We start from the raw sequence: 72089 nt of genomic DNA on the forward strand, positions 1-72089 counted from the left end.
GTTGGAGTCTTCAGTCTTCTGAGTGTCCTTGTTGCTTGCAGCATAGGTGAGGGGGAGGAGAAAAGACCAACCATGAGACCACTGTGTTCTGTATTATACCCTTAGTCCATGTGCTTGGAGAACACAAGTCCAGGCATTTCTGGTGGGCATTGCTGAGTCATAAGGTGAAGCAAGAGTGTCTCCTGTGAGTGAGTCATTGAATTGTAACTCCTCTGCTGGACAATGACTGGTGATGTCTGTTCAGCACCCACCCAAGGGCATCAGGTCCCTCTTCCTTTGTCATTGTCTCTGGAGAGCTAGTATCTGGGCGCTTCCCAAACCCACAGAATATTTTAGTGAAAACCATACAACACAGTTCTTATCATTTTTACATGCATTAAATGATACACCTATTTAGATGGAACAATGGCTTTCAGCAGATCATAACCTTTCCCATGATACCTCACATTGCATGCTTTATATGCAATATCACAATTATATGTAAATGAGGAATATGGGGGTAACAGGGTGCTCCCCCAAGGTATAGAATATCACAACTATGAGTCACTGTAATAACTCTAGTGACTGGTGAACCAGTTTGCAAAATATATATATAGCAGCTGACCAAAAACCTAATCATAAGTCAAGCCAAACATTTTTTGAAGTTTGGAGATGTTCAGTTACATTTTTTTTTTTTTTTTAAGTGTGCACTTGTTGCTTCTCACAAGGAGTAAAAACAGGACGTATAAAACATCTGGTGAGCGAGCCTGCTTATATGAGACTTTCTGACCCATTCTGCAGGCTCAGGAGATCTATTTCAAATTTTTGGGTGATCATTCAACCCAAATAAACTGAATCTTTTGCACGTCCCTTATCACTGACTAAAATGAGTTTGTGTTTAACTTTAGGGCATTCTACTCCAGCTTGTCCATTCCTATGCACTACTAAACCATTAATCCCAACCATGTGATCTTCCGCTGCATACAGAAAGCATTTTTCTCTGATCCCCATATCCCCCGGAAGTTGGTGAAACTTGCAATGAAACTGAGAGTACAGACTAAAAAAAGATTGTATGTGAAAATGAATAACATCAAGGACGCTGGTAATGTCACATCAAAATATTTATGAAACAAAAGTTTTCCAAAGCTCCAGAAAGGAACAGCAACTAAGGAGCAGCTGACTTTTTAAATGTAAGTGCAAATGCCAGGGAGTTATATGTGTGTATGTTTCAGCTCTCGTAGCTCCTTACCCTACACAGTGTCTGCCTATTTCTCAATCCCCTCAATCATAATGACAGCAGAATTTCATGAAAAATTCTAAAGCACTCAGCACCTTCATTACAGATAAATTGTACAAAAACAAATATTGCAAGGATATGCTGCAGTACTAAGGAGCCGGTGTAAACATTCAACTTTATTTCCTGGTTCAGTCACCTGATCTGGCTACAGTTGACAAAGATCATATTCCTATCACATGACAGTCAGTCTTCACTGCCTCTACAACTAGTTATGTTTTAAAGCAGGTTAAAAACAATTGAATCATAAAAATGAAAATGTTTGACATTTAGTGGATATTAAGAAGGGGCTTTTTTTCGCTAACATGTGGACTCATTGCTGGAACAAGTTGACATGCACATCGTCAATCGCATCTCCAGTGTGGCTATATGCTTCTTTGGTCAGGGAGCTGGAGTTAACAGGCTAGAAGAGGAGCATTTTAGCTCTCCACTGCTTTATCAAGCAGCAATAAGACAGAGCTATTTTGGAAATAGTTTATTTTAAGGCATATTGAGGAGGAAATGGAATTTGGGCAGATAGAAAGTTTTACTTTAAGGGTTTGTAACAGGGCACTTTACTCAGCACTGTGTGGCCTCCCTTTCAGGCAATTCTGAGGATTAGCTATACCTACTTCAGCACTTGCTTTCTTCTCTTCCGCTGTTACTGCAACTCCATGAGCAGAAGTAGAGCCACGTGGCCACTTCGTGACTCAGCCCTCCATCCAGGTCACTCTGTGATTACCCCTTCCAGGAAGAAAGGTCTTTCAAAGCCTGCCTGCACAAATAGCATCAGGCAGTCCTCACACCTGCTGCCCTGACTATGTCACTTCCACAATGTCTCAGGTAGTCTTCCATTCGCTATCCCAAGCAACACCACTCTGCAGTGGATGGTTTGGGAACCCAGGCTCATCTTCTACCCTGGGTAATAGTCCAATTGTAGCAAGCATGGTTTGGATCCTCAACAACCTTATTGCTCTGTTGCCTGCTTCTTTAAGCTTCTCTTTCACTAACTTTCCTAATGAGAGCCATCTCTCTTAGGCCTACTAGGTAAACCCTGCCTCATATGTTCCTATCCCCCCCCCCCCCCCGAGAGAGAGACTGCAAGCTTCCTCCCTGCCATCTCCTAGTCCCAGTCTCCTGGCTTTATAGAAGCCCTGCCTGTCCCCTCACAGATGAGCTTCCTTCTAATTATTGCCCTCTAGCCTAAATCCTACCTGTTGCATCTTAATTGGCTGATTCAGCCCACCTGGCCTAAATAAACTCAGTGTGGGGAGCACACCCTATCACAGGGTTCAATCCTAGAAAGTGCTGTACTCCAGCTGGGGGGTGTGGGCTCTGGGGTGGGGCAGGGGATGAGGAGTTTGGGGTGTAGGAGGTTGCTCTTGGCTGGGACCGAGGGGTTTGGAGAGCAGGATGGGGATCAGGGCTGAGGCACGGGTTGGGGCATGGGGAGAGGCTCAAGGGTGTAGGCTCCAAGTGGCGCTTACCTCAAGTGGCTCCCGGAAGCAGCGGCATGTCCCTTCTCCAGCTCCTACATGGAAGTGCAGCCAGGCGGCTCTGCAGGCTCCCCCATCCGCAGGCACTGCCCTGCAGCTCCCATTGGAGCACTGGAGGGGGCCATTGGAGCACGTAGGAGCCAGAGTGGGGCCATGCCACGGCTTCCAGGAGCTGCGTGGAGTGGCCCCCGACCCCGCTCCCCAGCGGGAGCTCAAGGGCCGACTTAAAACAGCTCACGGGCTGGATCCAGCCCTCATGGGCCATAGTTTGCCCATCTCTGTGCTAAATATTCGTATACTCCTTCATGCTTCAGCCACCATTCCAGGGGATATGCTTCCATGCTGATGGTGCTCGTTAAAAAAATAATGCATTAATTAAATTTACGAATGAACTCCTTGGGGGGAGAATTGTATGTCTCCTGCTCTGCTTTACCTGCATTCTGCCATATATTTCATGTTATAGCAGTCTCGGATGATGACCCAGCACATGTTCGTTTTAAAAACATTCACTGCAGATTTGACAAAACGCAAAGAAGGTACCAATGTGAGATTTCTAAATATAGCTATAGCACTCAACCCAAGGTTTAAGAATCCGAAGTGCCTTCCAAAATCTGAGAGGGATGAGGTGTGGAGCATGCTTTCAGAAGACTTAAAAGAGCAGTGCTCCGATATGGGAACTACAGAATCCAAACCACCTAAATAGAAAATCAGCCTTCTGCTGGTGGAATCTGACTCAGATGATGAAAATGAGCATGCATCGGTCCACACTGCTTTGGACTGTTATCGAGCAGAACCCACCGTTTGCATGAACACATCCTCTGGAATGGTGATCAAACCATGAAAGGACATATGAATCTTTAGTGTATCTGGCACATAAATATCTGTTCTCACTGTCAGGTGACATTGTGAACAAGAAGCAGGCAGCAGTATCTCCTGCAAATGTAAACAAACTTGTTTGTCTGAGTGATTGGCTGAACAAGAAGTTGGACTGAGTGGACTTGTAGGCTCCAAAGTTTTACATTGTTTTCTTTTTGAATGCAGGGGTTTTTTGTACATAATTCTATATTTGTAAGTTCAACTTTCATGATAAAGAGATTGAACTACAGTACTTGTATTATGTCAGGGGTTCTCAAACTGGGGGTTGGGAGGTTATTACATGGAGGGTTGTGAGCTGTTAGCCTCCACCCCAAACCCCGCTTTGCCTCCAGCATTTATAATGGTGTTAAATATATTTTAAAGTGTTTGTAATGTATAAGGGAGGGTCACACTTAGAGGCTTGCTATGTGAAAGGGGTCACCAGTACAAAAGTTTGAGAACCACTGTATTAGGTGAATTGAAAAATACTATTTCTTTTGTTTTTTTACAGTGCAAATATTTGTATAAAAAATAAATATAAAGTGACCAGTGTACACTTTGTGTTCTGTGTTGTAACTGAAATCAATATATTTGAAACTATAGAAAACATTCAAAAATATTTAAAGAAATGGTATTCTATTATTATCAGCACGATTAATCGTGTGATTAATCACAATTCGTTTTTTTAATCGTGCGATTAATCACGATTAATGTTTTTAATCACTTGACAGCCCAGTTTTATATCCCTGGCCCACATCAGTGAACTGGGACCAGGAAATAAACATCAGTGTCTTGCCAGCAATCCTGTTTGTCAGACCATTATTATATCGGGGAACTGTGATTTGTCTACCACTTTATCTTCACCCTGCCTGAATGGGTCATATCACAGATTCCTTTCTCCTCCTGTGCAATGGGAAATCTCCATTCACCATTGCCCTAACTCCTCCACAAACACACCTTAGTTCAGTATATGTTATTTGCTGCCCATCCTTTCCACCCCACGAATCAGCCCTGTTTGAATGCACTCATTACGTCAGGAGGGAGAGTTTAATCCTGAAAAGACTGTCCAGCCCAACTAGTTGTAACAATCTAGAATGCAAGGTCAATAACAAAAGGGAATCCTGAATCCACCTCTCTCTCTCTCTCTCTCTCTCTCTCTCTCTCTCTCTCTATATATATATATATATATATATATATATATATATACCTCTACCTTGATATAACGCTGTCCTCAGGAGCCAAAAAATCTTACCGCGTTATAGGTGAAACCGCATTATATCGAACTTGCTTTGATCCACTGGAGTGCGCAGCCCTGCCCCCCACCCAAAGCACTGCTTTATCACATTATATCCAAATTTGTGTTATATTGGGTCACATTATATCGAGGTAGAGGTGTATATATGACTTTTTGATCCACAAAATTGCCTTTTCAACACTAATGTAATTATACTGCCAGAAGGGAACAGTACTGTATGCATATAATTATAATTGCTGGAGGCATATGAAAGCACCTTCATGACTAATACATTGATTAACTAAAGAAGCCTGTAGGGCATCTTAACCACTAACCTCTGCCAATTAACTGAAGTAACTCTAGACAAAATCACTAATACTCAAAATGGTTAGGGTGGCAGAAGAACATACTGTGATTAAAAACCAATATTTTTTCTTTGTGATGCACTAATTTTTCCTGACTTTGAATAACTCTATGTGTGTCCTCTACTCATAGCAAATAAACTGTAAAAAGAATAGGAATTGAAATGAGGAACTAAGGCCAGAAAAGAAATATTTTGTAAGTTTTCTTAAATTATCTCTTTAATAGTATGGTTTTATTGCTTCCTAATTTACAACAGATTTTATAGATTACACATGAAGTGAATAGGACTGGAAATCTAGATTCTAGAGCACTCGCAAATATGCACATAGAATACAAAAAATGAAAATAAAAGGAAAGCAAGTTAATCACTCTTGTGACAAGTAAGCTAAAACTCACCTATGCAAAGAAAGAATTTACTCTGGAAAGCTGTAGTGCTGAAAGAAACCTAGTGATGATAGAAGACAGCAAATCAGACATGAGCTTATGTGAAAAGGCTGCAAAAAAAGACCAATGGAATTTTGGTTGCATCCATAGAGCAACATGTCTCAAAGCAAAGAGGAAATAATCCAGCTCTGTTCAGAATGCACCTGGAATAATGCACTCACATTTGGGCACCCCAGTGACAGAAAGAAATTAACAAATTGGAAGGAGATCAGAGAAGAGCAACAGAAACTATCCGCAGGTGGGAGAAAGATTAAAAGACCTAAACATGTATAATTTGTCTAAAGGAGTGCAATATTCCGCAAATTCTTGAAGGACGTAAAACGACAAAGGAGCAAAATTACTTAACATGATACATAGGGTTATAACTACAAGGCAAAATGAACCCAAGGCCCTGATGCATTATTAATCTAGTGCGGCAGTTTGCCAACTTTTTGAACTGATCCCCTCCTCCCGCTTTGAGTTACAATTTTTGGTTGCATTCCCCCAACCTAGACAAAAATAGACACATGCAAAAGTAAGCTTGATAGCCTACTCATAAACCTAACAGAGACCTTATCACAACTTTAATTACCTTACCTAGACCTATAAGTTTCAAATACACAGATACTTACCAATGGCATGGCCAAGGTGTAGTAAGATGAGGCCCTGAAACATAGACCCTTATCAGAGGTCCGGTATGAGGCCTAAGGCCTGAACTAAAGTAATGGTCAAGACTTTGCTAACATAAAGCAAAGTTAAGCTGTGAGCCAGAGGCAGGCCCTGCTTGCAGAAGCTGGCAACGAAAGGGCTGATGCTGCAAAAATACACATACCAAAAAGGTACTGGACACTAGAGATACCAGAACACTCCGATACTTGCATATTCCACACAGATAACAAGGACAGGGGCAAAAGGGGAATATGAGGGATAGAGTTGTTTTGTTCGAACCAACATGTACAAGGTGAGAGGCGGCACCTTACTGCGTAGAGGGGTTGTACCTTGCTACATAGAGGGGTTGCTCCTCAATACGTCAGGACTAATGTGTAATTTGTTTGTATCTGTGTATAAGAATGCACCCCTGAGTGGATATCTTCGTCTGGCCTACGTAGCAGTGGAAAGTCCCACCACTGACTGAGCTGGTCCATTGTCAGGAAGCACATATGTGCTAGCAGAACTGTAGATATTTGATCTGGGGAGTTAGAGACTGTGTTTCATTTGGCAATAAACCTGGCCGGGTGCCTTCATACCTTATTGGAATCTGTGGTCATTGGGGGTTCTCTTGGGGGTCTGCTGTGTCAGCTATCTGTGCAGAGCCGGGGCAGCACACAGAGGCAACACATGCATGCAGCCAACTGTTATCAACATTGAACAGAGCAGAGCACCACACCAGTAGTGTCTGACAACACAAAGCTTCCTCAGCAGCAGGCTGCTTCTACCTTGCAGCCAGGCTGCACCGCTAGGGCAGGGCCAATGCCTACCCTCTGCCCATGCCCCCTGGGATTTCAGGGTGGAAGAAGGCATGTGCGATGGTCTCTGGGGGCAGAGCCAGTGCTGGGCGCAGAGGCTGTCAGGAGCAAAAATCAGAGCAGCAACGGTGGATGTTGACACTGACACATAGGCTGGGTGGCCTGCTGAGGTGAGTCGGGGGTATTCTCTCCCTGCCCTCATGGGGGCTGGCACAAACCGCCTGGTGTCGCCACTAATCTCCCTCCCGAATGTTCCTCCTGCCCCCCAGGGGCGCTCACACCACAGTTTGAAAACCTCAATCTAGTAAAATTGAAATTTGTTATAAAAATGGACATGCAAGAATCCTATATGGCATAATTATCTGATTCCTATCTATTTGATGCTACATCTGTATGCTCCTCAAAAATTTCAAGCTCTGCCCTTTGGCACCACCAGATTTCTAATGGCTGGTTTATGCTCCAGTTTTGTTTCATGAAACTTTACACATCATTTGTGGAAAAGAGGGAGGTTTTGCTCCCTAAGACAGAGCAATATTTACAAGAAACTAAACATTTTCCTAGTATGTAGTATTCATTAAAAGGGTTGCTAGTTGATTCATGTAGGGAAACAAGTCTAAAAAGGACAATCTTATAATGAGACAACGTGGGTGAGGTAATATCTTTTTACTTGTGGTGGGACAGCATTTCTGCCCAGCCTGCTAAGAGCTGACAATCACTAAGAGTTGGGTGGAACCTCAAGAGACTGACCTGCAGAAGTCACAGCAGAGAGGGAGGTGGCAGCAGAAGGAGAATGGCAGGCGGCTAGCAGAGAGGAACAGCAATTGGTGGGGCGGCCAGCCAGAGCAGGTGTTCAGATGGTGGAGCAAGCAAGGTGCCTTCTTCCCCAGGTGGGAGGTGAACTCACACATATCTCCTTTTGAACCGTAGGTCCTTACTGACCAAAGCAATCATTGTAAGTGGAGTCTGGTGAGGGAGCAGAGAGGGGCAAAAAAGGAACTTTTGGTTGTAGAACTCAGGAACATGAGGCAAAAGACAATGCCCCACGCACTCTGGGGTGGGCATCCTGCTCACAGTTTTATGATTATGAATCCTGCTTGTGGCATTCTCCCTAATTAATGTTGGTTGACTTCCCTCCTTTCCTTAAAAGTTTCTTTTCCACACTCAGACTCTGTGCTTGTGAGTGGGGAAGTATTGCCTTTCAGAGGTACCCGGGGTGGTGTGTAATTTTCCCAGGTTACTGGGTGGGGACTTGAGCCGGTTCTGTGTTGTATTGTTGAAGAGGAACCCCTAGATATTGAACCCAGCTCAGGTTGCTGCCGGCTCCACCTGGCAGAAGGGTTACAGATGTTGAATCAGAACAAAACCTTCAAACCTATTCTATAAGGAACAAACCGGCATTTGCAGAAGGATGAACTAGATGACTAACAGGTTTTTCAAAGCTTAATTTCTTTGTTTGTTTGCCTTGGGAATACAATACTGTGTTTTAAAATAAATGCAGTCACTAGGGGATATTTTGTTTTGCTTTGTGTACCTAAGAATAAAATTACTGGTAGGTAGAGTAATATTTCTGTGGACCTCTGAATTTTCCCCTTCCAGATCACAGGTAATCAGATTGTTGGTGTCATTAGACATAACCCTAGGTAACTCGGGAGGGTGGAAGACCACAAGTGTCGATGAAGCCTTCCTGCACTAGGCCTAAATGAACCAAAGTCCTTCCATGTTTAAACTCTAATCGACCTCAAAAGCCAGATGCAGAAATTGAAATGTGTAACAGCCAGTTATCAGGTGCAGCACTGCTCAGACCAGTGCGAAGCAGTAATAATGAGGCCTGCATACTTCTGGCTGAAAGCCAAAATAACAAATCAAAGGAAAGGGACAAGATAATAATTCAAGGAGAAGTTACTAACAAGCTGGACTTATAGCCGCCAAGATGATTTAACTGCTTAAATGTAATTGCTTGCTACTTGCTTAATGTAAACTTTTATAGAAGGAGGGGGGGGGAGAAGGAAAGAGCTTAGCTGCAAAATGTATAAAAAGAGAAATGCTGCTTATGATGGTGTGCTTAATCTGAGACGTGCCAGTCTCCTTGCACCGCTTTGAGATCTCAAATAAACTTTGATTGCTTCTCCACCCTGGTGTGTTCATTGGCGCAAAGCACACCGGGCAACGAACCCCACTGTTGCTTTCCTCGGGCACTCTGTGCCGGCAACAGTCTTGGTGTCCCTGGGTGGGGTCGAGGCTGAAATTTAGCCTTGCCCGGACCCCTCTCAGAGGTCGACGGATTGCGGCGCCGACCGACGCCCAGCGCGCACCGGTGACTTCATCGGGGGCCTCGGCGGAGACGTGGTTTGGTCGACCCCAGAGGGCACAACGGTGCAACGCACTCGTACAGTGGAGAAGCGGCTGCGGGCGACTGTGGGGAACCAGTCCCGTGGATAGGGCAACGGTGTGAAACCGGACCCTTGGATAAGGTAGGAACAGTCCAGTGGGGACTTTACCTGTTTTGACCTGGGGACGCCCAGTGTCTCCCTAGAGTATGGGGGAGGGACAGTGTACTACAGGCAGGGCAAGGTGTATGCCCTTAGAATGCATTCTGGTGAACTGGAAAGTGTTTGAATCGGATCCATTGACTAAAAGTAAACTGAAAAGGTTCTGTACTATAGACTGGCCTCAGTACCAACTAGAGGACCTGGAAAGGTGGCCACCGGAAGGATCACTTAATTATAATATGATCTTTCAATTACTTCTGTTTTGTCAGTGAATGGGTAAATGGAATGAACATATGTATGTACAGTTGTTTATGTTGCTAAGAGATAGGTCAGATCTTTTGCAGAGGTGTAATTTAACCCCAACAGGATCGGCAGTGGCTAATGTTAGTCCCTCGATCCCCTCCCCGGTTGTGATGGCAGAGCCGGTGTCCCTTTCGGCTCCAACACCCCACCATATAAAGACAAGGTGCCACAGGTCCCAGACATTGCCCCGTCGGTGGGATTCTATCCATTGATTACTGAGACTCGGATAGCCCGTCCTGAAGCAAACAATCGCCCAGCCACTACTATGCAGGTCTATACACATGTGCCTTTTAACCCGGTGGAACTAGCAGCCTTTAAGGCACAGGCAGGGGAATTCTCCATGAACCCAAGCAAGTTTATCTCGGTCGTTGAGGGGTGCCTGGCTAGCCATAAGCCTGACTGGGATGATTGTAATGTCCTTATGCGGACCCTGCTGTCTGAGGTAGAGCGTAATCAGGTTATATCTAAGGCGAGGGAGGAGGCACAGCGGAGACATGACCTGGATATCCAAAATGTCCCCATTCCTGCCGATATGGTCCCCATAGCGGATCCAAGGTGAAATCCTAATGATCCTCAGGATCAGACCCGCCTCAATATGTATAAAGAATTGCTTTTACATGGTCTCCAACACTCGCCTGTCCGACATAACAATTGGGCAAAGCTGTATGAGCTAGTACAGGAGCCAAAAGAAAGTCTGGTTGCTTTTCTGCAGCGTATTCGGGATACCATCAGGCAAACTACTAATCCCGATGATCCGGCCACCGAGGCAATTATAAAGGGTATCTTTACCAGTCGTGCCGCCCCTGATATTAAAAGGAAACTACAGAAAAAGGAGGATTTGATGGGCATGACCATGGCACAAATTCTGGAAACTGCAAACAGGGCTTACAGCCTTAGGGAGGAAGAAAAGAAAAAAAGGCAAGTGAAAATGATGGTCGCAGCAGTACAGGCCAATGGCAAGGGAAAGTATCAGGAAGGTGAAAGGGGCTGGGGAATGAGAGGCCATGGACGTGGGCGCCCTGGCTCACGGGAAAGGCGTCTGGGTCGCAACCAGTGTGCCATATGCTGAAAGGAGGGACATTGGAAAAATTAGTGCCCCAAAAGGGAAGGTACCCCTATGATGGCAGCGGAGGATCAGGAATAGGGATGTCAGGGGAGACGGACTATCCTGCCCCCGGAACCCTGAGTAAAAATGCGGGTGGGAGATTCGGACATAGACTTCTTAATAGACTCTGGAGCGACACAAACCGCCATAAACCAACCCCTTCAGCTGCCCGTGGCAGACTCTCTCACTGTGGTGGGTTCCTTTTCCTGTGGCGCCCACCACACTCCCATCTTGCCTGTACAAAAGCCCCATGGCACATATCGGCTGGTCCAGAACCTGAGGGCGGTTAATGAGCAGGTTAAGACTCTGCACTCCCTTGTTCCAAACCCATATACACTGTTGGCCTCTATAGGGGGGCAGTACACCCATTTTTCGGTCCTAGATTTAAAGGACGCTTTCTTCACGATTCCGGTCGACACCCAATCTCAGGAGCTGTTCTCCTTCAAGTGGGAGGACAAGAGAAGGGTTAAAAGCCAGCTTTGCTGGACAGTGTTGGCCCAGGGATTTAAAAATTCCCCCACCCTTTTCAGCCAGGCCCTGGCCAGAGACTTGGAGGAGTGGAACAATGAGGACAAGGTCCTCCTCCTGCAATATGTAGATGATTTGTTAATTGCCGCTGTGGGTTTAACCCCTTGCCTTAAAGCCACTGTGAGCCTCCTGAACTTTGTTGGACTCCGAGGATATCGGGTAGCACAGAGTAAGGCTCAGATTGCCCTCCCAGAAGTACAGTACTTAGGGTTTCACATAAGGCAGGGGGAACGTCAGCTTTCAAACGAAAGGAAGGAAGCTATCTGTCAAATTCCTATCCCAAGCAATCGTAAACGGCTCAGGGCGTTTCTGGGCATGGCAGGCTTCTGCAGAATATGGATCCCAGAGTTTGGACTGTGGGCTAAACCCTTGTACGAATGCGTTAAGGGAGCGGATCACGACTCCTTTCATTGGTCCTCAGAAGCCGACAAGGCATTTAAAGTTTTAAAAAGGAAATTGATGGAAGCCCCAGCCCTGGGTCTGCAGGACCTCACTAAGCCGTTCCAACTGTATGTACATGAAAGGAAAGGGGTGGCCCTGGGAGTGCTTACTCAGTTATTAGGCACCTGGAAATGTCCCGTGGCATATTTCTCTAAACAACTGGATCATGTTGCCAAGGGGTGGCTGGCATGTTTACAGGCGGTCGCAGCAACTGCCCTAGTGCTTGGAGAAGCCGAGAAACTGACACTGGGGGGAATTATGCAAGTGTATACTCCCCACATGGTCCAAGCCCTGCTGGATACGAAGGGTGGTCTCTGGCTTACACAGGCTCGGGTAGCTCAGTATCAGGCTAAACTTTTAGAAAATCCTGAAGTTACCCTACAGACCTGCCCCTCCCTTAAACCAGCCACCATGCTGCCAGAAACAGAGGACCAGGAACACGACTGTTTGGAGGTCATAGATGCCCAATACTCCAGTCGCCCGGACTTAAAAGATCAACCTCTCCCTAATGCAGACTGTGAGTGGTACACCGACGGCAGTAGTATTGTTAAAACAGACAAAGGAGGGCGGGCTATGCTGTTGTAACTCTCCACGAAACCGTGGAAGCAGAAGGTTTACCTGCTGGGACATCAGCCCAGCTGGCTGAATTGATAACCTTAACCCATGCACTTGAACTGTCAAAAGGAAAAAGAGTTAACATTTTTACTGATTCCAGATATGCTTTTGGAGTGCTACACGCTCATGCAGGTCTGTGGAAGCAGAGAGGAATGCTAACAGCCCAAGGCTCTCCGGTCAAGGATGGGCTTCAAATTCTCTGGCTTTTAGAAGCGGTACAGCTCCCCTCAGCGGTAGCAGTGGTGCACTGCAAAGCTCATCAAAGGAAAGATCAAGATGTGGCTAGGGGTAATGCCAGGGCAGATAGGGAGGCTAAGCAAGCTGCTACCCTGGAACCACGGGAAGCTGAGAATGCCCATATGCATGCCCTCATCCCATCAGTGGGGAAGCTCCCGGCCCCTCAGTACTCTCACAAAGAGAGGAACCTGGCTGACACACTTGGGCTCCAGGAAAAGGAGGGATGGCTCCACTCCACAGAAGGAAAAATCCTCCTACCAAAGAATCTAATATGGCTAGTGCTACAGAAACTACATCAGACCACCTACGCCGGCAGAGAGGCTCTTACCCAGCTTATGAATAAATATTTTCTAACCTCTGGACTTAGACCTCTGGGCTCCCAGGTACAGGCTGAATGTCTGATCTGCCAAAAGAATAACCCTCGACCGGGAATGTCAGTGCCACCAGCCACTCTGGAACCTACCCCGGGTCTGGGACTGGTTTGGCAAATAGACTTTACTGAGTTCCACTGAACCCAAGGGTTCAGATACCTGCTCGTTTTGGTGGATCGATTCAGCGGATGGCCTGAAGCCTTCCCATGCCGAAACAACACTGCCAAAACGGTGGCTCTTAAATTTGTCAAGGAAATCATTCCCCGCTTCGGACTCCCCCAGTGAATGGAATCTGACAACGGAACACACTTCACATCTCAAGTCGTTCAGAAGACATCGGATGTCCTGCAAATCCCCTGGAAGCTCCACACTCCATGGCGACCGCAGGCCAGTGGGGTAGTGGAGCGTACAAATCAGACACTCAAGCGACATCTCTCAAAGGTCTGCCAGGAGGCTTCCTTACGGTGGCCTGATGCCTTACCCCTTGTTTTGCTCCAAGTTCGCGCTCTCCCAAAGGGCAGATTAGGGCTTAGTCCCTTCAAGATTATGTTTGGAAGGGCATGGCCTATGAACGGTACACCAGTTCTGTTAGGGGAGTGGGAGGTAGGCTGTGGCTTCTTATCTCAGTACATGTGCTCTCTGTCTGCTGTTCTCTCCACAGGTATACCAAAGTTTTGCAGCCTCTCCCACTGGATGCCCCTGTCCACTCCCTGCAACCAGGTGACTCCGTTCTCGTTCGTACCTGGAAGGACGAGCCTCTCCAAGAGAAGTGGAAGGGACCCCACACCGTCCTGCTGGTCTCGCACACAGCAGCAAAGGTTGAGGGACACAAAAACTGGATCCATCACTCTCGTCTAAAAGCAGTGCCCGCTCCTGAACAGTGGACCATCCAGCCTAAGGAAAAGACTGCCAGCGACGACCTGGGACTTAAACTGTTATTCAAAAGACAATAAGGTCTGCTGGGAATGCCCTGTGACCTCTTTGGACAGCCGCAGCACACTCCCCGCGAGAACTTTAAGCATTGGTTGTGTTTATTTTCACAGGGCCGGCCTAACCTGGTGGCCTGGTCCCTTTTGTTTTTAGTCTGCCTGCTATTGGTAATTGTTATTTTGTGGGTATTTGGGGAATTGTAATTGTTAGTCCCCAGGGTTACCTGCCCAAAATGGAATCAGGTCCAGGGTCTGCCACTGTGTTTCTCTTTGCCATAGGGGCACTCCTCTCATTGACTCCCATTTCCCCCCAGGCACATGCGGGATGGAGAAAAATCCCTATCAATTTAGAAACAAATACGTATAAGGCCCTGAAGGTTTGCTTTGCCCAAGAGTTTAACCTCTCTAACTGCTGGGTATGCTCCCAAATCCGGCACCACGCGGCAGGGTTACCTTGGAGGGTGGTCCCCCAAAATTGGTCAGATATCTGCTGGGGATGGTTCAGTAGGGAAAAAATACCTCGGGTACCCCCTGGTCGCAAAACTGTACCATTGAATCCCAGTATGCATTAAGGGACGACCCTTGGAAGCCGCAGGCCAATTCAACACATCTCCCTTCCCCTATTAGGCTGCGGTCAGTGGCCCCTGGGTTGGTGTGCTATTGACAGTTCAAGTCTAGCAATCACACCTGGCCCGCTGGAAATAGCACCTGTCAGTATTATTTATCCCCTGACAGTGACGCTTCCATCCCTGTCTATGTTAATGGCAGATCCGACTCTACCGTCTGGTTCGGAGCGTTTGGTGACACCCAAACAAGTAGATGGAGTAGCGGTTATAATGGCTTGGTAGGGAATGGCCACTCCTTTTACATTTGCGGTACCTCTGCCTATAAGTGGCTACCGCATCGGTGATATCGAAGCTGCTATCTAGAATATCTTGCCCCTCCCCTTCGTGTCCTCCCTAAACTGCCCCCTGGCCGCCCCAGACAGTGTAGATCTTTGTATACCGCCCCAGAGCCCATTAAGAAAGGAAACAGGTTGGGTATGATCCTCCTCCCATCCTATGAGGTGGGACGGCTGGCTCAATTTTATCGTAGGCTCTCTGTGTTTCTCACCAAGTTCGCCAATGAAACCTTGGCCATAGAAAAAAGCCTTAACTCAGAGCTTTACCAGCTCCGGTTGCTGTCCCTGCAAAACAGACAGGCCTTAAATTATGTTTTAGCCTCCCAGAGCGGGGTGTGTGCCCTTATTAGGAGTGAATGTTGTACTTATGTCCCGGAAAACTCACAGGACATTAACAAGCACGTCCTGTCGGCTGAACAGGCTTTCAAGCAGTGGAAGGCCCAGGAAAGGGAACCCACGATTTTCGATTCCCTTTGGAGTTGGTTGCCCGACCTGGGAGGACTGGGGGGGTGGCCTTGTGCGTCTCCTCCTCACAGGTGTGGTACTGTGCCTGGTCACCCTCCTCCTGATCGCTTGTTTTAATATGCTCCTCAGTAAGCTTTTTGCCCCCGTTCCCCAAAAGTCCCGCCATGCCCTCTCATTTATAACCCCAGCTCCATGGCACTCCATCGTATCTTGTCCACAGAATATGAGAAAACTCAGCCAAAGGCTTGTTGAGTATTCTCAAAGGAGGGAGTTGTTGGTGTCATTAGGCATAACCCTAGGTAACTCAGGAGGGTGGAAGACCATGAGTGTTGATGAAGCCTTCCTGCACTAGGCCTAAATGAACCAAAGTCCTTCCATGTTTAAACTCTAATCAACCTCAAAAGCCAGATGCAGAAATTGAAATGTGTAACAGCCAGTTATCAGGTGCAGCACCACTCATACCCAGGGCCGGCTCCAGGGTTTTGGCCGCCCCAAGCAGCCAAAAACAAAAAAACAAAAAAAGCCACAATCGCGATCACGATCTGCGGCGGCAATTCGGTGGGAGGTCCTTAGCTCTCAGGCGGAATGAGGGACCGTCCACCGAATTGCTGCCAAATACCTGGATGTGCCGCCCCTCTCCGGAGTGGCCGCCCCAAGCACCTGCTTGCCAAACTGGTGCCTGGAGCCGGCCTTGCTCATACCAGTGCCAAGCGGTAATAATGAGGCCTGCATACTTCTGGCTGAAAGACAAAATAACAAATCAAAGGAAAGGGACAAGATAATAATTCAAGGAGAAGTTACTAACAAGCTGGACTTATAGCCGCCAAGATGATTTAACTGCTTAAATGTAATTGCTTGCTACTTGCTTAATGTAAACTATTATAAAAGGAAGGGGGGGAGAAAAGGAAAGAGCTTAGCTGTAAAATGTATAAAAAAAAAGCTGCTTATGATGGTGTGCTTAATCTGAGACGTGCCAGTCTCCTTGCACCACTTTGAGATCTCAAATAAACTTTGATTGCTTCTCCACCCTGGTCTGTTCATTGGCACGAAGCACACCAGGCAACGAACCCCACTGTTTCTTTCCTCGGGCACTCTGTGCCGGCAACAAGATTTACCGTATTGTTTGAATAGCCTCTGTTGTTCTTATGAGGCACGACAGCTCTTATTTTACAGTACTTAAATCGTGTGAGGTGACAGGCAGACACCTACTGGAAATAACAATATAGGCATAAATAATGTGTATCTGCATGATTCCTGCATTGCATAAACACATTAAGGTAGCCATGTCTTTCAGATTTACTCTCCTTGGTATCACAATACCTATGTTATTTGGGCAATATGAGGTTTCAGGACAAATTTATGATGATTGCCTGTTTTTCACATTCTTTATGGAGTGCCCCTCCCTCTCTCGAATGATGTGACTGACTCACTAACAATCCACAGTGTGAAAATCACTGTCAGTTTCTTCTTCAGTGGAGGTTTGTGTATGAGAGAGAAAAAGTTCACATTATCATCAATGTAATGAAATTCAGACACGGTGCCTGTCTCTCTTCCCATGGGCATGGTGGAATATTTTGGGAGCCCTGATGTTTTCTGCTCATATTTTAAAAGGTTTCATACAATGTACATATCTTGTACCAATGCAAAAATCCATCAGATATACCACATAACAGTCATCTGGCTTGGGTTTATGTGGGAACATGAGTGCAATGAGGAAAGCAAGAATGATACTGTGGTTAGGACACAGCGCTGAGAGCCTAGAGACCTGGCTGTGCCTCAGATTGTTTGTATAACCGTGGGCAACTCTCTTGCCTTAGGTTTCAGAGTGGTAGCCGTGTCAAATTTATTTGAGCACACTAGTTATACAACCCCCAAGCATGCTCAAATAAATTTGTTAGTCTCTAAGGTGCCACAAGTTCTTTTTCCCTTGCCTTAGTTTTCCCAAACAGGAACACTACTTACCTTCTTCACAGGAGTGCTAGGAGAATAAATTAGTTAATCTAAACTGCAACGGATAAGAAAAGTTCTTGCAAAAGTGCATACAAAATGTTACAGGGCAGCCTCAAAGGGGTGTTTTACCCCAAGGCTCCACTCTTATCTTACAGCTGTGAATGCAACTGGGGCTAAGATTGGGCTCAGAGAGTAGGAGGTGGGAAGGAAGTTACCATGATTGCACTGAAAATGTTTCTACCATTTTGAAAGATTTCACTGGTTTGCAAGATATTTCCTATTTGCACAATGGGGAATACTGACAGCATTGATACACATGCCTAGGCAAGCAGAAACGTTTTAAAATGCAATCACTGTTGATTGGAGGGGAAAAGGATAATGGAGACAGAGTAGGGCACAAGACATGGAGAGAGAAAGTGAGAAAATAGAATGGGGAGCATGGGAAACAAAGTCAGTTTCTAACATTTATTAGCAGACATCCTGTTGCCTGCAAAGGCATTTAATCCAGTTCCTTTTTTCAGAAAGGGTAAAGAAATCAGAATGAAGGTTGAACACACATTAGACATGCCCGATTGCTGAAATTTGCTGTAGTTGCATGAATATTTGTTTCATTTATTTGTACACAAGTGACAAAATGTGTAAGTTATACTGACCCCACTTGGGCTGACACATAACACTGCATGCACTTCCCTCTGGCTGGTTACCTTATCCTAGTTGGCAGCTATAGCAAACTCATTAAGCTCTAATGTGGACCAGCCACTAGAAAGGGACAAAGACCCACATTCTCCTAAATTGAATTACACAACAACAATTTAAATATTTACCCTAAGAACCAACTGTGTCAAATTCAGCCTTTGGATTTCATGATGAATTTGGCCTGTTGAGGGAATTTATTCCTGATATTCACATAGCTAGAACTTATTAGCATATTTATCCCTGCATTGTGGTGGGCAGCCATGACATATACCTTACCTTACTCAGACAGAGTTTAGAGAACACTGACACAAGAAAGATGTTTCAGCTCCACATTGTACTTCTGATGGAGTCCATTGAAAAGCGAAGAACTTGTTCTTGCATGGCAGAAGAAGAACTCATGCTGCTCTTGCCCTGGGGGCATAATGCACCACTTTTCATTAGATCAGTAGATAAAACTCTACATAAATTTAAAGCCAAAAATCTTGCAAATACCAGGTATTGAAGTAAAAGGAATAAAAACACATGAGGCTCTTCAGTCAAGCCTCACTTACCGCCTCCCATTCTCCTTCATCCCCAACTACCACATCCAGCTTTGTGCCAGTGGGAGATGAAGGATGGATGATGGCAGTAGTAGCAGCAAGACACTACCTAAAAAGCATTCTCCTTCCCATTCATCCCCAAGATACAATTCTGCTAACGGCAGTGATGCATGAAGAAAGGGTTGTAGGAGTTTGATATGAAAATGTAGACTGTGGCTTCAGATGATTATAACGTGTTGCATGAATAAATGAGATGAATCTGTAAAATAGACCGTTCAGTTTAAATTGGGAAAACTGAGGGCAGTATGTGTTCTCTCATGCAATTATCATATATGCCATACAGACTACAGATAGATTAGAGTACAGAAGCTCTGTAGGAGACAAAGAAGGCAAAAGTTTCTGTTGTGACACCCTGCGCCAGAATTTAAGTGTTTGAAACTTAACTAACTGTATTAGAACTAAATATCTAAGACACTAACTAAAAGAGGGAGAGATCAAGTAGATAGATTACTGGGTCTACACCAATGTACAGTTGAGTTATCTCATTAATAAGTCCTCAAGGCCGTGATAATCCAGATAGAAACCAAGTCCTGGATCCAGGGCCAGCTCCAGGGTTTTGGCCGCCCCAAGCAGCCAAAAAAAAAAAAAAAAAGCCACGATCGCAATCGGCAATTCGCTCCAAGCGGGAGTGAGGGACCGTCCGCCGAATTGCTGCCAAATAGCTGAACCTGCTGCCCCTCTCCGGAATGGCCACCCCAAGCACCTGCTTGCCAAGCTGGTGCCTGGAGCCGGCCCTGCCTGGATGCTGCAGAAATAACCATGCAGATGGACTCCTGTATTGGCACAGCTCCAATTGGCTATGTGTGGTACAGAAGTCTGTCCATGCAGCCTTTTAAAAATATATTAGGAACAAGAATCCTGACAATGGTACTGATCCATTACTAGATGGAAAGGATAGAATTATCCATAATAATGCAGAAAAGGCACATGTATTTGGACAGATGATACAGTCTCATCATAAAGGGATACAAATCTGACATCAGGAATCATAACGTTCAAAAACCAGTAGGAGAACACTTCAATCTCTCTGGTCACTCAATAACAGCCCTAAAAGTGGCAATTCTTCAACAAAAAAACTTCAAAAACAGACTTCAACGTGAAGCTGCAGGACTGGAATTAATTTGCAAACTAGATACCATCAGATTAGGCCTGAATAAAGACTGGGAGTGGTTGGGTCATTACAAAACCTAAACTTAATTTCCCAATACTAATTTCTCCCTACTGTTACTCACACCTTCTTGTCAACTGTCTGTAATGGGCTACTGTCTTACCACTTCAAAAGAGATTTTTCCTCCCTTGGTATCCTTCTGTTAATTGATTTATCTCGTTAGACTGACCTCACATTTGGTAAAGCAACCCCCATCCTTTCATGTATTTATACCTGCTCCTGTATTTTTCACTTCATGCATCTGATGAAGTGGGCTCTAGCCCACGAAAGCTTATGCCCAAATAAATTTGTTAGTCTCTAAGGTGCCACAAGGACTCCTCGTTGTTTTTTCTCATCATATGATGACAATACTCTTTCCATTCCACTAGTTTCTTGGGTGGATATTTAACAGAAGCTACTAAAGTTAGACATTTTAAAATCAGCAAGTCCAGACAACTTTTATCCAAGAGTTTTAAAAGAGCTGGCTGATGAGCCCATTGGACCAATATACTCAATAAGTTTTGGAGCACTGGGAAAGTTTCCGAAGACTGGAAGAAACCTAATGTTGTGCAATCTTTTTAAAAGGTAAACAAGATGGCCTGGGTAATTATAGTCCTATCACCTGACATTGATCCTGGGCAAGATAATGGAGCGGCTGATACAGGACTTGATTCATAAAGAACTAAAGGAGGGTAATGTAATTAATGCAAATCAACATATTTTTATGGAAAATAGATCCTGTCAAACTAACCATTTTTGTTTTTACGAGATTACAAGTTTGGTTGATAATGGTAATAGTGTTGACGTAATATACTTAGATTATTGTAAGATGTTTGACTTGGTACCACATGACATTTTGATTAAAAAATTAGAACAATATAAAATTAACATGGCACACACTAAATGGATTAAAAACTGGCTAGCTGATAGATCTCAAAATGTAATTGTAAATGGGGAATCATCACTGAGCAGGTCTCTTCTCAGTGGGGGCTAACAGGGATTGGTACTTGGCCCTACACTATTAAACAGTTTTATCAATTTCCTGGAAGAAAACAAAATCATCACTGATAAAGTTTGCAGATGACACAAAAATTGGGGGAAATAATGAAGTGAACAGGTCACTGACACGGAGCGATCTGGATTGGTTGGTAAACTGGGCACAAACAAACAATACGCATTTTAATACAATGTAGGCCATACTTCCAAATGGGGGACTCGCTCCTGGGAAGCAGTGACTGAAAAAGATTTGGGGATTGTGGTGGGTAATCAGCTGAACATGAGATCCCAGTGTGATGCTGTGGACAAACCTGGGATAAATAAACAGGGGGATCTCAACCAGAAGTAGACAGATTATTTTACCTCTGTATTTGGCACTGCTGCGACCACTACTGGAATACTGTGTCCACTTCTGGTGCCCACAATTCAAGAAGGATGTTGATAAACTGGAGAGGGTTCAGAGAAGAGTCACAAGAATGATTAAAGGATTAGAAAACATGCCTTATAGTGATAGATTGAGCTCCTCGAGTCTATTTATCTTAACAAAGAGAAGGTTAAGGCATGACTTGATTACAGTCCATAAGTACCTACATGAGGAACAAATATTTAATAATAGGCTCTTCAATTGCAGAGAAAGGTATAACTCAATCCAGTGGCTGGAAGTTGAAGCTAGACAAATTCAGAAAAAAGGCATAAATTTTTAACGATGAGAGTAATTCACCTATTTGAACAATTTACCAAGCATTGTGGTGGATTCTCTGGCAATTTTTAAATCAAGATTGAGTGTTTCTCTAAAAGATATGCTCTAGGAGTTATTTTGGGGGAGTTCTGTGGCCTCTGTTATACCAAAGGTCACACTAGATTATCATAATGGTCCCTTCTGGTCTTAAAATCTATGCATCTATGCTCTATCTAATTTAAGGAAAGTTGGTGGGAGGAGCAATTTCTATAGTGCACAAGACCCAAATTCTTTAATCTGGCCCTGGGGGAGACCTCTGCTTGACATGGAGAAGGGATTTGTATTTTGATCTCCCCTATCCCAGGTGAGTGCCCTAACTGCTGGCTTATGGGGCATTCTTTAATAGGGCTCTCTCAATCTCTCCTTGTAAGTTGTTCCACTTTGCATAAGTAAATAATTAAATATCCTGTGGAGCAAGAGGTCTCTATCCTGGGTCTACTACCTCCCAAGTGAGTGTCCTAACTGCAGGCTATCGAGTCACTCTCACTCTGGCCCAATGCTGACATTGCATTGTAAGATCAGCCCCCACAAGTGAGAAAAGCAAGGGGATCCTGCAGGGGCTTAGGCGTGAGATGGATGCCTAGAAAAAGGCAGCTAAACGCATGCTCACGGGCAGATTTGTAGGGGCCATGGGGACTTTTACAGTGGGAATTTAGGTGGATAGGGACTTTAGGCGGATAGGGACTTCAGGCACTTAAGAGTTAGGCAGCAGCTGAGCAGGGGTTCTGAAGATCTCACTAGCACCTTAATGTTGGACTTAGGTGCCTAAGCCTTTTTGTGGATCTATCCCACAGTGATTTTGAGTTCCACAAAGTTTGGGTTCCCAACTGGAGACACCTAAAAGGGGCCAAATTTTCAGGGGGCAGGTGCAATGCACATTCTGAAAATCAGACTATTTCTCGGTGTCTCAAGTTGAGCACACTAACACTGAGGCCCTTAAAAATCACTAGTGACATTTGTAAATTTTGGTCCACGTCTCCTGGCTCCCAACTTCTTCTTCAATCTACTACACCACCGCTGCCTAATTATTCAAGCAAAGCCATACATTCCATTGGCTTTTTATCACTGTTTCTAAAGTGCAACTTCAACTTTGAATTTCCCAGCTTTCAGAATTCTTTATTTATTTGTTCTACTTTGAGGTCCTCAAATTTCACTCATTTATAATCTTAACTTCAGATTAAAGATTTTGTCTGGCAATTTATTTTTAGATTATTGGTCTTCCAATCATCTTGGTGAGAGAGCAGCATTGGAAGAAAGAAAATATCTGTAAAAGGGGAAGATAAATTGGAATACATTAAAAAGTGTAGAAAGGGTATTAATTTATTCCATCTCTGTGTTTTTTGAAAAATTAATTTTAGGATCAAAACAAATGGTTTAAGTGGTAAGAAAAAATACACGTTATAAATGAAGAAAATGCAAAGACTGAAATGTTATCGTCTCAGCTGTGCCTAAGCTTTAAAGCACATTATTTTAACACAGATTTCAGTTATATCCAAACACACACTTGGGTGCATCAAGCACGGAGCTACAACCCTGACTTAGAACTTTGAATCGGACATACCTCCGTAGTGACTGACAGTCAGTTTATCGCACAGCTGTTCAATGGCCTATGCAAAATGAGTTGGACTCAATCCAGTCCCTAGAAGACAGGTGCCCACATTGCAGAAGTCCCCAGCACAGTTGGCATGAATTGGCACCCTTGTGGCAGTGTGACTAGAGAAGTCAAAGCTTGCCTGTGACTAGAGAGAGCTGACCCTCTGTACACACAGTTTTTTCAAGACCAGATTTGAGGCAACTGCACCAGTAATTCCCCACTGGGGTCCAGCAAGGGCATCCAGCCTCGGCTTCCGGCTCCAAGCAGTCACCTCTCTTGGGTGGAGACCCTCAGGTCATTCTCTCCTGACTGGGGAAACTTTAAAGCTGCACAGTTCCCTGCCTAAACTGTGATATTCCCCGCCAGTCAGCCTGCCCAAACAGGCCAGCCTCTGAACTTCACTTTCTCTCCAAAGGCTATGAGCAATGTACCTGCCCACAGTTATATGTTACCACACAGCTCTTTTTAAGCAAGCACATTACAGAGAAAACACATTAAAATCAATAAAAGACCTTACAAGCATGCTAAAATACAACTCCAACCTTGGTCTCTGGTAGTTGTCAGTCCTTCAAAGCCCATAGTTTCTTTTTCTCCATGGTTAGACGTTCTTAACTGTCTCAGATTCAGAACCAGAATATAAGCTGGGCAGCTCAGCTGTGTCTTTACAACAGCTCAGGCCTTTGATCTACCAGTCTCCTGGAACAGGTAATCAACCCTTTCCTCAGGGCATAGATTTAAGAAGCTGGGTTTTTGCATACCTGTACTTGGAGGTGGGGAATTTACATCAACCTCTCCCTAGGGATTTCCCAGGAAATTCACTTACAAAAGTCTATTCTTTTCTGGCACATTTTCAATATAGCCCTTCGAATTTCTATATCTCACATCTGTCACATCTCCCCCTAGAGAGGTTACTAGAATTGTGGCCCACAACGATATATAAATCATTCATTTAATACAATGGACCCCAAGGATACTTAAACTTAATTTAGTAAAGTCTCCCAAGAAGCATACGTCAGAACTTTGCCATATCTGTCATATCTCCCCCTTAAAGAAATGGGTGTAACTAGGGTGCTTGACTAGTATCCTACAGAAACTAACAGGTTTATTCCCAAGATGGCATTTAAGTTATTACCACCAAGTTCATAATTTCATATTTCAGCTATGGATCAAATAAACATTCTGCTAGCAAGCCAACATACATCCTTCAAAAATCCATAGGGTTATTAGACATCTCATCCTGTACAGAAGCTGATTAAGGTTTCCAGGGGCCCTGGGCCAGAGGAAGTGGGGGGCACTCCCTACCCCTTCCACCTGCAGTCCCCCCCCTTTGCGCCCCTTCCACCTGCAGCCCCTGTCCACTGCCCCACCCCTTTCTGCCCCTTCCCGGCTACCCCAACCCTGTTCCACCCAGGGTTCCCCCCTTCCACCCGCCCCACAACCTGTTTGCTTCTTTCTGCCCCAACTCCTGCAGCCCCAAGACCGAGGCAGCTCTGTCCCTGGGGCCATAGCGGAGAGCGAGAGCTCCTCTAGTCCCAGGGCCGCAGTGGGGGTCCAGGTGCTTCCCCTGCCACCTCCCAGCCCTTCTGCAGGGGACCAGGGTTGCTGTGCTCAAGTTTCTCCCACCCCGCCCACCTGGCACTTCTGCCAGAGAGTAGGGTCCGGCACATGGACTTCCCCTGCCACCCCACAGCTTTTGCAGGGAGAGGGTCGGGGCACTGGGGGCTTCCTCTGCTAGGGAGAGGGTTGGGGTGGCACTGGGGGCCTTTCCCCATCCTGTGGCTTCTGCCAGGGATGGGGTCGGAGGGAGTACTTCGGGGCTTCCCCATCCCACAGCTTCTGCCGAGGACAGGATCAGGCGCTGTGGGGGAGGGCTTCCAGACACAGAGACAGAGTGGGGAGAGGCGCTGCGGAGGCTATCCCCGCCCTGCAGCTTCTGCTTGGGTCAGGATTGGAGGGTGTCATGGGCTTCCCCCACCTCACCTGGAGGGCAGCAGATGACAAGGGCCCCCCCCCCAGTTGGCTGGGGCCCCTAGGCCCGGCAGGCCCAGTGCCTAATCTGCCCCTTCCCCCCCCCCCCCCCCAAGCCCAGAGGAGCCCAAAGGCCCTGGCAGATGGTAGAGGGTGAAGCAGAGCCATCAGGTGGTGGGCAAGAAGGAGCCGGCGCCGAAAGGCAGTGGCTCCCAAGGCAGCTGAATGAGGCTAGAGGGTTCAAGGCTGTTCCTGCTCCAAGCCTCCGCACCCTACAATTCACAGCTGTCGGGCCCCCTCGAGTATCAGCCCCACCCCCTACCCCCAGAGATTGGGGTTCGGTGGGGGGTGATTGGGACCATCAAGGTTAATGCACAGGCCCAGCCCGAGCAACTGCCTCTGCCCAGCATTGGCAGTCCCAAAGCCCTTCCCTTGGTTCCAGGCAAGGGGTGTCTGTGAGGCACACCAAGGTGCTGGGTGAGTGAATGGGGCAGGGCTGACAGTGACCAGCTCAAGGCACTCAGCATGCTGCTGAAGCAGAGGGTGTCAGCAGGAGCTGGCTGTGACACATGCCTGGCCCCTTCACCCTCTTGCTGGCTCTGGTCCCCACTGACGTGATGGGTCACACACTCCTTGTGGGACCCTTCTCCCTGATGGACGTGTGTTAATAGTGGGGCATAGTGCCTACTGCAGCTGCACAGGAAGGCCTTGGAACCCCTCTTACATACCGCCTCACTTGACAAGATAAAAGGTCTTATCCCCTTTTTTCTGAACTCCCTGCTTCTCCTATATACTTCAGGGGTCAGCTGTAAACAAGCTTTGTTGAAAAAGTTTAATCACCCTTAATCTGTATAGTTCTCTTTATCTATAAGGGTGAAAATGTCCCAGACAGTAGTTGAGCTAGGTACCATACCATGTCACCCCGCCCCTCTTAGCTCAATTCACACCCCACTTCAAAAGCATTTAGAAACACATCCATGTCAAGGAAATAATTTGGATTTTCTGCCACCCACTGGGACAGGTATATTGCATCTGGCTTCATCTGCCAGATTAGGGTTTTACTGACAGTCTCTCCCCAGTGGGAGTTGCAGATGCTCCTCATCTCTCAGGATCAGGATCAGGCCCAGAATGCATACAATCACAAGCAGAACAAGGCCCAGATCCTCTGCCACTGTAAATCAGCATGATTGCATTGACAGCTATTTTACACAAGCCAAGAATCTTCATATAAAGATTTCCAGCACAGACACACATGGGAGAGACTATTTAAGTGTAAATGGGTCAGAACAACTCCCAGGCACACAAGAAAGAAGTGAGGAGCAGCAGCACTTCCAAAATACATTTCCCAGAGCATCTCAGCTTGGTAATCCACCAACAGCAGGAGACAATGAAGCTAAGAAATAACCTCTTTTCAATGTATGTGCCCTTCCACACTGCATGAGTTTTTACTGGAAATCCATGCACAATTACAGTTGGTGGAAGCAGCAGTAGCTGCCCCTGAGCTTCCAGAGGAGGTAAGTACAGCACAGGCTGGAGGATACAGAACTAGTGGAAAGAGATCCCCCAGGGAACTGCATTTCTAGTGGGAAAGGAGCTAGAAGAATATTATGATGGGGCCAGGAGATATCTTCATTTTCCCTTCCTTCCCTCCCCAAGCAGGAACAATTTGTATAGGGAGGGTGCTGAGAGCCATTGAACCAAACTGTAAATCACTTCAATGCTGGGGGTGCGGGAGCACCCATGTCCCCAAGTGAGGAATATGAAAGAATGGAACCTGGATTCCCTGCAATCTCTTAAAACTGACTAGGAACCACTCATGATCCTTTTACTCTAGCAGGAGTACCACACATATACAAGGGAAGCGTACCAAGGAAACTCCGAAGTGAAAAGATCACTGATTTCCCCAACCACTATCCCATTGATCTTTTCATAGGACAGGAGTATGTTGCCCAATGTGTCCATATAAACCATTTCAATCTGGCTTTTAGCAAGCACTTTCTTAAAACAATGCATCCATGAAACTATGTTCCCATAGATTTAATATAATAGTATCCTAAATAAGTTTACAGTACCTTCATCTCTGCTAGCTATTGTTCCAAAAGTAAAAACTGAAATGAAATATGAATTTGTGAATAAAGCATTAGCTTTTCACATACGTTTTAAAGCTCTGCCATTTGAGCTCATCCAAAAGTGTTCACTTTATTAAAAAAAAGTACAAAAATGTAGTTTTCATGCTCACATAACACGAATGGATAGATTTTCCATAAGAGACAGACCAAGCATAAAAGCTTCAGCCCAAAACGAGAACTGGAGAAACTTCTGAGTAACCGAAGTCAGGGTTTTGTAAGGTTATATCAGGACTTCAGTTACAGAGCATGCCACAAAGCAGATGCTATAATTAAATAGGAAAAGAACGTGCAAGAGCTCTGAATAAGTGATCAGCATGTTTCACAAGCTTCTGTTCTGAAAGGCATTGACCTAACAGCAGCCTTGTTGAGGAAGGAGTATGGGCAGGCGTGCCTGAATTGGTTCAGTAAAAAGTCTGAACAATTTACACATGTAAGTCAAATTTAAAGTCCAAGTGGCCACTTTAATACAAACCATCCCCAAAAATCCATCAGTCCCCCATTTCCAATATTCTACCAGTGCTTCCTCAATCCATTATTTCTCTTCCCTATCGATTCTCTTCCATCCCCAGTCATTCTATGCCCACTCCACCAAGCTGTTAATCCTCTTTTGGGGTTTTTCCTCCCTAAGAACCCAAGTAGGTGAAATTTGTTGTTTTGAAAAGTCCTGTAATTATGGGACGTTTGAAGACTTAGACATGTTTCTTAGGACAAGTAGATATTATTTAGTGAATGTGGAATTGAGTAAGCTAAACTAGGCTGTTTTGTTAAAGTGGTATCCACTTGGCATTAGCAACGTCAGTTGTGTGGTTGACTGTTTCACACATTGACTTTTGAGAGCTGAGGAAAGTGGACATGCTCTAGCGGTTCTCAGCAGCTTGGCGCATCCTCAGAAATTGGAGTCTTAAACCGGGGAAAGGACCTCTGACCTTCAGCTGTTTCCTGGAAAACAGTGCAACAGTTGCTTGCAATTGGCTACTAAACAGGGAGGGTGGATTTGTTGTTGTTGTTGTTTTAAGAGGAGTAAATGAGCTGCCCATTTCAAGTGTACCACATGCAATCAATCAGGATAGTTTTCGTTTGTTTTATTCTGAGGTAGGTGGAGAATTTGGGGGTAAAGGTCTCTCCTTGGCAAGAGGGCTAGGTCAACAGCCAAAAGAAAGAGCTCAGGCCCTGCTAGAGAGAGAAGGAATTTAGTGGAAGCCTAGTTCTGGTAAGGAACTTCAAGCACATGAGAAATCAACAGAACCGGAACTCCTTAGAATGTGGTTTATAAACTATTAGTCTTTCCACTTTAAAAAATAAATAAATAAACAAACAAACTTGTACACCTTCCTTACTAAGATGCATCTTACCTGGATGAGTTTTAGCAGTCTACACCATTAATGAGTTTTCAGAGATATACAACCTGAATATATTTTGCTGGCATGCCCTTCTTATGCCAACATTTAGTGTGTACAATTTTTCTCCAAGGGAAAAGGAGGCTTTTTCCCCAAAACAGTACTAATCTTGATGCTGTGGGAAAAAATAATTTACAAGAGCGCACTCAAGTTGTAAATATTTGTTTACTTACATACCCATGTTGTATGAATGACAGGTGCTATTTTTGCTTAAATTTATCCATAGGATTAATATCCATATGGAATGTGTTATGGAAAAAGTGCAGACATTTACATTAACGTACACAACAGAATTAAAATCTACTTGCACAAAAACCAAAAGCACATTTCTTTCTACCATAAGAATATTGCACATTCTGACAAGGTTTCACAAATTACTGGCTTTTTATAAAGACAGAATATGAGGTATTAGTCAATTTATAAATAAAGTAGACAAAGGATGAAAGAGAAAGCACTTAATATAACAAAAATCCTTCCTAGACTTCTAGGTGAGTGAAATTTAACAAAAGACAATATTGACAGTCGTGGGAAGCTTAGCACGATGAGTGAGGATGTAGCTGAGGAATATTAAATGAGAGCTGAAGGGCAAAGTCTCTTCCTTATAATAAAATTAGTCTAGAGCTTTTTAAACAGATGAAACCTATTTAGGACACTGCAACCTAGAGAAGCCTGCACTCAATTTGTTTACTCAATCAACGTAAAAGGTAAGTTTTCACATAAATTAAGTGAAATGTATTTCTAAAAGTTAGTTTAAGTTACAACTGGCAATTCTCAGTTGTGTGTGGCGGCCATCTTACTGAAAAGATGCAGTTTGATACAGCGACTACAGGGAAGTCCAGCCAGTCCTATATTAATACTCAAAGAAAATCTTCAAGGACTGATGTAGAGATCTATTAGGGTGACATCTGAATACTGAGGATTTTCCTTCCAGTTTATATTGGCTTATGGACTTCATTGATGGCTGTATAGCAAATGACAACTTTAGTATGATGCCACCACTACAGCAGACTCAAGTTGCCAAATGTTACTAAACAAATACCACAAAAAGTCTAACTTTCAATTTTGCTGTTTATTCACTTTGAGAAGAGTTTACCTCTCAAGTTGTGGAGCTGGGCCAATACTTCTTTTAAATGAAGAAATCTGCGATGTGGAGTTTCCAAATCTATTTACTACAAAAAATGTACTCGATTGACCTACAAGTCACATCAAGCACAGGGATCTAATTTTACTTAGTTTAAAGTTCGCTATAGCATCATGAGAATTTAAAAAGTAAAAATTTCACTACTCCATTTTCCAGGGCGAAATAACTAAACAGTAAGTATGTACTGCAATAATACAGGTTCTCATATTTAGTTTTTAGATAGATAAAGTCCAGGATCCTACAAAGACTTACACGTACATAACTTTACACACAAAAGTAGTCCCACTGGAGTCAGACAACTCACATATGTACAGTTATGCTCATGCTAAAGTCTTTACAGGCTTGTGGCCAATGAAAGGACATTTTGAAATACAAACAAACTTCTAAACTCCAGGCAATGGTTCCTTACACTGTTCATTACACGGTTTTAAAGATGTTCTACATTCACATTTCTAGAACTGATCATGCAAGTTAAAATGCAGATGAGCTAAATTTCCACTGCTGTATTGTGTGTTAATTATACACAGTTCCCACGTTGTCTACAGCAGCTAAATACTGCAAGTCTAGTCTATAAGGATAATTTTAAAAAAAAAAAAGGAAGTTTTAAGAGTAACACTTCATAATAAGTTAGTTTAACTCACGTGGCTATACATGCATCAGTAAGTCAAACATCCTACCAGGGGTATAGACAAAAGTCACATTAAGGTAAGAGTATATTAAAAAAACCTCTTCATATGTTAAAAGATTGAAATATATTTCAATTTAGTAAACATTTATGTTGTTTTATGATATGGGATTTATTTCCCCACACACACACCCTTTCTAGACAGATAACGAGGCACTCATCTCCCACTTTGCTGCATGTTGTTTCAGTTGCAAGAATTAGTTTAACTGAATTTCTTTACTGCAATTACATTAAATACTTTAATAGTTTATCAGACAGTTCAGAGAAGAGTTTCTGTTCCATATTAGCAACTAAACAAGAAAATCATCAAGGTGAGGAAACGGGAAGAGAAATATGGAAGAAAAAGGAATCGTTATTGTCCAGAACAGTCTGTGTATGTAGTAACCATGTTTCCTCGGCGCTGAGTGACAGTCCTACAATGCTTGCTAGATCCATGGAATCTGCTATCAGTTCGTACTGTGTGCTGGTGTGCACTGTCAAAGCCACTGAAAGAAAACATTTTTTCCATATCTTCAAACACATCATCAAACAGTCCACCTCCAAAGGAGAAATCTTGGAAAGAACGTCTTTGCCTGCTGTGAGCCTCCCGATGACCCCGGAAGTGATTTTCAAAATGCTTCTTCGACCGTGAGTTTTGGTTTTGACCAAAAAAGTCAAAATCTTTGAACAAGTCATCAAAATTGAAATTAAATGACTGTTGGAATGGGCTTCCATTATTTCCTTGTCCTCCACCATGGCCAAATTGGTCATATTCTTTTCGTTTATTCTCATCCGATAACGTTTCATATGCTGTAGAAGTATTGAAATTAGAAATTAGGTCAGAATTTCATGTACAGTCAGATTTAAATCTTCCTGTCAAAATCACATTTGCTTTTTTCTCAAGCAGAAAGCACATCAGTGATAACAAGCACAGGTGAAAGTGATAACTTCATTATATGTATAATGAAAGTAAGCCACAACTTCGCTGAACATTCATCCTAAATTAACCACATAAGTGTTCTCATGCAGTAAGTCAAGAAAAAACGTATCCTGTAATTTTAACCACCAGGCACTAAAGAACAGCAGTTAAATGGCAATGAAATAAGGGGAAATGTAAAAAGACTTGGCAAGCCAAGCTCTTTCCCCATCTTTTAAATTGTTCAACACCTTCCTATCACAGGAACTCGGTCGTCCTGTGATGGGTTTCAAATACACTTTCCATTTGATAATTATCAAAGCAGTGGGAACAAGCTATGTTGCAGAGGTACTGCAGCACACAACTCTAAACCAAACTGTGCTTAATACATAACAGTAGGGAACCAAGGTTGGTTTACAAACAAACTAGTGGTGCTTCGCATGAACAAGTTGATGATACATGCAATACCCAAATCCAGGTTTATTTAGAATAGGAAATGAAGTTCCGACCTGATCTTTGGCCCAGAACCATAGCTTGTAAAAATGTATGGGTCTGTCAGTATTTCTACTTCACAAGAGAACACTGGACTTGAACATATGTGCCTTGCCTAGTTAGGACATTTTCAACCGTATATCTGTTCCTCTATTTGTTAATTTTTTTAAAGGGCTTTCAATACTCTACACAAAGAAAGTTCTAACTCTGCTGTTAGAAAGAAGTGTGACTAGGGCCATTATAATGCATTGTTTTGCCATGACAACGTTCACTAATATACACAAACAAAGAGAAAGAATCAATAACAGCACCTACAGAACATGAAAAGAGGAACTACTGATATCAGTTTCACAGACACCGCTGAGAAAAGTGGAGTTGCAATTACATTTTATGGTATTATATATTCATACTGAAAAGGTTATATTTATGACACTGATACTTAAAACCCCCTTTCCGTTATTATTTTGCTCCCTGCCACTCATTTCAATTTTAATAGAATTAGCCACTAGTAAATGCATGATGAAAGATCCATTTGAAGGCTAAATGTTAAAGTATTTGTTTCTATCTGAAATCATGTTAAAATTCAACTGGGGGGGGGGGGGGGGAATCAAAATAGTAATCAGACATATTTTAAGACTAGACACTTCTAGCTACCAACCACAGAAATGAACATTTCTAGTTCTGGTAGACAAAGATACTGTCATAGGTGCCTTTGACCAGGAACACTTTTGTGGCTCTCTTTTAGAACTGACTATGACACACAACCTGCTATATCTAAACTGGTATAATTTTTAGCCCAATAGAAAAGTTAAGAGAGTATAGACAGACATTTTCAAGCCCACAGACTTACACAATTCATAGCCCTCATTTATATTACCTTCTGCAATTTCTCTGAATTTTGCTTCTGCACCAGGACTCTTGTTTTTGTCTGGGTGGTACTTCATGGCCAGTTTGTGAAATGCCTTCTTGATTTGGCGGTCAGATGCATTTTTTGGAACTCCTAAAATGTCATAGTAGCTTTCTCTAGCCAATATTAATTCAGTTATCATTAAAATGCAGAGAGCAAATGTGAAGACAGACTGTGTGGTAGCCATTTCTGAAGCGCCTAGAAAAGACAGAAAAATACTTGAATATGAATGGTCACAATTTTTTGCTCTGAAGTTAGGCAGTAACTTAAGACAATTCAATTGCATCTATGCTAATTAAAACAGGTAAGTCTATAATGCTTAAAAGGAGGAACCATGCAACAATTAGAGATGGAACCATGTTTAATTTCACTTTTGCTGGAGAATCTCCCTTCTGCAGAATTTTCAGTACACAGTATGATGGGTTTGGGGATCTCCACACCTCACTGTCACCTGCAACAGAAATGCCGATAGTTTCTTCTTTTGGTCACATTTACACTTGCCTCATCTACCTCCCATAGTCCTGGTCCCAACATTTGGGCTTCACTAACTAGCCACTCTCATTACAAGGCCCAGTATTTGCTTTTTGTATTTTGTCCATCAGCTACATATACTATTTTTAGGAATACTTGTCTGTCACCAGATAGCGAGCAGCAGCATTCAGAGGAAAGTGAAAAGAGCTGTACCATGCTAGAGCTACCCAAAGAGGTTGAGAAGGAACTGGTAAGAACCATTGCCTCTATTGAGCAGAAGCCCAAGCAAGTCGTTCTCTTCATATACACTGGGCTGCTACAGGGCCTTGTGCTGACCTCCAAGAAAGAGAAGAGAGTCTTAATTCCAACCCCCACTATCCTAATTTCAAAGGGCCAGTTGAATGGCCTAAGAGGTTACTGTGGTGGAGAAAGAGATCACTAGCCACAGAGTCCCATTACAAAGTGCAGGTTTCTCCTTTCTAGGTGAACAAAAACATGGGATGGACTTGGTATCAATTAAATTTTAACAGCAGTTTTGATAACGAAAAGGTCGACAATAGTCTTGATACAGAGGACTTATAATCAGTATCATTGGGAGTTAGATGTGTAAGCCTCCCATATGCCAATAGTGAACTGAGCTCTTGAAATTCACTCTGGGTTGAAGCTTTCCATAAGACCCAAGACAGCTTTAGAACATAAGATCAAAGTGCACTGGGGAACTTTCAGCGTGTAGTATTTGTGAGGATTAAAATAGTTAATTTATCAGGTAGTCGAGAATTGTACAATCTATCAGAGATACTGATAAAAAGTTTGGAGTTAAAAAACAAGCTAGTGCCAGGTTAAGGAAATGTTGACCAATAAATCTGTACACAACACACATCAGTCATTTAAAAAGAAAAGCTTCATGTTAAACAGACAGTACCAATTACAAAACAGGTACATGCAATATTCAGTTAGTCAGCATACTAGGAATCCTTTTGAGAAGAAGCCTAAGTATACAGTACTTGGAAGCTTCTCCTTATTCCAAGGGACATTCAAGATATGTAGCGGGGACGTAGACTGCCCAAAGATAGAGTTGGATTTCATCCAGCCAGCAGAATGCCAGGGGACTGCACTAAGAATACTCAGAAAATAATATATCATCTCAGTGCAGGATTAGGTGAGGGAGTGGACACACTAGTTGCCCTGGAAATCACTGACTGTAACTCAAGACAGGGAAAATGTTGAATCTGAGCATGGGTCCAATATATTTCTTGCCTTGATGACAGCTCCATTCTACTTCCCCTGAATAAGTCAGAATTCTGTCTGTATGGCTTTGATGGCTGTCATCGTTTTTGGATCATATGGGCCCTAAAACATTTGCTATGCACAAATTCGGTTTTGTGGATTTCCTTGATTACAAAAGATTTTAAGAAGTGCATATATCCATAAAAAGAAATTAATGGCTAAAGATCAAACCCAATATTTAACTGTAATAAGACAAGACTTTACACATAGCTTTATTTGTAGGTCCATTAGTATTTAAATAAATAGAGGGCTTCCTTTTGGTTTTGAACTTAAAATCAGGCCTAAACAGCCTATTAAAATAGTTTCATCTTTTCAGTGACTACTAATACTGAAAATATATTCAATACTATTTGTATGCTCTGACATCCTACCATCCAATCCTTTGGAGACTAGATATATATATCTAATGCCCTCCTAAACATTTGCTTGGCTGGTAGCATGCCAAGTGTCTGTGTTCTAAGGGCTAGTCTCAAAACGGGACTGTATTTTGATCAGTGTATTTAGATACCAAGTGTACAATTCATTCTGGCATCTCTCTTGCTCAATACCAATTATATTAGTACAAGTACAGGAAGCTTTTAGTCCCTCTTCTTTTTTACATCTATTCTCTTCCCTTTTTCATTAATCTCAAACTTTACCACTTTGACACTGAAAACCATTAATCTGTACATGTTTTTCCACACTTTTAGTGTTTCCTGCCTGTTCACCCTTCACAGGTACGGACCTGTGGCTTTTCATCTCAATCCCATAAAATCAGAAATGCTTTTCTTGAGCAAGACAAGCACCCACCTCAGTTAACCCCCAATTTGTCACTACAGTCCATAACCTTGACTTCATCTTGAACCCCAAACTCCATATCCTGTCTATACATATCTTCCTATTACCACTGCAACTACATTGCTCAGATAAACCCTTTTATTCCACTTATGCTGAAACATTTGCCCAATCATCTCTTAACACCTTGATCACTAAAATGCCTTCTTCCACAGACTTCCAAAAATCAGCTTTCCCTAAGCCAGCAAGTGTCCAACACTGCTGCACTTCTCACATAAGTAGCCAGAAACAGAAGTGCATCTGGCCCATCTCTAAACACCTCCATGGGCTTCCTCTTCATTCTAGTATCCTTTTCAAAACTTCCCTCCTTATTTAGAAGATTGCCCCATTCTCTCAGAGATAGACTCTATGCACCCCTGCTCATTCTAGCATCTGACTCCTCTGTCCACTCCCACTACTGAAGGGCAGTTAGGCAAGAAATCACTCCTGCACCTCCTAAAAACTGCTACAAACTAACTACCTGTCTCTCTCTCTCTACTCCTGCCTTCAAATCTTTATGCTCTGCCTAAGCTTCTCAACTTCTATTACTTGTATACTGGCATTATTACCAAATACACTCATTTCAATTATTTTAAACTACTCTTTCCTGCAAAACAGTTTTATACTACATACGGTCTATTGTCTTGTATAGAATTTGTAAAGCATTTTAATTTGTATATGAAAAATACAATACTGAAGTTGTACCATATTTTAAAAGAAACCCCAGTTCAGAATAAACTGGCTGTTCTTCAGAATGTTTTAGACAAAGTTCCTGAAAACACTATTTCTAACAATACCTTATGCAATGATCAGCTTGTTTCAACATCCCCATGCTATTCAGACTTTATTTACTTTGTTTATTTACACAAAAGCAATGTTGAAAATAGCTAATGTTTAGAAGTATTTTAATTGACAAAAGGCTATCACAAAAGACTAGCAAGTCCTATATATTAGGATAGCTCTAACCATTAATATCTGACAGTATATTTATATCTGTAGTATCTTTACTACAATATGAATTTACTAACATGGCATTATGTTAAATAGATGCATCTTTTTCTTGGCAGCACCAAAATATTTATTTAAATCAAATTTATTAAACTATCATCTGTTAGTATCAGTACCTTTACTATAACAACCATTTTAAAATAAAGAGCATGTCACTGTTTATTCTGCTTATCTTTCTTTTCTTTCAGTTTGGAAACTGAAAGAAGACAGATAAGTTTCACTTTCCCTCCCTCATGTACTAGTTATGAAAATGTTGCCATATCTGGCTGAAAACTTTACATGGGAGTGTTGAGAGCTCCAAACTGTTTTAGGTAGGTCTTTTAAAAAAAAAAAAAAGTGTGTTACCTTTAACATTTTTTTCTTAATTAAAAAATCCTTATTAGGTTTTAGCTATCAGACACAATCCCTTAAAAACAGTTTTGTGATTCTGAATGAGAATCAGTGGGAGAACCTGACCTCAGTATTTTAGTTCGGCCCATTTGTCAATGAGCCACTAGAGAATTTAAGGTCACAAAATAAGTAGTATTTAAACCTTTGCTGGATAATTAGCTGAATGGTAAGGATTTCAGCAGTATCATTATTCTGGTTATAAATTTTAAATGCGACATTTTCTTTAAAATTAATATTACAGGCCAGCAAGGGAATATTCAGTGCCAATTTTCAATCCATAATTAAAATGTTTGGCCCTTAGTGGCAAATACATAATCCTGAAAGCCTGTTTCTATCGTCTTACTGTGAGCATGTTTATGCATTTCAAGATAACTGAGTAGGAGCTTTATAACAAATAGAATCATAGACACATAAGGCTAGAAGAAACCCTAAGAAGTCATCAACTCCAACTCCCTGCGCTGAGGCAGGACCGAGGCAGGACCAAGGAAACGTAGACTACACCTGACTGGTTTTTAATCAAGCCTGTTCTTAAAAACCTCCAATGACGGGGATTCCACAATCTCCTTTGGAAACCTAGTCCAAAATCTTATCTTCCTTTATAGTGAGAAAGATTTTCCCAATATCTAGCCTAAATCTCCTTTGCTGCAGGTTGAGCCTGTTACTTCTTGCCCTACCTTCAGGGGACATGGAGAACAAATAGTTACCATCTCTTATGTTTGTAAAGCACTATCTACATATACAGAAGTCCATGAATAATATACTAATTACATACAATTTTTAATGCACTGACCAAGTGGAACAGCTTGACCTTTTGAGACAGCTCTTACAAACACCACCTAACTATTAATACAAGGCTACAGAACTTTTAAGAACAAAGCTCAATTACAAGGGCATAAAAGGTCTTTTATATAATTCTATCAAGACACTAAGACCTATGTTGTAGAATGTGAAAATGTAAGCAGTGCTGGAGAATGAGATCTTTCCTTCTCTTTACCTGCCATTCTTTTGAAAACTGAAACAAAAAGGAAAGGAATCTGGCAGGTTTAACCCAACACAAAGCCATCCTATTTTGATTTAAATTAAATGTAACTACAATTTAGTGGACATAGAGCTAGTACAAAGTCCTTACAAGTGGAAAAGGCTCTTACTCAACTGCAGTTACCACAGCAAGTTTAAATATAGTAGTATTGTATCATCATTTGTCTCTCCCATGCCTCAGTTCAACTTTGCTATGGAGTAAGCTAGAATCCTCAGCCATGCTACTAGAAGGAACTTATAAAGACCACTGCAGTTTGTATGTGGTCAATTAATTGCTGACCCCCGAACCAATAACTTTCAGGAAAATAAAATGATGGGGTTTACTATTATTCTGGACTATTCATCATGGAGACAAGTGACTGAAGTCTGGGAGGGGAGGATATTGCCTATTCCCGCAGCGCACCTTTCTCACAGCCAAATTAAACCTCATTATACTGATTGGACACGAGCGAGTAAAAAAAAAAAAAGTTATAAGTGTCCGAATGCCAAGGCAGCAGTGCAGCACCACACAAATGCAGACGCCCCCACACAGAGGAGAGCTCAGCACTTCACACACCCTCCTTTCGGGAGAGAGAATAAAAAGCAAGACCCGAGAATCTGCGATACATCGGAGTGACCTGAAACAAAAACACCCCACGGCAAAGAGCAGAGAAATCCCGACACCCCCACCCCCACCCGCATCACTGCACCAGCCCCTCCGCCTCCCTCCCCCAACGCAAAAGCCGGGGCCTTGTCGCCGCCTCACTACTATACTCACCTGCTGCTCCGCGCGCTCTTCTCCCCCTGATCTGGGCGGACGAACACGGCGGCCGTAACTCTAGGGCGAATCCTACACGAAACGCTACGCTATTGGCTACCCTATCTCACGTGACACCCCCGCTTTAGTGCACGTGGAAGGCTGTTGTTAACCCAGATGAGTCACGTCACTTCCGCTTGATGGGCCGGGTCAGAGGCCTGGGGAAGCGGAAGTGGGGCTGCGGTCGGGGCGAGCGCCCTGTGGCTGCCGGTGTCCCGGCGATCCCCGCGCCCCGCTGCCTGTGTGTATGGTTCCTTCCCCGGGCTGGGTCCTGCAGCGCCCGCTATGCCCCGATACTGCGCCGCGTCCTGCTGCAAGAACCGGGGAGGCCAGAGCGCCAGGGACCAGCGCAAGCTGAGCTTCTACCCGTGAGAGCCAGTCGGCCGGCCGGGGCGGTGGGCTGGGGCGGCCGGGCGGGCTGGGACGCATCGCCGGAGCCCAGGGCTCTCCCACCCTGAGGCAGCAGCGCCAGGGCGCGATCGCAGCCCGTCGGGTTAGGCCCGTCGCCCTGGGAGCGGGGCCTCTCCCTTGCCTGCCTCGCCGGGCGCCCTCCCTCGGGCCCAGGCCGCACCACGCTTTCGCTGGGGGTCCCTAGCGGGGGCGCAGGACGTGCTGTCCATGGGCTCTAGGCCCTGTGCTTCAACCTCCTTATACCCCTGCTGGGGGGGAGGGACCTGCACTACGCCCTTCCCCGATCCAGTTCCCAGCTCCCCTTCCTCAACCCCGCTCTGCTCATTGCCCAGGCCAGCTTGGGGCTTGCTGCGCCTTTGGACAGAGGTTCTGCCTGGTCAGTGTTTAGCTAGGATCGGAAATAAACATTAAACGAAAACTAAAGCATTATTAAAAGCGGCTGGGAAGTAGAAGGGGGTTCAGGGAGTGGGTCTGTGTCAGTGTAAGCCCAAGGAGGCTGGGGATCTGGTTGCCCATTGGGATTAAGGCATGATGTGGGCTCTGCAAAAAAGGCTCTAGGCTAGACAGGCCTTCATCAGGTGCCAGGAATATCTGATGAATTTTGCCACTCATCCCAACCCCACATCTGATATCTACAGTACTTTTCACTTCCCCAGGACACCCTGTTATCATTTATACATTAACATGGAATCTTAAGGTTGTGCTTTGAGTGTGAGGGTGATTTGATGTGTATTATAGTTGGCTACATGTCAAAACTAAAGAGATATTTAAGGAGCTGAGAATGCTAACCTTGTTGGTGTCTTGTGGTGTCTTTTTGGTCAAAGATGTGAACTGAGAGGTTGGGCTGAATGATAATGTTATTGTACATGGAAATGCTTCACTTTTTTTTTTAAGTGATTGCTCTGATAACATACTGATTTCGCCTAAAAATGTTGGTCTATAAACTTCCAGATGTGACATGCAGGAAACTGACTCACTAGACGAGTTTCATGGCTTTGCTTACAAGTTTCTGTTTAGCCCTCCACTACATTCTATTTCCCCTGGGGTTTGTATGTCACTTTGCATAACAGTATTTTAAAACTAAATTTTAAACAAATCTTGCCAATGTTTATGCTTCCTTTTCCTTTTCACTTAATTTGAATGATAAAAATTACCCCAGTCAGTTTCCTTTTGTTAGCTTTAGTCTTTCACTTTCTAGATCTCACGTTTCAGGAGAGTGAGACAGAAACACTTTTCTTACTATATTTTATACAATTTTTTTAACCTAAACTAATGAGTGGCTTTTCAAATTAAAAAAAACTCAGGAATGTGCTCAAATAGATTAAGAGAAATATAATGAAAACAAAATTAAAGTAATAGGTGGAATCCAGTAATTTGAGAATTGCTTGCTTATTTGTTAAAACAAAATAAGGACCACATCCTCCTACTTTTCTACTGAAGCAAGTATTCCCAGGGACTTCAGTGGAAACTGTTTTTTGAGCAAGGGTTCCTAGATCAGCCCATATTAGATGGTTTTGGGGTCAGGATGTCACCTTTGACATCAGTGAGAGTTTTGCCATTGAGGTCAGTGGAGCCAAGATTTCCCCGCACATGATTATCTAGATGTAAGTTTCATGGTTACCAGATTTAAGTGCTATATAAAAACCTAGGATAGATTCTTGTGTAAGGGAAGACTTAGGAGTGGGATGAAGAGATTTTATTTGAAAAAAGTATAAAACTAATTTTGTGCGAATCTTTTAAACCAGGTTTCCACTTCACGATAAAGAAAGACTTGAGAAATGGTTGCGGAATATGAAACGTGACACATGGACTCCCAGTAAGCACCAGCTCCTGTGCAGTGACCATTTTACCCCTGACTCCCTTGATGTGCGATGGGGAATTCGATATTTGAAACATACTGCAATACCAACTATTTTCTCTTTGCCTGATAATCAGGTAATGTGTCACTTTATTATTTAATACAGAGCTGCGCTGGCTGGATATTAGTATAATTTTCAAAACCGTACATACAAAGTAATACTCAGAAAACTTTTCTTTTGAATATCCAATAGTTTCATACTTTTGATTGAGAGACCCAATCTTGGAAGTATTGCTGTTAGGTAATTTCTGTCCAAATACTAATGTTTCTTTTACACCTACTACTTTGCTTCAAATAGCTAATTTTATTAGGGCCTTCTTATTAACAGTAAATGTATTCATATGGTATAAAAACATTAGCTTTTTAAAATGTTTTTAATTTCAGCATGTGTATGTCTTCCCTTTCTTGACTCTCCTCTCTCTAATGTAAAAATCATGGATCAGGAGTCCAGGCTCAAATTATAAAAATATTGCTATTTTTCATTGCCATGTATTTCATTGGCACATCCCTGCAAAGTAGTTACTGCTTTATACAGCATAATATACCATAATGAGTTATCATCAGCTTCTTCATAAGTTTTTTCAGAACTTAAGTATACTTCATATACTCTTGCAGAAATATTATACTCAAATCTTGTTTAGTTAAAATTTTCCAATATGAGTTGCTTTCTCAGGTATTCCTTTTACACACAAGTATAAAAAATGGTCACAGCCTGTAAATGGTAATGGGCACAGAATTGTTTTACACTTTGTATGAATAACAACTGGGATCTGCTTTTAAACTAGCCAGAGTAAAAATTGTAAGGACCATCGACCTCCTACTATCTCATCCCCATGTGTCATGAAGACATTTCCCATACAACTGGTTAGGTAAAGACCCAGTGCCTCACATCTGTTGTAGTATTGTTTAGTATAAATGTTTTGAAGGCGACTACAGGAGTTTACTGCTTTTCTCTGAAGCATCCAGTAGAGAAAAGTGTTGGAGGCAGGGTACAGAGATGGGTATTTAGTCTCCATCATGACTTAATTTATAAAACTGAAATATGTGTCTATCTAGCTACTTTAACATTGAAAAAGAAAACATTTAACACAGACTTTTGACATTTAAAATATAAAAAATGAATTCCAGAAATAAGTGTAGGTTTCCTTGAATTGCAGGTGAACTTAATGTAAACAAGTTTTCACACTCTAGGATGAAAACTATGATGAGTTTCTTTAAAATATGGAGAGAAAATCCAGCAGTTCATGACACTAGTAGTAATTTTTTGGGATGATCTAAAAATCTTTATGGAATTAAATTTTTCTCTGTATTACCATAGCTGCTAGAAACCTTAGTCATGGTCCAGAACCCCATTGTGCTGGGCACAGTACAACACAAAACAAAAAGATGGTTCTTGCCTCAAATAATTACTGCTTAAACATAAGTTTGTTTCTAAATGTAGAGGTAGTGATTTGCATTCAGCAGAAGCATAACCTTCCTTTTTTTATATCTGTGTTCATAGTCTAATCACGATATCTTTATAGAGGAGATGTTACATAGATACCTGATCTATAAAGCTATATGAATACTTTGAGGTGATGCTGCCAAAATTTTAACTACAGTTTCCCTTCACATTTTCTTCCCAGTCAGCAGTAAATGAAACATTCCCTGGATAAAACTGTGTCTTGGGAATCCCCAAAACAAGGAGGGGGAAAGCATATCAATTTTATATTCATCTCTTGTCACTGGCAAAGAAAAAAAACAGTTACTATTTCCACCTCTGTCCAAGGCACTATACCTCTTAATATTGCATGCTTCCTCCTCCCCAGCACCTCATGGAGGCTCATTTCACTGACTGTATTGACAGCTGTTCTGGGGAACGGCAGGATCTATTCATCTTCTCCCTTTCTAGACACTTGCATCACCCCACTTACTGTAGAATCAGAAGGTCAGATCCATAAAGGTGCTTAGGCACTTATGTCCTGACTCCCAGATTTTGTTTTTTTTTATAGGAGAATCTGTCTGAGGTATAGTGTGCATCTCTCATGAACTCCTAGAGATGCAAGATGATTCTTTAGAACACATCCCAAACTTAACTGTCCTTTTACATGAAAAATGTATGTGAATGGGAAAATAATTAAGATCCTATGTTGCAGAAATGGAGCCCAGGTGGTTGCTCATTTCAACACTAGTGATAATTTTACATTGGCATGTGTTTGTTTCTAAAGCTATCATGGCAAAGACAAGGGTTAGGACGTTTTTTAATGAAAGCTGAGATTCTCCTTCATAGGGCCCAATGCCTAGCTCTACTAACAGGTTTTGGGTAAGCATCCTCTCACTCAGTGTGGCACTAGAACTCTTGAGATGTGTGTTTAGCCTAAGGAAAACATGTATATATGAAGGATATCTCTGCTCCTGTATGGATGCCCACTGCTCAGTCAGTCAAATAGTGATGGGCCTTCATTCCGTGCTTTGGAGATGGTGTGTGTTTTGGGTTTTTATCCCTTAAACCATATCCCTTGCTCACATGTTTGAGGTACTGCAGCTACATATTGAGGCTCAGTCTTATGTCTCTATACAAAACAAACAGGGGTTCCTCAAAGCTCTACTTGTGAGTGCTCTACCCAGATGGGATTTGATTTTTTTTTTTTTTTTTTTCCCCTCCCTCCCTCGTCAACCTAGCAGTGGTTCTGGTAGGACTTTAGGTTAGAATTTCAGGAGAATCTGGGTGTTTTCTCAGTTCTCTAAACAGACGCAGCAGGAGCCAGCAATTCAATCAAAGAAGCCCTGTTTCAGCGTCAGGTAGATCAGAGGAAGGGAGATAGCCTGTGTTCTTAAATCTCTAGGACTGACTGAGCATTAGGTACCCACTTTGGAGATGATAGTACTACAGGTAAGGAAACTGCTTTTACTATTTATATAACTTTTTCAATCCTTTAAATTTTGAAGTGTGTTACAAAACTCAATTGCAATGCAATGGAACCCATGTCCTACTGCTGCACGCCTACTTCCTTCTTATCTATGAAGGACATGGGAAACACTGAACAGCCTGTTTAGTCAACAGTTTGGGTGGTCTGAACTAGGCATATCTTTATGAATGTACACTTTAGAATGACTTGTCTTTTTTCACCACACACCATTTTTACGTCCTGTCCTCACATTCTTATTAATACTTGCTTGTCTTATTTTTATATTTAGTTAGCAAAGTTAAAGTTGCTTACAGGTTTTTTGTTTTGTTTTTATTCTTAGTCTACTGGCCTAACATGACTACAACTTCTACAGCTTGCCCTCTTCAAAATCAAACCTATTGAAAAAATATACCACACAACGTTAGTATATTTTTATATTAATGACCAACATATCAAAAAGCTTATTTAGATTCTAATCCTAAACATGGGGAAGATGTGATTTGTGTAGATGGGGAGAAGAGAGAGTAGCCAGGGAAGGACAAGCCTTAGTAGTGATGATAAAAACAGAAGCAGTATCAATGTAAGGTCTTTCCACTTGTTAACTTACCATGAGTCATAAAAGAAATGTCTCCATCCTTAAGAAGTGTTCAAACTTTCAACACCATGCTTGCTTGTATATTTAAAAATCAATCTGTGTGGACGTGCATGCATACTACATATGCCTGAATGCACACGTACACCCATGTAACCCACTGCAGTTACTTATGCACTGAAGATCTAAGTTTCTTTTCTACCATTGTACTAAATTTCTGTGAAAGTAAAGTTGCTTGGCGGTTGTCTGAAAGAACCATCAGTCCACTGAATTACATTAGGTGGAAAAAACAGGATTTTCTGCTTTGCTGCTTCAGTAATGCAAAAGCAGCATAATCCATCATTAATTTGTATTGAATAACATGTTTGGGCATAGAATAGGAGAAACTAACCAGCTTGTCAGAAAAAGTCAACTTGGTGCTTCTATTGTATGTGTCATCAATTTACATGAAGAATTATAAAACAGTTTCAGGTTTATTAAAGTATTTTACACAGAGTTTTAGACTAATACTTGAGAATGTCTCTGGTGGTATACAAAGTTTAAGGAAAACATTTTATTGGAGATAAATATATGAATTGTTGGCAACTTACTGGTTTAATCTTTGAGCAATACTTTAAAAAAATTGATTATCAAAAAATAGTTACTCAAGAGCACATTACAGAATGAGGAAACTTTTGTGCATTATATGTAGTTATAGTTAAAAGGTGTCATTTCTCCTCCAGGAAAAAGACCCTTCTCCGCACAAGCCACAAGAGATAAAAACAGAGGATGGGGAGGAAATCAATGTGTGTGTAGAGTCAGATAATGTATCTGCATCGTTTGAGCCTTGTTCACCAAAGAAAAGTGTCACAATTGCAGAAAGGCTAGATGAAAAAACTGAAGCAATTTGCTTATCAACCCTGAGCAAACCTTCACAAAAGAAAGTGCCATTTCAGAACACAGAAAACTTGCAAGCAGGCACCATAATTCTTAGTTCATCTGAGCAGCATATTCAACAAACACCTGTTTTAATGGCAGAAGCTGTCCAGAACATAGATGCAAGTAATGTTCATACGTCGGTAGAGAATCTTTTAAGTTGTACAGCCACAGTTTTGCAAGTTACAGACCCTGAATACCTGGATTCATCTTTGAAATTTAAAAATGCAGGTGGACCAATTATTGACCATCTAGCTGAGAATCCTAACTCACATATTGCAGTCTGCTCTGTGGAAGTACAGCCGAGTGAAAACACAGTTTTTTTCAGTACAATCACGCGAACTATCGAACAATTGAATGGAAATGAGGAATCTGTCATTGCTATCATTGTACCTGCTGAGTGTTCTAAAGAGCCTTCGATGGTAAGTAGTTCTTTCATGCCTATTAAACAGGAGTTCATAGACATGGAAGAAATAGAAATTCAAAAATCTGCATATATAAACAATTATGGTGAAACTGAAGTATTACAAACTGAGCATTCCTATTGCAGACAAGACCTAGACAGGGATCATCTCTGCCAAAAAATTGCAAAGCTGCATTCTAAGATAACACTCCTTGAAAAACAGGAAAGAAAAACTTTAGGTAGGCTCAAATCCCTGGAAGCTCTTATTGGACAACTAAAACAGGAAAACCTGCTTTCTGAAGAAAAGCTCAAGATTGTAGAAAATTGTTTCACAACATTTGAAGTGACTATGATACAATAAAATCTTTAAAATGAGTGTTCTAACATGACTTGTTTTCAATATCTTTGATTATCCTTCTATATAAATGATGCATCTTTTTCCATGATGCCATATTAATGATAACACAAAAACGCTATATAAGAGGTGTTCTTGAAAAAGTTATGTCATCCATTCTACCAAAGTCCAGTGATAGACTATTGCCCACAAACATGAATCGTAAATGAGCAGAATAAAAGGAAGGTCTAAAATAAAATGTAAAGTCGTGGAATAAAAATGGGAGGAACTTCCTCAGATTCAAGCTTCTCCAGAATATATATGAGCCTTACAGTTCAGCACAACAGTACAAACTGAGCAGAGATCACAGCAATGTGTGGGGCACATAATAAATAGTGATAGTCAATTTTCCCAGATCACTCTCAAAGGAGTAAAAACAGTTTAGAGTTACTGCTTCTTAAACTGGGAGGTATGAAATATATTGTGTACTGAGGTCATGGGTGCTGTTTATATCCTCCTTTAGTATTCATTCAAATAGCTTTTTGTACACGTTGACCTTAATTAAAATTGTGTTTATATTGCCCTCTTCTTCAATAAGAACATTATTTCTAGTTGAACATTAGGGACAACACAGTACAGCTCCCAATTTTCAGGATACTAAAATACACAAACAATTTAAATAATGGCTTCTGTGCTAGTAAAAGACGAAGTTTTCGATGTTGTTCGGTAAAACAGAAGTTGTTGACTCAAAATACTTTCAACCCTCTAGTCAAATACTAGTATCAGGCCAGATTCTACAACTGTTACCATGCTGATTAGTACCTTAGCTGTACCTTGAAGAAAACAAGACTCTATTTGCAGAGTGGATAGTAGTGAGTAAGCCACATTCTGCCACCCTTAATGTGCTGTTCTACCTTAGGCTTGGTCTGCACTACAGAATTAGGTTTCCATAAGGCAATTTATGTTTACCTAACTCTGTAAGTGTCTACAATACAATGTTGCTCCCATTGATATAAGTCACGCCCTACACCAACCTAATAACTCCACCCCCATAGGAGGGTAGCTGGAGGCCACCATGCAGGGAGGGGACAGGGGGTTCCAGCTGTCAGTGCCCCACACAGTTAAATTGGTGAAAGTGTTCCTGGTGAAGACTCACCACTGACAAAGGGGATGTAGTGTGGACGTGAATCACCGCAGTAATTACTGCAGTTGCTATACTTCAACCTTAGATCGACTTAATTTTGTAGTGCAGACAAGGCCTTACTTTTCAAGGAATAGTGCTACATAAGATTGGGAATTGGGGGGAAATGGAATCCCAGTTTACACTAACTGCTATAATTCTGATACATTGCATTTAACTGCTTTGCGTGATAAGAAAAATACTAATTATAGTTGATTACCCATGGAAATATTGAGTAACCTGGTTCACTTAATGAATAAAATTGTGAGCTACATCATTGAATAATAATGTATCAGTAACAGGTGCTGAAATAAATAGTGCCCTGTCCAACATATATTGCCCTGATGTACATTATGGGGAGAAATATTAGGAATTGAAAAGAATGGTTTGGGAGTGGAGGATTTTGGGGGGGAGGGGGTGGGAGAGGGGAGTTCTACAGTAGTTTTATTAGCCCAGTATATATACTGTGTGTACCACTCCTGTTACTCCTCCTCTCACTGACAGTGGTACTCTAAGGCCATGTCTACACTTACCAGAGGTCGATTTCAGTAGACCCAGTAAATCGACCGCAGAGCACTCTACGGTTGACTCCGGTACTCCACCGGAGAAGATTCAGGTAAGTCGATGGGAGAGTGTCTCCTGTCTGCAAAGTGCGGAATAGACACCGCAGTAGGTCGACCTAAGCTACATCGACTCCAGCTACGTTATTCGTGTAGCTGAGTAGCGTAACTTAGGTAGACTTACTGCGGTAGTATAGACAAGGCCTTAGTAAATGTCAAATTAAACCGCTTAAGTACTTGTACGCTATTACTGTACCTCCACCCTTCTTTGTGTCTCTTTATTTAGCTAAGCACTGGAGCTATTGGCAATCATACATGTCTGCCCATTGCTGCTTAAATGTATGCTGCTGGGGATGTTGTATGACTAATGAAGCTGCTGATGTTGCCCTGGGCATGCAGGAATGAAGTTGGGTGGAGGAAGTGATTTTTTTCAAAATAATCTCCATTGGAGTGATGATGGCTATAAACACAACTGTAAGAGGAAAATATTCAGAACACCTGGGGGAGTTCCCCTGGGATAGGCTCAGGTTCTGCGTGCATGCTTCACAGCCTTTTCAGACCACTGTACAAAGCAAGAATTGTATATTCGGGTTTATGCAGCTGAATGGGAGGTGAGCAGCAACAGTGCTGCCAGGGACCCAGTGCCGCCCAGGGCTCCTTATCAGAGGAGGAGTCTTTCAAAAGTACCAGTACTAATGCCATATACCAGTGGTTGGGATCATATTCCTATACCAGTAAAAGCACCTGTTGCTAACCGATTATGGATAAGTAAAATCCAAGTTTCATGCAGTAAATAAACAACCCGATTTTCACAATAAGCCAAAACTCAAGCTAATCCCATTTCAAAACAAGCCAATCCCTAGGAACCCCTACACTCTATGACTAGATCCCCTGGCGTGCAGTCTGGGACTGTGGTGGGCCCACTGTACACTCCTGACTCTCTTTCCCCCCTTGTCGGGAGCTGATCAAAAAAAAGAAGCAAAAAGCTACAAGCCAAAAACTAGCAAACAAGCAACTCACAAGCCAATGAAGCCAAAAACAAGCCTAATTTCTGTGGGGTTTTGGTGTGGGTTTGGCATGTCTGAGTTAGATGTCTGCCTGGCAGGAACAATGGTGGTGACAGACATTTAACTCAGATATGGCATTCAAATGTCAGTCAGGTGTTAAATGTCCTAATGGGGTTGTGACACCTGATTACTCATGTACTGGGTGTATGTTTAATTTTTTCCAAAGTCTGCCAAACTGGTTATTCTTTATTTGGGAGGAAAGAGGTTGGGGGTGGAATAGAGTAGAAGGGAGATGTTTGTGGGGTGATCACAGGACCATAATAGGCATAGTTGAGTAGACTGCTGAGATTTAGGTCACTAGCCCTCATTTGTCAGATAATGAGGAAATAATCCCATATACAGCTGGAACTCCACTAGGATCACTTCATATAGGAGCAGATTAAGCAAAAAGATGGAATCTTCTATTACTAAAGAGAGATGATACAAGCACTAATTAGATCTTAGATTTCTAGATTAGCTTACATGATGCTTTAAAATAAGGTGGGCCAACTATTGTAAAGTCAATCCATTATTATATAAGAAAGATTTACTATTTTAACCTGGTAAATCGCACTTAGCTCTGTACAAAAAATGATTTCATTAAAAATTGCTTTTCAACCTTAGCTCAGTGCTCATGCTAACATGAAGTATACACCTAGTTTTCATCACACTGCTGAAAATATATTCCTCTCTAGGGGCTTTTGTTTTATCTTAGTATTCGAGAATACTTCGTGTGATTGTCCACACGGAATCCACTCTTGGTGCACATATACCGCAGACAGGTAAGATCAAATCTGTTTGGTCAGCAGTGTCCTCTCGGGCCATGCTGGCATCTAGATGGCATTCCTCCTTCCCTCTTTCCCCCCAAGGTCATAAAGGACAGAGCAGGCCCAAAGGTCATTCAGTTGGCTTCTTACTGCCAATGGCAATGAGATGGACTCCTTGTAGTGTCCGGCTGCTTCTCTGTCCAATGTGTTAGTTGTACTGTAGTTAATTAGTAATTAGTCTTTTCCTTTTGTGGAGGGGAAAATTAGTTGTCAGTAGTTGGAAGCAAAATCCCCTAGATTCATAACCTGCTCCTATGTGAAGCTTTGATGCTGCCTAACAAGAGGCACTCCAAACGTCTCTCTGGCTTCAGAGAGGAACATGTTCCTGAGTGGTGTTCCATATGTTGCGCCTTCTCTAAGTGGCACTAAAAAGTTCAGCAAGACCCTACTTAAATTTTTCCTCTGTGAGCCTCCAGATGCCCAAAGGAAGGATGTAGCTGGACCTTAGTCCTCCAGTCATTCCATCTCCATGATTGCCCCAACAAGCTGAGATCCCACCCCAGTTCCCATAATACGTCGACCAAGAGGCCACAGTTGTCCGCCTCAATTCCAGTGTCAATGCCACTCAGGGATAAGCCAATGCCTGGATCACCCGACCTGGTACCTATCAAAATACAAAAATCAGCAGGTGTTTGACTTGTCTCTGGCTCAACAGTCAAAGGGTAGCCAGCAGCCTGACAAAGGTCCCTCAGTATCAACTGTTAAATACGCCTGAGGGCAGTCCACCAGGCGCTGTTCTCCAGCACTGATATAATCCTGATATCTTGCTCAGCAGTACCCTGGTGTGTTGATACCATCCCTATGTCATGGATCCACAGGCTCTGTGCTATGCCCTGGCCTTTAAACAGTCCTTTGGAAGTATCACTGGAGTACCAGACCCTCGAGATCCCAACCTTCCACAAGGGTAGGCCCCTCTCCCCTACCATAAGGTCTGCCTTGCTAATTGCCAGCCCTCATTCACTCCCAACATCCACCATCCATACTCCTGCTCTCATGCATCAGGAGCATCCCTGGAAAAAGTCCTATGAGCAGGCCAAATTTGTCCACTACAAATTCCATTGTCCTAGCTGAACAACTCTAATCCTCCAATTTAACTGAATCTCATGCCTGTAATCCCAGCTGTCTTTTGGTCTCCTTTGCCTTACTTCTCAAACCTTCCCCTTCTCCTGCCCCAACTTCTCTCTGTGCAGGAACTTGCAGATTTCTTTCAAGAGAAAATTGACAAACTACAGTGTGACCTTTATCTATCACCCTCCCCCCCATGGTTTGCTTTCTCTTCCCCACTGGCAATTCTCTCCTCCTGGATCTCAGATGCAGAAGTTTCTCATCTGCTCTTCTCCTGTAACCCTTCTGCTTGCCCCAGTGAATTTATCACATCTCCTGATCTCCTTCAAACTCACTCTTATCCCCTCCCTTACTCTTCTCCTTAACCTCTCTCTCTCCTTGCTTTCCCCTCACAATACAAGCATGCTTAGTCTTTCCCATTTTTAAAAAAAATCCCTTTGACCCCCTTTTGCCTCTCCAGCTGCTGACCCATCTCCCTTTTCCCCTTCATCTTTAAGATTGTTACTGTCTGGAGTTCCTCACCTCCAATTCCATCCGAGACCTTTTCCAGTCCCACTTCTGCCCCTTGCATTTCACTTAAACTGCTCTCGCCAAAGTCTCCAATGATCTTTCCCTAGCTAAAGCTCAGAACCAATACTCTAACTTCATCCTCCCTGATCTGTCAGTCATCTTTGACACGGCTGACAATGCCGTTCTTCCCTGAGTCCTTGGTCCATCTACATCTTATCTCTGGGTAATCGAATCCACAAATACAAATTCAGCTACCCTCTCCATGCTGATGGCTCACAGACCTACCTACCGACCTATTCCAGACCTGTTTCCTTCTGTCCAAACTAAAATCTTGGCTTGTTCCTCTGAGAGCTCATTATGGATGTCTAGCCCCTCAAGCTGAACGTAGCTAAAACAATGCCACCTAGTGGCTGAACAGTTTGGTACAGTAGCATTCTATTGCAGAGCCTATTCTTCCCCTTTCTCAGTCACTGTGGGCAACACCACCATTCTGCCTGGCACCTGGGCAGCATCTTTGACTCAGACCTCTCTCTAGGTCCCCATCTTGATCATTATTTTTTCATAACATCTCTAAGATACAGCCATTCCTTTTCATCCAGGCAGCTAAAATTCTTGGCCAAACTCTAAACACCTCACGTCTCAATTACAGTAACATTGTGCTGTCTGGCCTTGACAAACAGTCTTACCCTGCTCATATACATTCACAACGCTGCTGTAATTATCATGTTCCTAGCTCATTGCTTTGAGCATGTCACCCCCTCTTTGAATCTTGTCCCTGGCTTTCCCTGCTCTATTGCATCAAACATAGGGTGTTGGTATTGACTTTCAAGGCCCACCTTATCTATCATCTTTCTGATGCTCACCTCCATTCAGCCAATGATGCCAGCCTCCACTGCCCACTTGCTACATTTTCAAACAAGCACCTTTGTGCTTTCTTAGATGCTGCCCCCTCACAGTCTCCATAAACATCCCCAAGTTACCTCATTGTACACTTTCAAATCCTTTCTCAAAACTCTCCTTTGCCATGATGCCTACAAAAAAAATTGACAATGGTTAGGCTGCCAGTGGGCAGATGTCACTGGTGAACATACTGACTAATACTGTTTTATTGTTTATATGTACTCTTCAATCTGTCTATATCCATCTGTTGTGACTTGTCTTATACTTAGAGTGTAAGCTCCTTGGGGCAGGGACATCTCCGGGGTGGGGGTGGGGGTGGGGGTGGGGGGGTTGTGTACACACAAACCTTAGTACAATGAAATCCTGGTCCATAACTTTGGCTCCTAGGCATTACTAGGAGTAATAGAGTAATGCTTATTCTGCAGTAATAGAAATAATAATAAAAAGTATTAGTATAAGGGTCCATCTAACGGCAATATCTCCACATCACCCTGCTATCCAGGATCAGATTCCTGAATAGCTTAATTCATATTTTTCTCTGAGTTCAGGTTCTCAGTATAGTATTAACAGGGTTGATGGATCATGAAGCCCTTAGCAACCAGTTGTCTGTATCACTGTGATGTACCCCGGGAACAATCTGGACCATGAATAGCTGTTTCACTTCAGTTCTCCAACCTGGGTGCCTCTTACACTGCTTTTCTGTGAGTTACCACTCACACACAGCCTCCAGCATGTAGGTTACTCCAAGTTATAATGTATGAGTACTATAGCCAGCCACTCATGAATTACACTGCAGAGCAAAACCAGTAAATTCTCAGTCCCAGACTGTCCCCAGAAATGTACTCCTAAATCCTCTCCTGGGCAATACAAGCTTTCATTTTATAAACAGAAAATGATATGCAGAAATCCTGTTATCCCAAATGGAGTTACCCAGATATTTCAGTCTAAACACACTGGTTTAGATCAAGCAATAAAACAAATTTATTAATTACAGAAAGATTTTAAGTGACTATAATTAATGAGGCCTAAAAGTCAGAATTGGTTACAAGAAAATGCAACTAATGCCTAGTCTGGGGCCTCTCCTCCCTCAAGAATATGACCTACTGGTTTCTTTACTCCACTATTACATGTTTCTGTTAATAAAAGTGAACATTCATCTGGTAGGATGTGTTCCCTATAAACTCATGGAGATTATTGTTCAAGGTTCTGTTGTCCTTTTCAGGTTTAAGAATTTATTAGTGACCAAAGGACATCCTGAGGTTGGCTGAGCTAATAAAGGATATAAAGGAAATACTATGCTCATGTCTATGCTTCAGAATCTTAGGACTTGTCTACACTACAGAGCCTTGGCCAGCTTAGTTATGCCAGCAGAGCTGCCTGCATACACGCAATGTAAACCTGCAGAAGGAGTTCATTTGCCAGCATGCAACACTATCTCCCAGAACGACATTAGCTGTGCTGACATTAGTTGTGTTTCCACTGGAAGTTTTGCTGACAAAGCTAAGGGTTGTGACTTTCTTCCCCCCACCTTCCCACTCCTATCCAACATAATTATTCTGGAAAAACTTTGTGGTGTAGACCAGGTCTATGTGAGTTATCCCAGCAAACCCAGAAAAAACTGCTAACAGCAGCCTGAATAGCTTGTGAACATGCAGATGGAGCAAAGACGTTTGTATCTGGCTTCAAGGAAAGGTTTAGTATAATGGAAGTTCTGTCTTACCTCTACTGTTTTACAAATGCATATCAGAACTTGAACCTAGGCTGATTGTAGGTATACTTCTCTCTGCTCTGATTACCAGTTAACTTTATTTGTTACCTTCTATAGTTATTTCATTTGCATTTCCACAGTCTCGATTGCCTCTTCTGAAACAGGAAAATATTTAGCACTTTTGGTCATAAATTCTATCAAATATCAATTTTCTTCATTTTTGTTCCTCACTGGAATCAAATGATTGACTTCCCTATATACCAGATTATTTACTATTGTGGTGGTGGTGGTTGTTTCCTGAAATATTTTGCAGTTAAGTAGGTAGGTACTAAAGTAAGATTGGCCCCAAAATACACAAGACTTTTCATTTTGTAAAAATTATATAGCAATGGGCGCAGAATGTAAACCAGAATTTTAAATTTCTACTTTTTCCTGTGTAGGACATTTGGAGTAAAATTTTCAAAAGTACGTAAACAATTTGAGTCTGTCTCGTTGTCTTTCAATAGGATTTAGGCTCCTTAGTTGCTCCTTAGTGCTTCTGAAACATTTACCCTTCCTAAACAGAACCAGTGCCATATATTTACAGTAGATGGAGCTACTGGATTACATTGTAGAAGAAACAGTAGCAAACTGGATTATCTTTTCCCTTTGTTGTCTTTTGAAATTTAAGTACCCAAATTATATTTGCACAGATTATTTTCTTGTATTTCTAAATGTTGCTGATATATACAGGAGTTAGTCTGAATAAAGTAGCAAGAGCTGGAGCTTATAGACTAGAAGGAATCCATCTAGATTCTCAACACGGAAGTGGTATGAAATTAAATTCTGTAGCCAGATGCATTTTTGGTCTGTTCCTGCCAGAGTCAATGGAGGACACATTCCTTGTCTTTACTCAGACCTTTTGTTTGTTGAACTGGGTCAGTGTGATTAACATTTGAATCCCAGGAACATATTAGCAATGCTTATCTGCCTGTTTATCAGGGCAGCTGTGTAAGCATGTAAGCACACATTCATCAAGTATGTCCATCTTTCCTCACCACTCACCCAAGTAGTGCGTAAAAGGATTGAGACCTAGCAGATTAAAGTACTGTAGCTGTTGATATGATTTAATCTCCTCTCAAAATGTTGAGTGCCAAATTCTGTTTAATGCATGCATAGCTTGAAATGACTTGGACAGGATTTGAATGTCCATATATGATGACAGAATTTGGTCCTGTATAGTCAAGTTAATTTCCTCCCAGTTTATTCCAGTGGGTACTATGTAGAAATACAATAGATTGGGAGAGATTAGAGATATTGATGAGAAGTGTCTTGAGAGAGTCATCACATTATCATTGGCTGAATGAATGAGTAAGCTTAAAAATAACAGAGGAGATAAAGGGTCCAAATCATTGAGCTGTAACCCTTTAAGACGGCTTCAGTGCCAATAAGGGGTCACACAGCAGCCCCTTCTTTGGATGCCTGGGGAGTTCTCATGTGGAAACACCTGCCATATTAGCTCTACACCACGGACCCCTTTGCAAAGGACATGTAGGGGGATAGTTTGCGTGCTTCTAGCCTCCAGTTGTTACTGGCTGCTACAGCAGTCTCTTAGAACCATAATAAGCAACAGGGTGCAAGGTAGGGAAGCTCTGAGGCTGCTCTAACTTGTATTAATGACACAGTAGCCAGTACCTAGCACAATATGGTCCTGCGTCATGACTCAGGCTCCTTGGTACTATCACAATACGAATAATAATCTGACCTAAGAATAAAAATGTCGTTTGCCACCCCTGCTTTGGATCTTATGCTAACAGAGCTTGGTTGCATATGAGAATTAGGGGCAGGATGTTTAAGTGATCAAAATCTCTATTAACTGGAGGAGGGGAGGGGACACAAATTAAATGGGTCAGGCATGTCCCCAACAAGGACTAGAATTCAAAAGGTGCAAAGGTGGTGACCTCCCCTCCTTTACTGCACCCAGAACAGGAAAGGAGGAAAGGATAACCTGGCCCACTTAGAACTGATTGGCTTAGAACATTCTGCAAGAAGTAAAATATGCAGATATGGGCAAAGAATCAGCATGGAATTATATTTCATTCAGGGAGATTAATTGGGAACAATAACTCCCAATTAGATTTTTAAATTAAAAATATATATTAAAAGTTGACACTTATCTGGTAGTGCCATAAACACATGAGCTCAGCCAGTAGTTGTATTTGAATTGACTAATTTTCACAACATGAAAATGTATAATTCACTGTAGTGAGATCACACCCATGAATTAAATAGGATTTTGCATTGCAAAGCTGTGTCATTACAACCACGAATTAAACTTTTTAAATACACCTATTTGTGTAATATACAAAGTATCTGTGTAATACATTTGAAGGGCTTCAGGTACTTTATTCTGTCATCAGCATCCTGAGATGAGTGTATATCTTTGTTCACAGGTTTCCAAGTAGCCATTGTCCTAGCTTCCACGAGGACAAGAAAAAAATTGGGCTTCTAGACTGGGCTAATTCCTTGTTGGGAGAGAGTTGAATGGTTGCTGATTCAGGACACTTTTTCCTCCTCCGTTTTATTTACAATATGCACATAGTTCCAAACACAGAGAAGCAGCAAAATAGCTAGTCTTTCTAGCACATCCAACTGCATTTCAGGGCTCCAACAAAACAGCTTTCTATTCAAAATATCCAGCCCCACTGCATCTGTGTCTGCTGATTAACTCAGGCACCGCTTTCAACTAATGTACCTCTCTCTCATCCAGACCCCACACATTAAAATGCAGTGGTAAGAACATATACTTGGCTCATAATTAAAAACATCATAACTCCTCCTGGCCTTGGCGATGTGGTTCCGAGTGCTGGGAAAATGTTGCCTTCCACCTGCTGCTGTCATTCTCTCAGAGATTTTTATTCTCAAACAGGGACCCACTTGAACATATCAATTTTGAAGGTACCTAGATGTTAGATTGGAAAGGTTCCTAGCTGTAAAAGACCTACCATTTGTTCAGCATCCCAGCTTCCCATAGACAACACAGCTCACCCTCTGACATTATTTACATCAGAACCTAGGGTAACACGCTAGACTGATCAGGGAAAACACAAACAGGAGAGTCGACGAAGGCTTCCTTTGATTCATGGTTCCTTCTTCATGGACATCAATTCAGCTGAAACACTTTCCCTCCTCCAGAAACTGATGCAGGGGTAGTTCAATAATGGCAAGTTCCTGGACCAATCTCTGATAATAGGAGCCCAGATGTGTGGCATATTGATGCCTATGTTGGAATTGCAAGCTATTGTTTTAAGAGCTGGAGGGGAGGGGAGGATTTGGGATGAAACAGTTCTGGGTCCTGCTTGTTAGAGGGCTCTGTACCAAAGCATGAGAGCCCCCTTGCAAACCTCTTTGAGATGGGGTGTGAACAAGACAGTTGTAAGAAGGGCCACACCTAAAACGAGGCCTAATAGTCTGCCCAGAAACTAGCACTATGGGCAGAAGGTCCACTGGGTATTGTGACCAGATTTGGGGGCAAGGGGATGAGGGAAGACAATGCATAGAAACTGAGAACACACACAATAAAGAAAGAGCCAGATGGAAAGCCAAGCAGCAGCCTGTGAGCACAGTGTGACTCTGGAAAAAAGCTAGAGAGAGCTTTTGGATCTGTTGACTAAAGAGACTTGGGGGCTGTAAGCTAAGAAACTGCTCCTTTTGTTCTTGGTGTCTCTGATATGGAGAATCAGCACTTTGTACATTCCTTGTAAATAAACAAGACTGCATCAAAGAAAATACCAGAGTCCATCAATTTCTACTTCCAACTAGAACATCCCCAGGGCCCTGAACTTTGATTTGCCACTCATGTGAAAAAGAGGCAACAGTAGATTTAGTCTGAAATGAAGACCTGGAGGTAAGGGGGACCTGATAAGATTTCAAATATGATAAGGGCTATTACCAAGAGTTTGATGATCAATTGTACTCCTTAGCCACTGAAAGTAGGACAAGAAGTAATTAGCTTAACCAGCAGCAAGGGAGAGTTAGACTAGATATTAGGAAAAACTTTAACTATAAGGATAGTTAAGCACTGGAATAAGCTTATCCTGGAATAAGGGAAGCTGTGAAAACCTGTCTGAGGTTTTTAAGAACATGTTAAATAAACAACTGTTGGATGGTTTAGGTTAACTTGGTACTGCCTCAGCTCAGGGGGATGGACAGATGACCTCTCAAGGTCCTTTCCAGCCCTACATTTCTGTGATTCTGTGATATTTATCTAATATCTGTTTGTATGCTGTGAAACATAACAAGATCAAGGAAGCTTTTCAGCTTTTCACTTCAAGGAAGTGAAAACTGCCGCCCACCCCCAGGGTTTTTTTTTCTTTTTAACAGATGCAGGCTTCTGTTGGTTTATGCACACCACTCTACGTGTAATTAGCAGTAACAATATTTAAGCTACTATAATTCTTTTTTTTTTTAATGAAATTTTCAGAACAAGCCCAAAATTTTATGCTGCTGCTTATCTGCAGGTGTATTGGCTTATGTGTGCTGGTTTAGCAATCTTAATGTTAAGCATACATTTTACTATTGATAAAGTATCAGTAGGACATTGAGGTTTTGAAATGATGCCTGGTGGATTCTCTGTATCTTGAGGTCTTTAAATCATGATTTGAGGACTTCAGTAACTCAGCCAGAGGTTATGAGCCTATTACAGGAGTGGGTGGGTGAGGTTTTATGGCCTAGGATGTGCAAGAAGTCAGAGGATCATGATGGTCCCTTCTGGCCTTAGAGTCTTTGAACAGAGAGCTATAATCCTGACTTTTTTTTTCGCAGGAGATTGGTTAATATTATGATGCATTTGAAAGCACTATTTACAGTGATGTAGAAATGTGTCAATATTGATTACATCAGTTTAAAAAAATGAGACCATCTTATTAGGAAATAATCCTTTTGCTGTATTATAACTAACAAAATGACTGTCTTGGTGCAGTAGAAAGAGGCTGCCTTTCAAGCAAACAGTGTCTGTGAGCTAACACTTTCAAATGGAATTACTATTGATGCCTGTTCAGTAGTTCATGTTTTTTGCAATTTTCTCTAGAGATAAAGCAGAAGCAATTAGCATTTGGAGCATTGCAGAGGCATTAAAAGATAATTGCTTGTTCACTTTCCACTGGAAGCTGGTAACTCTCAAGGGGCACAGCTAGGTGAGGATGGTGAGCAAAAGTTACATCACAAGCCTCCATAAGTCTGTACTGTAAAGCAACCTGGATATTTTTATCCTAATATACAGTTTTCTGTGCTGTACAGGAGAGGTGGGAACTGATCCCCACTCTCCTACGTTCCAGTCTTAATCACAACTCCATCCTTCCTCCTTAACTTCAGGGGCAATGGAGTTGTCTGAGTGCAGATGTGAGTCAGGAGGAGGCTCAAGAAGGAGGTCTCAGATGTAGCCAGGGCCTAGGGTATTAAGCCAGTAGTGCCAAATTAAAGCATACCTGCTGTTTTACAGACAACCAGTGTACAAAATACAAGATGGCATAATGTGGTCACAGTTTCTGAACAAGCTGCAGGAACAGATGCACTGATTACAGCCCTACTAAGAGAAATTCCAATAAACAAGAATCAGGTCACGAGGGTACAAACAGCTGTGGCAAGGTCTCCCCAGGAGAAACAAGGACAGCTTGCTCAAACTGCACGTGTGGAAAAATCACATACCATGCCCGACTCATGGCTTTGTATGGGAAGGGACTGAAACAGACAAGAGTGGAAGTCTCAGTCCTTTTCAGCCAGTCTCCTCAGTAAGAAGGGACATGTAAAATTGTTAATTATACACCTCTCTATGCCATCTATCTTCCAAGTATCCTGGAGAGAGACCATCAGAGGGGGGAGCAGGCAATGTTGCCATAGTTTGTGCTCCCTTGGATTTTCTGGTGGAGTAGGACTGCTTACAGTTAACACTGGAGCCTCCGGGAAACCCTGCCAGTGTAGGCTACTGAGGAGATGTGCCTAGGGTTACCATATCTCATAAATAAAAAAAGAGGACCCTCCACGGGCCCTGGCCCCGCCCATTACCCCGCCCCAACTCCACCCCTTCCCCGCCCTAACTCCGCCCCCTCCTCCCTCCCACTCCCAGCCAGGGGGAAAGGGCTACCCCAGTGCTACCGGCTTCAGGGTTTGCCGGGCAGCCCCCAGACCCTGCGCCCCCAGCCGGCGCTTCCCCAGCGCAGCTGGAGCCTGGGAGGGGAAGCACCCGGGAGGGGGCGCAGGGTCTGGAGGCTGCCCGGCAAACCGTGAAGCCGGTAGCGCTCGGACTTTGGGCAGCCCCTATGCCTCCAGACCCTGCACCCCCAGCCGGGCACTTCCCCTCCCGGGCTCCAGCGGCGCAGGGTCTGGAGGCACGGGGCTGCCCGAAGCCGGTAGCGCTCAGGAAGCCCGGCTCTTAAACAGAGCCGAAGAGGAGCAGAGCCTCCAGCCGCGGCGGCTCTGCTCCTCCCCGACTCTTCGGCTCTGTTTAAGAGCCGGGCTGCCCGAGCGCTACCGGCTTCGGGCAGCCCCCATGCCTCCGGACCCTGCGCCGCCGGAGCCCGGGCGGGGAAGTGCCCGGCTGGGGGTGCAGGGTCCGGAAGCACGGGGGCTGCCTGAAGCCGGTAGCTCTCGGGAAGCCCGGCTCTTAAACAGAGCCGAAGAGTCGGGGAGGAGCAGAGCCGCCATTTTCCCGGACATGTTCGGCTTTTTGGCAGTTCCCCCCGGACGGGGGTTTGACTGCCAAAAAGCCGGACATGTCCGGGAAAAAGAGGACGTATGGTAACCCTAGATGTGCCAAATCACTGCTAGTTATTCCCCCACTTTAGCCAGCTCCAACCATTTTTACTGCTGTCCTTCTGATCTGCCAGCAGAGGGGTGATTGTGACAGCTATCTGTTGTCACAACCTCCTGCATTCCACTCCCCCTACAGAGATCCTGTTTTTTTTTATTAGCAGACGCCTTTCTTCAGATTCTAAACTGAATTTGACCCCTTCTTTTCTGCTTTCTGCCTGATTCAATGTAGTTTGTGGTCATTAGAATGTTCAAACCAGATGGAGGGTTTTTTTTTTAAATGCTTTATTACACGTTTTCCAGTTCTCCTCACTCTTGCTCTACATATGGATAGCAGCAGCAAGAGGAAGTTTTTATTTTATGACAGCTGTATCATCAAAGGAAAGGACAAGAATATGAAATGTGGAGGGCAAGAGCATCCAGGTGACTTTCCGATCTGCCTCCTGAAGAGTGTGGAAAAGCTTTTTTGATTTGGAGAGCTCCCTTGTAGCCTATTGACTTCAGTGGGTTTTGGATCAGCTCCATTTAACAGAAAATTCAAACTCAAAATTAATATATTCTTTGGTATAATTCATAAGAGGAATAGAAATACTTTGGCTTGAGGGGTTTATTTTTTTCACTGCATATTTACTTATTTCTTAGTTATTTTTCCTAGTTTTCTTTTGAATAACCTCCTGTTAGAAAGAAACCAGATTTGAACTAGGTCAAAGTGTGCAGAGGGACAAGAGGGCACTAGAGTATTTTGCTTAGGAGATTCTTAAAATATGTAGCCTTTGAAGCTGTGAAGGAGTTAGAGACATTCCAGTATTATTCAAGGAAAACTAGGAACATCCGTTTGACTCAATGGTAGTGGAACCAAGTAATTCTGCCATAAGAAGTCACCCTTTGTTTTCAAGTCATGCTGTTGATCTTGAAAGGGCAATATCACTAGGGGGATGAAAAGAGACCTGAATATCAGTGGAGACTCCTCAGGGTAAGCATTACCAATTGAGTCAGATACTGTATGAGCTTCACTCACTGCTATAAATTGGCTCTGAAGAGGTGCCTTTGTACGTCAGTTTTCCAACCCTCTCTCAGATGTCAATAACTACCACAGCTGAATGTTTTTAAACACATACAAGGTTATTTCCTACACAGTGAACATGCAGGGAAGTAGAAAAACAAAAAGCTAGTCTACTACTTCCTAGAGAGCAGGAGGGGCAAAGCCATCACTTTTGGTGCTTTCATTATTCTGACATACTCCACTGATTTGAGGCAGTCAGCAGTTTCAGATGAAAAGTGTGAAAATATGTTCTCAGGGACAGAAAAGAAAAAAATAAGGTCAAATCTTTTCCCTAGGGAAACTGAAACTAATTAGCAGAGTATTCGCTCCGAACTAACTGTGACATATTAAAGAGAACTTTAATGATGGCATGAGGGAGAGAGATCCCATTATTGATAAATCCTTTTCTATTCCAGATGCCATTCCAATTATTTCACTATGCCAAACACCTAAAAATATTATTACCTTTTGCTGCTTCTGCTCACTTGATTTTTTTCAAACAAATATCTGATCTAAGAAGCATGGATATTTTAATATGCAGGTGATCTTGTTCAATAGACTGAGAGACTAGAAGGGCTATTATGCTGAAAATAAATGTTTTAGGTAGGGCTGTCAAGCGACTACAAAAATTAATCATGATTAATTCTGTGATTAAGAAAATTAATTGCGATTAATCATGCTGTTAAACAATAATAGAATAACATTTATTTAAATATTTTTGGATGTTTTCTACATTTTCAAATATATTGATTTCAATTACAACACAGAATTCAAAGTGTACAGTGCTCACTTTATATTTATTTTTATTACAAATATTTGCACTGTAAAAAACAAAAGAAATAATATTTTTCAATTCACCTAATACAAGTACTGTAGTGCAATCTCTTTATCATGAAAGTTGAACTTACAAATGTAGAATTATGTACAAAAAAAGTGCATTAAAAATAAAACAATGTATAACTTTAGAGCCTACAAGTCCACAGTTCTACTTCAGCCAATCGCTCAGACAAACAACTTAGTTTACATTTGCAGGAGATAATGGTGCCTGCTTCTTGTTTACAATGTCACCTGAAAGTGAGAACAGGCGTTCGCATGGCGCTGTTAAGCTGGTGTCGCAAGACATTTACGTGCCATATGTGCTAAAGATTCATATGTCCCTTCATGCTTTAACCAACATTCCAGAGGACATGCGTCCATGCTGATAGCGGGTTCTGCTTGATAACGATCCAAAACAGAATGGACCAACACATGTTCATTTTCATCAGCTGACTCAGATGCCACCAGCAGAAGGTTGATTTTCTTTTTTGTTGGTTTGGGTTCTGTAGTTTCCACATCTGAGTGTTGCTCTTTTAAGACTTCTGAAAGCATGCTCCACACGCCTCGTCCCTCTCAGATTTTGGACGGCACTTCAGATTCTTAAACCTTGAGTCGAGTGCTGTACCTATATTTAGAAATCTCACATTGGGACCTTCTTTGTCTTTTGTCAAATCTGCTGTGAAAGTGTTCTTAAAACAAACATGTGCTGAGTCATCATCCGAGACTGCTATAACATGTAATATATGGCAGAATGCGGGTAAAACAGAGCAGGAGACATACAATTCTTCCCCAAGGAGTTCAGTCGCAAAAGTAATTAATGCATTTTTTTTAACGAGCATCATCAGCATGGAAGCATGTCCTCTGGAATAGTGGCCGAAGCATGAATTGGCAAACAAATGTTTAGGATATCTGGGACATAAATACCTTGCAACACCGGCTACAAAAGTGCCAAGCAAATGCCTGTTCTCACTTTCAGGTGACATTGTAAATAAGAAGCAGGCAGCAGTATCTCCTGTAAATGTAAACAAACTTGTTTGTCATAGTGATTGGCTGAACAAAAAGTAGGACTGAGTGGACTTATAGGCTCTAAAGTTTTACATTGTTTTGTTTTTGAGTGCAGTTATGTAACAAAAATAATCTACATTTGTAAGTTGCACTTTCATGATAAAGAGATTTCACTACAGTACTTGTATGAGTTGACTTGAAAAATACTATTTCTTTTGTTTATCATTTTTACAGTGCAAACATTTGGAATAAAAATAATAATATAAAGCGAGCACTGTACACTTTGTATTCTGTGCTGTAATAGAAATCAGTATACTTGAAAATGTAGAAAAACACCCAAAATATTTAATAAATTTTAATTGGTATTCTATTGTAAAAAAAGTGCGAATAATCGCGATTAATTTTTTGAGTTAATCACGTGAGTTAACTGCGATTAATTGACAGCCCTACTTTTAGTCTATACCCAGAGACTAAAGACTGTCTGTCTACTCAAGCAACTTGTCTCAGGCCTCATCAACATGAAACATCCAGGCTCAGCAGAAAGACACAAAGGGTACGTCTTCACTATCCGCTGGATCGGCAGTTAGCAATTGATCTATCAGGGATCTATTTATCATGTCTCATCTACATGTGATAAATCGATCCCTGAACGCACTCCCCGTCGACTCTGGAACTCCACCAGAGCGAGAGGCGGAAGCGGAGTCGACAGGGGAGCCGCAGCCATCGATCCCGCGCCATGAGGACGGGAGGTAAGTCGATCTAAGATACATCAACTTCAGCTACGCTATTCTCATAGCTGAAATTGCATATCTTAGATCGATCCCCCCGCAGTGTAGACCAGCCCAAAGGTTCACATGTAAAAGCAGATTAAGCGGAAAGCAACTTAGCACCTTCATCAAGATGAGTGTCCTGTAATGGAACAATGAGTCCGGATCTTAATTTTCAACTCATTTGAGGGTTTAGCTTTTGACAATTTCCAGCCCTACAAGAGGCGATCTGCCAGAAGGCAGTAGTAATGAGATTACTTTTAGTTTGTAAATAAAAATTTCTTTATAAACATCCTTTCCCATTTGTAATCTCTCATTTGTTTTGTAATGTCTTGTCTGTTCTCCAGCACTAATATTTAAGTTAAGATCAACTTAGATACCATAATGATAGATCGTTACCTTAGAGATGCATATGGTATGCTATTTTCCCCCCAAATGCTTTCCAGGTTCAAATAAGAATTGCCTACTTGCTAAATCTTACTATATATTTTCAGCTAATCTTCTTATTTGGTTTCTCCAGCTGTCGTCATACTCAATAGGATTTAATTTTCTGAGCAACTTGCTTATCTTTGAAGTCAGTGTTATCCCTTCATGCAATTCTTTGTGTGTCAAAGCTTAGGCAAGTTACTCTTTAGCATATTCAGCTTTCACAGCCAGCCCACCTATTTCTAGCTAACCAGTCAGTCTAGGTAGGATCATGTTAATTTTGCCCTGGGAATCAAATATGCTGCTCAGCAGTCCAGTTTAGCTGGGAAGGCTGAAATTAAAACAGCTTTGGACACTGCAGATAGCTTACAAAATGCTTCAGAGTCTGGAGAAAATCAAACTCCCTGAAAAAAAGAAAAAAAAATCATGCACACACACTGCATTATTACAGATCATTCTGATTTTGCCCAATCTGGATTAATTTTACCCCTTACTTGTCTTGGAGATTGTAACAAAAGAGTTTAGTTTAATTCCAGGTGGGATATTTAAGAGACATAGGCTCCTGCTGTTGCATTAGCCTGATAGAGCTATAATAAAAGGCTGTAAGAGATATAATGGCATCACTTGTATGATGTATTGCTTTCAGTCTGTTATCTGGGGGACGGATCTAGGTGTCAGAAGAGTTATTTTACACCATTGGAACTTTATCATTCTGGTGCACAGCTAGATAACTTGATATTTGCTAATCAGACTGTAACAGCTGCCAGGTGGCTGCTCAACTTCAGAAGAACCTCTGGCTGCCAGAGAGGTGGTTGTTCCTTTTGTAACTTCCCAGGTAGTGAATTAAAGTGTGGCTCAGAAAGTAGGCTCAGTGCTCCAAGGGATTTTTCCTTTTACATTTATTTTTAAAAGGCATTTTTTCCATAAGCAAGGAAAAGGCTCTTGTGTGTAGGGCTCCCCGGGAAAGGACATAGTCCGTGGTTACAGTACTGCACTACGATGCAGGAGATCTGATTTCACTTCATAGCTCGACCCCTGACTTGTTCCCTTGGTCAAGTCACTTAGGGCTACATATAGCACAACCATCACATCTGACACTTCTGTCACACATTCCGACACCTCCGCTGCAGTCTCAAGCATCTGGCTGTGCTGCAGGAAGGCAGAAGGCATTTGTATGAAGCTGTGCCTGTTGGCCAATAGAGACCGCTGTGACGCAGCCAGGCACCTCCTTTCCCTGCGGAATCAAGGCCAGGAACAGCAGCAGCCCAGAGGTGGTGGAAGCAGAACACAGCAGCTGGGGAGGTTGCTTAGGGTGCCTGATACAAGCTCCCTGCAGCCTGCTGCACCAGGTTCTCTCCAACACAACTCCCAACCCTTAAACATCTCTTTCCTCCCTGGGAACCCCCAACACCCACCTCCTCACTCCCAGAAGCCTATCCATCAGCAGCCCCTGCACCTTCTTCCCTTCCAGGTATTCCAGAATCCTGTACCCCACCCCACCCCCAGGAATTCCCCTGCATCCAGCAGCTCCCACACCCACCTACTCTCCAATCAGCATGCCACCCAACCAGCTATTCCCACTACATGTTCTTGAGCACTCAACCACTCTCCCCTCCACAGCCACCAAGTTCTGTACAGTTCCACCACCTTCCCATAGGCAAGGGGTGTTGATCATAAGCTTGCTTATTGTTATAGCAAATATGCAACTTAGTTCATTAGATAATTTGCATAGCATCATGCAGGGAGCAGAACAAAGCTTGGCAGCAATTCAAACCAGGAAAGTAACTGTGACTCTCAAGAGTCAGAATTCACTCCCCATTTCCAACCCTCTCTCCCTCAATACAAACACCTGATTCATGCAGAAAGTAATCTACTACCAGTATAGGCTTTTCTAGTGGCAGATCTGGTTCAGCTGTGCAGGCTAGTTAGTGCATTGTGGGATGCACAGTCAACGGTTTGCCTCATGAAATAGGGGAGAAACAGCCCTGCACCGGCTGCTTTCTCACACCACATGATGTGAGCCATGAAGTATGTGACGTGCACAGGGCAAAATGGCCCTTAATCACTGCATCTCAGTTCCCTAAGTGTAAAATGAGGATAATACTCCCCTACCATACAGGGATGTTGCAAGGATAAGTCCATAAATAGGTAGGAAGTGCTCTGCTATCTGCTTATAAGGGCCCTATAAGTACCTAGTGAGATAGTAAATGGTTTTCCATTAGTAAATTATGCAGATTGTGGTAACAGTACATCTTTGTCTTATAGGTTTGGTTGCCTCATTTTTTTTTATTGCCATAGAGATAGGTTACAGCAACCAAATATGCAAATTACCCATACAGTATACAGGAGAATGGAAGATTACTAAATTTTCTAGCAGGCAGCCTGACTATTGTAGCACTCATACCATAATAGCTGTCAGAAATGTAACTGGCATTGCTTTTCATTAAACTGAACAATTTCAGTGGTTCTTTATGAAGAAATGTATTTTATAAGCATGTAATGACTCACGTTAAAATGCCAATGTTCAGTTAACCACAAGGACACTCTTAGGATGACTTTGATGGGTGTACTTGTGAAAGTATGTTTGCAGAATCAGGCCCTAATTTATTGCGTAGAAAATATTCTGTGCCTCACAGTTGTTTTTAATGAAAACCTAACCTCACCATAATGTGAATGTCATGCAACACATAACATCTTGAAGTTGCTTTGTTATGGTGCAATGAAACATTTCCAGTTTTCTTCTGTACAATTTCTTTTTGTAACAAAGAGACGGGCTTGACCTGGTATCCACTCAAATCAGTGGCAAAGCTTTTATTGACTTCGGTAGGTGCAGAACTGGCCCAGTGTGTTGTCCCAAGATCTCCTCAAGCTACCAGATCAAATCTCTTTAAAACTTGACTCCAAAAAGTCATGATGCTGTGAAATGGAGCTTTAAGGAGCTCATCTTTATCAGTTCTGCTTTAGCTTTCTCTGTTCACTTTGATGCATATCCACTAGGATTAAGATTTTACTCTTTCATATAGAACACACATCAATTTTGCATTTAGATTTTGCTTACAGGGAATAAACACAGTGAACTAAGATACCATAGAAAATGTTCCTGTACCACTTGCATGTTCATTTCACATTGCTGATAGTGTATCATAAGAGTGGAAGGCATTAAAAGGCTATTTCCTAATCTAAATTCATTCTCTTATATAATTCCATTCCCTCAGGACAGTCATACTGTTTCTTACAAAACCTGCAACTTTTGCTGCTAATAAATTCCATACATTAATAATTCTTGGTGAAAAAAATAGTCCCTGATATATATACTGTGATTAATTCCTTTTTCTAATTTCTAGTCTGGGCAGATAATGCTTTTAAAGCCCATCGTCTCAGGCATATAATAAGTGGCCTGATTTTCAAAAAGTGCTGAGCGCCGAGCAGCTCCTATTACTTCTGTCGCTCCAGAAGCGCAGCACAGAATCTGCACCTACCATGTATAAGCATAACCCAGATGTCTACCATAAATGGCCATCTTCCCTCTGATTGTCAAGGTGATTCACAGTATTAGACTCTTTTACACTGTTCATTGCTCCCAAATGACGTCAATTGCTGGAAATGCCTTTTACTAGGGTTACCATATCTCATAAATAAAAAAAGAGGACCCTCCACGGGCCCTGGCCCCGCCCATTTCCCCACCCTTAACCCCGCCCCAACTCCGCCCCTTCCCCACCCTAACTCCGCCCCCTCCTCCCTTCCACTCCCAGCCAGGGGGAAAGGGCTGCCCCAGTGCTACCGGCTTCAGGGTTTGCCGGGCAGCCCCCAAACCCAGCGCCCCCAGCCGGCGCTTCCCCAGCGCAGCTGGAGCCCGGGAGGGGAAGCGCCCAGCCAGGGGCGCAGGGTCTGGAGGCTGCCCAGCAAACCGTGAAGCCGGTAGCGCTCGGGCTTTGGGCAGCCCCTATGCCTCCGGACCCTGCGCCCCCAGCCGGGCACTTCCCCTGCCGGGCTCTGGCAGCGCAGGGTCCAAAGGCACGGGGGCTGCCCGAAGCCGGTAGCGCTCGGGCAGCCCGGCTCTTAAACAGAGCCGAAGAGGAGCAGAGCCTCCAGCCGCGGTGGCTCTGCGTAACTTACACTGTGTCAGTTACACAGAGCCGAAGAGGAGCAGAGCCTCCAGCCGCGGCGGCTCTGCTCCTCCCTGACTCTTCAGCTCTGTTTAAGAGCCGGGCTGCCCAAGCGCTACCGGCTTCGGGCAGCCCCCGTGCCTCCAGACCCTGCGCCCCCAGCCGGGCACTTCCCCTCCCGGGCTCCAGCGGCACAAGGTCTGGAGGCACGGGGGCTGCCCGAAGCCGGTAGCGCTTGGGCAGTCCAGCTCTTAAACAGAGCCGAAGAGTCGGGGAGGAACAGAGCCGCCATTTTCCCAGACATGTTCGGCTTTTTGGCAATTCCCCCTGGACGGGGGTTTGACTGCCGAAAAGCCGGACATGTCCGGGAAAAAGAGGACGTATGGTAACCCTACTTTTACCATCTTCTGGGAAGGAAACTGCCCCACTTCTCATTGGCTGTGGGTCTGGCCATAGCAGTCCACACATTCATCCCCTCCAGATTTGACTACTGAAAGGCAAGTGTTCTGGGGACTGCCACGAATCCATGAAAAAGCTCTACACGCTACAGCATGCTGCAGCAAACATTCTGATTGTCTTCTGTCAAAGAGAACACCAAATCCTAGTTCCCTCCCACAGCCCTGGCTCCTGGTCTGACACAAAAGTTCTAATTTCCTGAGCTTCTCTTCTTCATATCAAATGTAGATTTGAAAAGAAGCTTAGTGAATGGGACTGCATTCAGTGGAAGCAGAATTAGTCTACAACTCTTTCTTCCAGTTTGCTTTCTGTATCATTTCCCTACCTCTCCATTTATTCTTTGGTCACCCTTTTGTCCCTTTTTCCTTAACAGGACAAGTTTTTTTAATTTCCTTAATATCCTCTCTAACCTTTTAGCAATCAGTTTATACAACACAAATAGTATCGCCACAGGAATACCAAAGTATAGATATCATCTCAGCCTCAAAATGATAAGTCAGTCATGTCAAGGAGGGAATCACTTCATCCCTTCAAAGATAAAGATATGATTTTAAAATGTCATAGTTTGTATGAGTTTAATTGCTATTGTTATGCTGGAGGATGTTGGTATCTGCTACCAAGTGTGTCTTTGTTCCATGGGAAGTTGCAAGCTTTGTTGAAGCTGATGGGCATACTAGCCACCCTTGACTCTGACTAAATGAGGGAGCAATAAAATGCCCTTTCTTTAGTGAACTCATGGATCAGCATGGCAAGGCTTGTGTAGACATTGGGCAATGCAAGCCTAAGGGTTTCCCGTGACTGAATGCAAAATGCAAGAGCTGGTGCACTGATTTGGTTGCAGCTGCATTGTCTGTGTGCATGAGAGGAACAAGAAAGCCAGCAGAAAGGCAGAGACGTGCTAGCAGTGTGGCCCTTAGAAGAATAGCAGAATGAGCGCTTCTTTTGGATACAGAACTGGCTGAAAGCGGACTTGGATTGCTGAACAACTACCTCCTGTTTCTTCCTACTTTGCTCAGGGAAATAGGATTTTGTGTATGTAACCCACATACCTCCTGGGTGTGGTGTTCTGTTCCATCTAGTGACACAGAGACAGGGGCGGCTCTAGGCACCAGCAAAGCAAGCAGGTGCTTGGGGCAGCCCATTTGCAGGGGCGGCAGCCAGCAGGGATCCAGCCTGGGAGCTGAGAACCAACAGGGGGCCCTGGGAGCTGTAGTTCCTTGGTTAGCTCCCTGCCTATAGAGCCAGCCCTGGAGCAGGGAAAGAACTACATTTCCCAGCATTCCCTTGGCCGCTATCAACGGGAAAGGGAGGGGGAGGGAGTATGGTAGCTGAAACCTCATGCTGCAGCTTGCTGTGAATGGAGAACTCACAGCCAGGGCCGGCTTTAGCAAGAGCGGGGCCCGATTCCTGGGGGCGCGGCTTGCCACAAGCCCCGCCCCCAGGAATCAGGCTGCGCTCCAGCCGGAGCTCCAGCCGGGGTCGTGGGGCTTGGGTCTGGCCCAGAGCCGCTCAGCCGGGGCCAGGCTGGAGCTGAGCCGGGGGGCCGGGCCCGGCCCGAGCCGAACCCGAGCTGGACTGGACCCGAGCCGAGCCGGGGGGCTGGACACAGGCCGGACCCGAGCCGGGGGGCCGGGCCGGGCCCAAGCCAAGCCAAGCCATGGGGGCCGGGCCCGAGCCGAGCCGCGGGGGCCGGGCCGGGCCAGGCCGGGCCCGAGCCGAGTTGCGGGGGCCGGGCCCGGCCCGAGCCAAGGGAGCTCGAGTTGCGGGGGCCAGGACAGAGCCGAGCTGAGCAGGCCGGGCCGGCGCGCTTGGCCAGAACCGGGGCTGGCACCCCGGGGCCAGAGCTGCTGGGGCCGGAGGTGCTCGGCCGGGGTGCGTCTCACGTCCCCCTCCCACACCCCTGACTCAGCTTACCAGGTGCTGCCTGCCCACCCCTGCTTCTTTTCAGACTTCCCGCGAACCTCTGATTCGCGGGAAGCAGGGGCGGGGGAGGAGCAGGGGGTGGAGCTTGCAGGGGAGGGGAGGAGGGGGAAGTGAGCTGGGGGCGGGGTGGAGAGCTATGGCGCGGAGCCCTCTTAGCGCGGGGCCCAATTCAGCCGAATCGGCTGAATCGGCCTAAAGTCGGCCCTGCTCACAGCTAGAGCTGGGTGGCACTATGAATGGGGAACAAGTATGCCCAAGGAGTAGAAGGCTTTGGCCCAGATATCCCCTTCAGAAGACATCCCCAGACTGGATTAGGGATACTGGTGTGACCTCACCTTGCAGCCCCCAAATTAAAAATTCAGTGGACTAAATGGACTGTGCCACTCTCTATCTGAAGTCTAGCAAGGGAGACTTCAGATAGGGAGATGTGGATCCCACTAGAATTTAAAATGAAAAGTAAGGGAGGGGAGGCTCTACTGGACCTGGGCAGCTTTAGATACAGTACCAGGCATGTAGGAGGATTTCCACTTCTGAGCCATGGAAGCAGAAATTGACTTTTCCTTTCCAGATTTAGCTAATATTCAGAAAGGGAATCTGGCATCTGCCTTCCAGATTTGAACACCTCAAAATTCAGGAGTGCTCAAGCTCAATTCAGGCAGCTGTTACTTCATTTCTCCCAAATCAAATATACTGATCCAGTGTAACTTGCTGTAGAAAAAGTATGCTTCCCAGTGGTTTTTAGGACTGGAATTGCTATTTTCAACATTGCCCTTTTTTTTTTTTTTTTAGTTTTATTTGTTTAAAAGGAAGACAGTTATATTGCATTGGCAAATTCCCCATAGAAACAAATAGTGGAACAAAAGAATAATAAAGGCACCTCAAATTTTTCTCATTTATGGAGGACAGCCTTATAATATGCATCCAGATATCCTCCAATCACACAAGCTGAAAATT

General features: G+C 43.2%; 2 protein-coding genes across 3 annotated transcripts; one reads left to right on the forward strand and one right to left on the reverse strand.

Moving 5' to 3' along the window:
- Window positions 1-28834: 28834 nt before the first annotated feature.
- DNAJB9 (DnaJ heat shock protein family (Hsp40) member B9) lies at window positions 28835-38631 on the reverse strand. 2 transcript variants are annotated; one of them, XM_054024296.1, is made up of 3 exons: window positions 38573-38631; window positions 32779-33006; window positions 28835-31303 (listed from the first exon to the last, which is right to left on the reverse strand). In XM_054024296.1, the coding sequence occupies exons 2-3, from the start codon at window positions 32993-32995 to the stop codon at window positions 30867-30869; spliced, it is 654 nt and encodes a 217-aa protein (XP_053880271.1). In that variant the 5' UTR covers window positions 32996-33006; window positions 38573-38631; the 3' UTR covers window positions 28835-30866. The 2 variants fall into 2 exon arrangements, with proteins under 2 accessions (XP_053880271.1, XP_053880265.1); XM_054024290.1 differs by lacking the exon at window positions 38573-38631 and having other exon boundaries at window positions 32779-33501.
- A 152-nt stretch (window positions 38632-38783) lies between these two features.
- Window positions 38784-46067, forward strand: THAP5 (THAP domain containing 5). Its single transcript, XM_054024308.1, has 3 exons — window positions 38784-38979; window positions 40768-40957; window positions 45083-46067. Exons 1-3 carry the CDS (start codon window positions 38897-38899, stop codon window positions 46037-46039), a joined length of 1230 nt encoding a protein of 409 aa, XP_053880283.1. The 5' UTR covers window positions 38784-38896; the 3' UTR covers window positions 46040-46067.
- Window positions 46068-72089: the final 26022 nt, after the last annotated feature.

Source organism: Malaclemys terrapin, chromosome 1 (genome assembly GCF_027887155.1).
Source record: "Malaclemys terrapin pileata isolate rMalTer1 chromosome 1, rMalTer1.hap1, whole genome shotgun sequence".
Taxonomy (NCBI): domain Eukaryota; kingdom Metazoa; phylum Chordata; order Testudines; family Emydidae; genus Malaclemys; species Malaclemys terrapin.

Coding starts and splice junctions, on each gene's coding strand:
- DNAJB9 (XM_054024290.1), bottom strand. CDS start 33,094: ATGCAATTGAATTGTCTTAAGTTACTGCCTAACTTCAGAGCAAAAAAT. Junction 31,304..32,778: donor ATTCAGAGAAATTGCAGAAG/GTAATATAAATG, acceptor ATACTTCTACAG/CATATGAAACGTTATCGGAT.
- THAP5 (XM_054024308.1), top strand. CDS start 38,897: ATGCCCCGATACTGCGCCGCGTCCTGCTGCAAGAACCGGGGAGGCCAG. Junction 38,980..40,767: donor CGCAAGCTGAGCTTCTACCC/GTGAGAGCCAGT, acceptor CTTTTAAACCAG/GTTTCCACTTCACGATAAAG. Junction 40,958..45,082: donor TCTCTTTGCCTGATAATCAG/GTAATGTGTCAC, acceptor TTTCTCCTCCAG/GAAAAAGACCCTTCTCCGCA.